General features: G+C 40.7%; 2 protein-coding genes across 3 annotated transcripts; one reads left to right on the top strand and one right to left on the bottom strand.

The window, feature by feature from the left end:
• Positions 1-15,493: 15,493 nt before the first annotated feature.
• CARF (calcium responsive transcription factor) lies at positions 15,494-42,659 on the bottom strand. 2 transcript variants are annotated; one of them, XM_066553608.1, is made up of 17 exons: positions 42,551-42,659; positions 40,791-41,030; positions 39,663-39,783; positions 37,329-37,458; positions 36,860-36,944; positions 32,783-32,972; positions 30,485-30,605; positions 29,459-29,602; positions 28,801-29,034; positions 28,248-28,410; positions 27,152-27,227; positions 25,418-25,548; positions 24,056-24,419; positions 22,878-23,583; positions 18,520-18,562; positions 16,604-16,657; positions 15,494-15,551 (listed from the first exon to the last, which is right to left on the bottom strand). In XM_066553608.1, the coding sequence occupies exons 2-14, from the start codon at positions 40,971-40,973 to the stop codon at positions 23,465-23,467; spliced, it is 2,061 nt and encodes a 686-aa protein (XP_066409705.1). In that variant the 5' UTR covers positions 40,974-41,030; positions 42,551-42,659; the 3' UTR covers positions 15,494-15,551; positions 16,604-16,657; positions 18,520-18,562; positions 22,878-23,464. The 2 variants fall into 2 exon arrangements, with proteins under 2 accessions (XP_066409705.1, XP_066409704.1); XM_066553607.1 differs by lacking the exon at positions 18,520-18,562 and having other exon boundaries at positions 15,501-15,551.
• Positions 42,660-46,675: 4,016 nt separating this feature from the next.
• WDR12 (WD repeat domain 12) lies at positions 46,676-54,561 on the top strand. Its single transcript, XM_066553873.1, has 13 exons — positions 46,676-46,786; positions 46,868-46,962; positions 47,976-48,070; positions 48,703-48,809; positions 49,612-49,727; positions 50,072-50,226; positions 50,881-50,926; positions 51,116-51,201; positions 51,368-51,508; positions 51,616-51,721; positions 52,646-52,778; positions 53,293-53,365; positions 54,091-54,561. Exons 1-13 carry the CDS (start codon positions 46,746-46,748, stop codon positions 54,166-54,168), a joined length of 1,272 nt encoding a protein of 423 aa, XP_066409970.1. The 5' UTR covers positions 46,676-46,745; the 3' UTR covers positions 54,169-54,561.
• The last annotated feature ends 12,944 nt before the right edge of the window (positions 54,562-67,505 follow it).

Raw genomic sequence — 67,505 nt, 5'->3', positions numbered from 1 at the left:
CACCCAGGGTAAAGCTCCACCTTTCCAAGTTTAAAGCAGCCGAGGTTCTCAGGGAGCTGCACTTGGCTTCAGGAGAGATGGGAAACGCAAAATCCTAACGGGATTTTAGCAGTCCCAAGGGCGGGCTCGCTCACCTAGGCGCGAAGGCTGCAGGAGCAGCGTGGTGCATGAATCCATATCGCCACAGGGCAGCAAAAGGATCTCCAGCAGAACCTGTTCCCAAGGAAAACAAATGGCTTGTTTCAGGTAGCATGGCAACCCACCCGGCAATACTGGTCTGTAGAAATAACCTCACGGCAGGAATTAGCCACGTCTGGATGAGGGATGCACCTGAATTTTGATGTCCTGTGTACACAGACCACCTCTCACCAGCACCATGCACAGGTCTGGGCTCAGGAGTGGGTGGTGTCTCACTGGCTGGGCCACTGGGGACTCAGTGGTGCTGTGCTGAGCAGCAGAGACCAGGTTAGTGCTGAAGTGGTGCTGAACTGAATCCATCAAGCAGATTCACAATCCACAGCAAAAGGCAGGAGTTAGGTCAGCTTCCACCAGTAGTTTTTCATCTCCTCACACATAACCATTTAGTGTATACTGCAAAACCCAACTGGCACAATTAACCAAGTAGTATTTGAATGGGTTATCTCACTTCAGTGACAGCAAGGATAAATGAGAGCCTTTGACACATAAAATACCCGTTATCTGGCTGAAAATTATTTAATCTTGGCCTCCAAAAATAACATATTACTAGACCACCATGCATTCCAAGTCCTGCTCCCAAAGATGAATGGCTTCTTCACTAGGTAACAGTCAAGGATTTTTTTTTATTCCAATTCAGCTGTATCCACCTAGAGCCGACAAAGGACAAGACAGTATCGTTACCTGCCATGTTATTTATCACTATCCAGCCTTTTGTCAAATGGTACTTAAACATTTATCTCTTGGGCTCCTCAGAAGGAAAGAGACTCTCTAGAACTCCTGTGTCTGACAGTGTTCCAGAACTTTCCCTCTCTTCCAGTTACAAACTAAACATTTCCTTTCAGACCCAACCAGAGTGTGCACAGGGCATGCTGGTCCATTACCCAGGGGGGACACAGCTGTCAGGGGAAAAAAGCAGGCAATGTGCACTGTAAAAAACCTCTCTCTTCCTTGCTTCTGATTCCTCTAGTTGATTTCTCTAGCAGATATTTTTCTCCCTGCAGTCTGTGTGCCAATGGAGAGAGGAAAAAAAACCCAAATATCAACACTATCTTTCAAAGCTGCAGAAAAACACTCTCAGTTCTGAAGAAATGGGAACCTTTGAAATTTTTTTTTGTTGTTATTACTATATATATCTTTCAGAATACAAGCTTCAGATTCTGCAATTTTCATTTTTAAGCATATAATTGTCCCTCAACATGAAATCACAAGCTGTTTCCAGTAAGATATACTGGTTAAAGACATAGTGGTGGCTATCTATCAGAACCTTCCTCACAGCTTGACTTCCAGCTCTGTCTTCATTGCTCACCAACCATCAGCACATGGCCCAACACTGAACTGTGCATGGAGCCATATGGTGGTTACCTGTATGAGTAAAAAAATTGTACATTGTTTTTCCATATGACAAAGACATAGAGGAACTCATCTTCCTGCTACTTGGAATGTGTCAAATGTAATTTTTTCCTTAGTTTCAACACTGTGTTGAAAGAGGGAAAAAAATGTCTCCCCTTAGCAATACTGGAAACAGCTGCTCTCCTTGTGGGACAGTTTGCAGGACCAAGTTCGCTCCTTCAATCTGAACATCTTCCAGGAATACTCCAGAATCATCATACAAAGACCAGATCATTGCACCATGTATTCCTAAATTTGGCTCCTGCTCACAAGAATCCAAACCTCCTTCTCAAACTGGGAAAGTCTCAACAACCCTCTGGGCGCATCCTTCGCTGGCATAATGTGGAAGGAGCGATGCCCATTTATTGTGGCCATTGACCGACTTGACAGCTCATACCAGCTGAGCATTAAACCCACCAGTCTTCCACTGCCTCTGAAAAAGTGGCCTTTTTTCACACGTTTTAATTACTGACTCCCTACATAGAAGCTATTTCCTCACAGAAAGGCCATTAACTGGAGCGTTCAGCACAAGATGAAGCCTTTCTGATAATTGTTGCTTGAGTTCGTGTTTGTGAAAATAAATATCATCAGATGATTAAATTAAACACCACAGCCAGCCCGGCTATACACTATTTTCACTTATCATGCAGAGGGGGAGATCAAAGAGAAAGGCTCAGGTAGAATTATCCCAACTCTTCCAAGTTTGGCTGATAGCTACCCATTGAACACGCTAATTAGCTTCCTGCTTGGGGTGTGCAGCACAAAATTAACCCTCCCAAAATTGGGTGGAACAGCCATTTTCATGCTCTGTAATCAACTGCATGCAGAAGGATGAGTGTCTCATCTCCTCTGTATAGTGAAGCAGCTGCTCGGCCTGATTCTGATTTTGGGGGCTCTTGGGCCTCCATCCCCGTAGGAATTTTGTGTGGGCGCGAGGAGAGCTGTGCCTGGGGAACACGAGGAAAGGCTGGAAGCACCCCAGTCCTGCGGGGTTTCTGCCTCCCAGCCCTTCGCTTCCCTCCTGGTGAGCAGCCATGCCCGTCTCTTCGCTCCTGCAGTGAGTAGCAGCACGGCTCTCACAAGCCCCTGGCACGGAGAGATTAAACAGGGGGATGGTTTCAGAGAGGGAGTTTGGCCCAGCACTTGCCCGGCTTTGCCTCCTTGGGCCCTGGAGGGCAGGAGAGAAGAGCAAGGCAGTGGGCAGCGTAGTCTGTTCCCACTGCGAGCCCGCTGTCCTCCCGTGAGCACACACACCCACACAACCAGAAAGCTCCGCTATTCTTCTGCTAATGGGATTGGCACCGCTTAAAGCAGTCTGCGAGGGTATTGTCTGCAACCACAGCAAAAGAAACATTATTCAAAGGCTATTCAGGCCCCAAAAGAAGCGGCAGAGCAGAGTAATTATCGAAGACTCTCCATTAACGAGGGCATCTTTGCTCTTTGTCTGTGTTGGTTTAATAAGGGCCACTAATGGGGCCGGGGGAGGGGTGCACTAATGCTTCTAAACAAACCTCCTTCCCTTCCCCACCCCCGCCCTGTGAGGAGAGCTGCCTTTATGGGCACTGACAGCCGGGCTGGGAGTTACCATATTGCAGAGTGACCTTCGGGAAAACTTAGTGTGAACCCGGCCGCGTTCAGCCCCATCCCTACGGAGCCGCTTGGAGCATCGTTTGGGTAGCTGTTCTCTTTTTAGCCTTTCCATATTTCCCGATGCTTGCCAGACCCTTTTGTACACCCCCTGCCCGACCTCTCTCATGTCATCTCGTGACCCTTCATGGCTGGACACGACGGCACTGAGTGGCAGTAATGAGGGACGACAGTGCAGATTAAGTTCCCGCAGCAAAACCTGGGGCTGCTGTCCATTATCCAGCAGCTGCGACTGGGAGATGCTGCTGGGAAGGCACGACTGGAGCAGCCTCCCCTTCCCACCCTGCCAGAGAAGGCAGGCTGGGATTTAGCATGGGCCCATGTCTCCTACCTTGTGGCTGTGAGCAGTTCTCTGGTGATGAAGAGACGGATGGAGGCAAAGGCAGGCGTGAACCTCTATCCCGACATTCTTCAGAGCCACTTTCAGGAGCATGCAGCTGAAATTCTTCAGAGGGCTCCTGAACTGCCCCCATCTTCAACCACCAGCTGTAAGGGGCCAGCCAGTTTTTGAGGCAATTTGCAATATTACAGGGTCAGATGCATGCTGGTCACTAAAACAGTGAAATGGGGCCAAGAGGTCTCAGGAGGTGTCTGCAAAAGACAGCACTGAAAGAGAGAACTGAAATGGTACACACAGATATGAGTATTGAACGATACAGCCTGTTCCAGGATGGTGTAGATACAAGGTTGAGAATTTCTAGAACCATTTTTAGCCAATGAGGAATCTCAAGAACAATAAAAGGAAATTGTTCCCCCAGCACTTGGAAAGGTCTTTTACTGAAGCCAAGCAATGGACACTGTGCTACTGTATCTCACCTTCAAGTAGATGGTTGTACTGCACAACCAGTCCATGGACTGCAGAGACAAAGCAGTGCCTTTGTGCCTGTACATGTGCAGGGCAGCAGTCTTGGGAACCTCACTGCTGAGCCTCTTTTGTTATGATAAATTATTTCATTCAGCTGAGGTATGGAATAACAAAATTCTCTGCACAGGCACCCACCCACTCCTCTCCACTTAGGCAAATATCCTGGTGCTAAAGGTTTATCACAAACAGAGGAAGAAAGATATGTGGAGACAGACTCCTCACTTAAACCACCTGACTGGTTTGAAGAAACGGCCTCCACAAAGGAGTTTACCCTTGTTTCCTCAGGGCTTGGTAGTTTTGAAATTTTCATGATTTTTGCCTTTTCAACATTTCACCAGTAACTGCATCTCTTCTAAGAAAAGAAACTTCTCTGAACACCATCTCTGTGGGATAAAAAACGTCTCAGAACAATCTTGCAAGTCAAAGAAAGAACAATCACCCTTTACACACAGAGAGCTAAGCCTCAGTGAAATTAAATAATACCTGAGGTCATTCTTGCCATGGCAGAGCTAGGAAGTCGATACAGTTCTTTCTCTAAAGTTCTACTGCAGCATATCAAGATCACTGGTATTCCTTCACTCTCTTGAATCACACTTCAGGATCATCCTCCTCATACAGAAAATCCATCTTGTTTTCAGAATTTCCTTCTTTATGTTAATCAGTTTCTATTTTTTTTTTTCCTTCTTAATAATGATTAAACATGCATAAAGTAATTATTAGTAGTAGCACAGCACCTGGCCTCTGGGCATGGGTTTTGCTTTATAAGTGTCTTTAAAAGTCCTCTTTCTTTGGCACTAGTAGATAATACTGCCAGCTTTGTTGCAAATGAAGACAATATTTGAATAAAAAGCAGTGACTCAGGAGGAGGAATTGAAATCTCATTGACATCCAAAGCAAGGGGAAATTGCCAGAAAGGTGGGGAAAAAAAGTAGATTTATGGCTTAGAAGATATGGATACCATAAAACAAGTAATTGCAGCATGCAAGGGAGAGATGGTCAAGCAGAGATCTGTCATGAGAAGGGGGAGTCTTGAGACCCCTCATGACAGAAAGCTCAGTGAGCAGCTTGTGCATAGCAGGCTGAAAGGAGGAGAGCTCACAATAACCTATCTCCCAGTGACAGAGATAGGATGGGCAATGAGAGACTGGTGGATCTATTTCTTGGAACTATTCTCCTCAAGGTCTAGTTCCTGCAGTGAGCAGGGAATGACTACATCAGATATCATCAACCCAGTTCTGTTTAGACTCGCTCATTAACACCTATAGTTTGGTATAGAGATATTTTCTCACCACCCTCCCCCTTTATTTATTTTTATTATTATTATGAGCTTTACTAGCACTTGAAGCTAACAGACAATGAGTGCAGGTGGATTCCTCCAGGTTGTTCTACTTCACTCTACTGCTGTTATCCTGTTACACTTTAAATAAACTATCTAACTGGGATCTGATCTGAATCCTACTAAAACAATGAAAAGGCCTTCATAGGCTGTGCACTTTTGGATTGTGCCTCAAACTGTATTTGATCTTATTTAAGGTAACTTGAGCCATTTATTCAATTGCACCTTCATCTTGAAACCCAGGGGAAACTGGACTGGAGTAAGGAGGAGTAAAGTATGCATTTCCAGAAAATCTTTTGTGTATGTTTGCAAGGAGAAGACATATTATATGGGACAGGAAGCAGCTATTAATCTCTGCAAGTGCCATCCTGGTTTTGTTCAATGCAACTTCCCTGCTTTGTCTTTGTATCCTTAGAGCTCTTCTTTCTCTACTAAATAGGTCTCGTTCTGCCAGTTTAGCAAAAACCTGTCCCTCTAATGCCCTCAACTGGTGCTTCCTGCACCTCCTTTACATTCCTGCAGGCCATTCTCCTAGTAACAGGAATGGCACAGAGAAGCACCCACTCAGCAGCCTGGTAGATCAGGGTCCATTAGAATAGGGGGGACACTAGTGACTGTGTGTCATTTTTGCCTGTCCATGCAGCTCCATTTAGAAAGGTTTACAGGCAGGAATGCCACATTAGGGTGATGACTTTCTTCCTTTATTCCTCTGATATGCCATGGGCTTCCTGTGTGAGTTTAAGCAAGCTGTCTTAGTCTCCACATCTCCATCTCCCTGTCCAGAAAGGGAAATGCTGCTGCAAGGGTATATTTGAGAACACTTAAACTCTACACTGATAGGGACTGAGAAATCTAGTTTTCTTGAACTCCTGTCCTGACTAGGAGTGGCTTCTGTATCCCTGCACCATGTTTAACCTCCCCATCTTATGGAGGTGTAGGCAGCCTTAAGGGATGCAGCTGAATGTTCGGTACTCTCATTTCCTGACATGTCTTCTGCTCTTCTCTACCTGCCTATGAACTCTCCCTGCCTACCTTTGCTCCAAGCCCAACTCTCTCCTTGTCTTGGCCTTTTGTGGCCTGTTTTGGTCCAGTCCACGGTTTCCTCAGCTTCCCCATCATAGGCACTGACTTTATTCTGGCGACAGGACATTGCTCACTCACCCTGTGAGGTCTTTACATGACAGGAGAGAGGAATATCTGTACCATGGGAGGCAGCTCAGTGCAGAGATTCCCCTATCCAGCACCAATCCTGCCAGCTTTGGGACTGGGAGGAAGACTGACAACTCAGTGCTCTCTGTGCAACACTTCACTCACCTAACTGTGGGGCCCCGTGAGCAGCCATCCTGCACCCAGAGCCTGGGCCAGTCCCTCCGCATGGCAGCACAACCCTGTGGAGCCTCCAGCCAGTTCAGGGATGTCTCACAAGACACTGCTTGCATTCAATGTGGATACAGCCTATGTGAGTTCCTTGCTGGGGTGCAAATGCTGTGGGAAGGAAATATTGAAGCTGCAGTAAGATGAGTGAACAGATATTTTACAGCAATAAGTTCCACCCCAATCCCCCTGAAAAGGTTTGGATAGAGATCCCTGATCCAGATTCCATCTAGAAGAAGTCTGAGATGCCAGAGCTTTCACAAACATAATCTATTGACTCTACCTTAAAAAAAAAAAAGTCTACAACAACTAACCACTTGTAATTGCTGCTGCTAGCAAGTTGCTTTTATTTTCTCCTATGAAGTTACAGCCAGACCTTCAGTGTCTGCCTCTGTACTTCTCTACAGTGACTCTCCATCTTAATGCTAATTTAATTAGCAAATAGCAGAGCAGGGAACTCTGGTTGATGTTTTAGCCTTTCAGGTGAGCTGCAGTTCCATGGAAGTTAGAGCAGCCTCAGGGGTCTTTTTCTTTCTGGTATAAGGGCCAGAGCTCTCAAGACCATAAATGTGGCCCACAGGTATAATTTTCCCATAGCTACAACTGCTATACAAATACTATCCTGGGACCTAAAATCCTTTTTTACTCCATCTATGCATCATGGTACTCATGTTCAAAGTACATCCAAGGATATGGTCAGCCTCAACAGTGTGTGTTATAATATTCTCAGCCTTTTTCATTTTAACTTTTAAAGCTAGGGCACAAATAAAAAGAAGGGGAAAAGGCTGATAGAATTAACAGGGAATCCAAATAAATAAAAATGATGCATTGGTGTTCATGCAGATTAACCTCTTAGGTGGTAAAGGAACATAAGTTTGCCTTGGGCAGAGGAGTCTCTACAGTGTCACCTAAAAGAGAGTAACAGCTTTTGGTATTTACTGCGTCCTGTAAGAGTAAAGCCCAAGCAATCAAGCTTTAGACAACTGTGTCACAAGATACCAAGGAGAAAAGCTTAGGCACCCTGTATCTGAGTATACCCTGAAGAGGCTGCAGTATCTTCTATTCCACAAATCAGACTGAGCTGCAAATCAAAACTGTAGTACTTATGCATAGGTATCTATGAAGTCAATGCCACTGTAATGCCTTCCCATCTTCAGCCCTTTGCAAGAGCCCCCTTTTTCTGGCTTCTTTATAACAGGATCTATATCCAGCAGGACAGCTGGTTTCTGGCAGTAATATGACACTGAAATCCTGTGACTTGCATTTGAGTGATTATTTTGTGTCATATCTAACATCCACCTGTCTATACGGACCTTCCTATCCAATATATTACATTTTGCCCACCACGGCTACTCTGCCGGAGCCCGTGGCCAGGCATCACTGCCCTCTCCCGGGCAGAGCTGCCCCGGCACGAACGCCAAGCCCGGCTCGCAAAGCTCTGCACTGCAAGCAAGCCTGCTTTGCTTCAGGCACTGGAGCAGTACGATTGTCCTTTTGCTGTTGCCCTGACACTTAAAGTAACCTCACCGAGCATTACAGTGACAGCTGAGCTTCTGCTGAAGGATTAAGGATTAGCTGAAATATAACTAAACAGATGAGAGGTGGTGCTCACTAGGATTGGAGGTCCGTCCAATCCTGCCAAGAATTCTGAATGATGTCAAGAATTCTGAATGATGAAATGGATGCAACGTAAATTAAAATTTGTTCTGATTATGGTAATCAGCTAATATATTTAAGCTAGGCCAGTTCAAGTATGGTTGCATTTCAGCCTCCAAAGACCCCAAATTCTGGTTGCTAATGTGCTGTCTACTGCACTATTACAGTGACAGATTGCTAATGAAGAACAACCAGGAGATGGCAAAAGAGCCAGTCAGTATGTTTCACGATGTTACCCTGTGGTTTCAAGTCTCCTCCTTGGGTGCTTTGGAGAATTCTACTTGGACTACTACTTTGTGTATGTATATATATATATACACACACAGTAACATAAGTGCTCCTGGTGTTACAGGTCCTGTGTATTCATAGGGATACAAGAGAGAGACAGAAAGAACTTATTTCCTCAGAGGAAGTTGGGAAGATAAATCCAGTCACAACTGGGAGGTGCTCAGATATAGAAGAAATTGCAGCTACAGCATTTCAACATCTAAGTGTCTCTGAAAGCCATGTGTAATTTCCTAAGCAGATACATTCAGCCCTTCTAATTTTGCCAGTGATGGAAAAAGGTGCATTATAGTCATCAACAGCACTTTACTTTCCATCTGTGTTTCCTCAAGAATTGTGCAAGGTATCATGATTCATTCTGACTGCTCAAGCCATGAGCTCCCTCTAGCATCAAAAAGGATTAATACAGTTGGTACCTTTGTAATCCTAAAGGAACAGAGAGCAAATATAAGGAAATATCAGTAAGATGAAAGACGTCTGACTCTTTTCTTCTTTTTTGGACAAAAAAACAACAACAAAAACCCAAAACCAACAAACAAAACTAAAACAAAAAAAACCCCACCCAAACCAAAATTCTTTAAGCTAGTTATGCGCACATAGGTAAATATGTCACCCTAAGAATGATGAGGCAAACACACTCCCAAGGACAGGAAAAGGCGGGATCCTAATCCCTGAAATACAGGTAGAAATTGTGGAAGCCCACTCTGGTTATTAGGTTTCACAGGAGACCAATATATAAAGATGATGATTCTGGTCTTGAAGCTGTGCTCATTGTTTAGATGAGCATTGTCACCAGAAAAGAAATAAAAAGAGAAAACAGAATGAACCTGGATAATAAGCAGGTGAAATTATCCTTTAGAGTACCTCAGACCACAATATTCCAGTTGGCCATTTAGAGCTTCTCTAGTCTTTCCTTCCAATTTATAGCATTTGGGAGCAAAACAGGATTGTTTCAGTGGTGTTAGAGCTCCCCTTCCCCAGGAGTACCTAAATGGTGTCACTTGAGTAAATCATGTGAGTGAGAAAGGCATCTTTGGGCTACGGTTTAAATCTTCTGGAGTGTGTTGGCAAGTTTCTTTTCCCAGAGCCAGGGAAAGAAGAAGCTACGTAGCCAACATCTTCTTTGGTTGCATTTGGGAGTGGTTGTGGCAGTGACAAGCACAAACATGCTAAAGCCTGTACCTCTGCTCCACTGACTACAGTATTTCTGTTGTGCCTGGGGCACAGGAAGCCTCTCTCTATGGCACAGCAATTCTCTCAAAACACAGAGAGAGCAAAGAATGTCAGAGTGAGACAAAACTCCTAACAAGATAGGAAAGGTCGAATGGATTTGCTGCTACACACAGTTGCTGGTGAAAACTGCAAGCCAAACTCGTACATAGAAGTAACACCAACCTTTATACCAGTGCTCAGTAGTTTAGAGAGCTCCTTCTCCCATGCTCAGAAGAAAGCCACAACCCTAGTCCAGGCGGGTATTGCGGATTTCAGTTGTTTCTGACATTCCCAGTGATTCTGCACCAGTGTCTGCTGTCCTGTGTTGTCATCTCCTTATCACAAAAGTTCCATACTGTTGTCTCCTTATCACAAAAGTTCCATACCTTCTTAGTGTTTCTCATGAGCAGCTCTCAGAGCACTGACTCTTTCTTCTTCACAAAGCAGCCAACTGACTCCAGTTCCCTTCTCAACCACCCACCCCACTCTCTTTTATAGCACTCTTCCTCTCATTGCTTACAGCTGTGGCCTGTTGAAGTCAGGCCTGTTCCTAATCTTTGCTAATTGGCCCAGCTGCAACTCCTTAGGGGTAAGATTACTTTCTACACTATCGTTATTTTCTTATATTCTATCCCCCTACAGTCCTGTCTTTGACATTTAAGTCTTGTCTTTCATTTACATCACATGTCTATCACTGCTACCAATATTCCAGAAAGATCAAGCACCTAATTAAACTCCCTAGGAGGCTTCAGTTTTGAAGATGCTTATGCAAGAAGGATCTCTCTCTGTGTTAAATCCAAACTGGTCCAGTCTTGCTGGGATGATCACAGACTTCATTCAAGGTTGCAAGTTGCAGAATAAGTAGCACTGGAAGTCCAGGAGCCTCTCCTTCTCCCTTCATACAGTCTGAGATGCTTTAACTTCATGCACTCATGTTGTGGCCAGAGAGTCCCAGTGACCCACACACAGAACATGTGTTGTGCCTTTTCTTAGGAGAAGAAGAGCATTGTGCTAAGCAGGGACACTGCAGCCTCTGCCATACCCCCCTACTGCCAGAGCAGGGGGAAAAAGACTCAAAGGGTGAAGTGCAGGGCAATCAGCTGATGTGGAAAACCAGGTCAGGCCAGGCTGAGATAACCACATATCTACCAGTGCTGAGCTGATACTCCAGAAGTGGTGCCTAATGATGCTGGTAATTGCTTAGAGCTTATCTACATTTAGAACTTTGGCACTGCCTCTCCCTTCAGTGCTACTTTTTCTGATGTCTTACATTCTTACATGCACCACCTCATAAACCTCCTGTCTGATTGCATGGGCCACCCCACTGCAACCCCTCCTTCTCCTTTGTCTGCAGAACAAAGCAATGCTGGACACTGGCTGACAGAAGATATTAGTACAATTTTTCACTCCTCAAAAAACTCAAGACACTCACCTGTGTAAAAATTTTAAATATGCCAGCTGTTGTCTCTGTTTCTGGGTTTAAACAAAACATTTATCATAGACTCTCATCTTTTTATCATCTCACTGGTATGTCAGCAGCAAGACACTGAATAATGAACACAAAGTACTCCAGGCATCTCAGAGCAGGCAGCATCACTGCCTTACACCATGCTATCCTTGGCTATGATGCCAGTCAAACTTCTCTGGAAACCTGTTGAGCTTTGTAACATTATGCCCAAAAAGTAGTGTTTCTCTGTGTGCAGAGGTGGCTCCAGAGTCTCTTCTTTTTGGAAAGAAAATGGAAGTTCTGGGCATTCAAAATTAAATACAAACCTGGTTTCCTTACTTGAAACCATTTAAACTGCGGTCAGGAATCTACAGTTCATTTCAAAATAGTAATTTCATTGCTAAAAACTCCTGACAACTCTCAAAGAAATGGGAGCTCATCAATTCTGAAACACAGACAAAAAGAGCAAGTACAGCATGTGAAGTTTCTCTCAAATGTCTCCTGATAATTATCAAGAATATGCAACTTCTAATATTTGTTAGAAAATATATGAAATATCCTATCTTGCCATGAAGTACTTGTGTCTTATGCTCTAAGTATTAACTATTAACTTATTTTAACTTACTCTACATACGAGATCAGATAAAACAGACCCTACAATGGATACACAAAGGAACGAACACCAAATAAAAACCTGACAAAGCCAACAGAAACCAATACCACCACAGACTTGCATTTTAGAAAGTGCTTTATTTCCCAGTTCTTTCTGCAATGGCTCATAAACATTATTTTTGTTTGCAATATCAAAATAAACACCAGTGTGCCACCAAAAGTATTAGGCTGTAGTTAATCTCTGAAACTTCTTACCTTACTAATGTTAATTATGCTGGCTGACTTTATGGTACATCTTGTTAGCACCTGTCCCCAGTGAAATTTTTTCCATTTTTGCAGTTATTAGCTAATCTCACTAGCAATCTCTCATTTTGCAAAGGAGTTCAGAAGTCTGAAATAAGAGGAATGGAGAAACTTTTGTTCATACATTAAACAAGATGAATAAAAACATTTCACTATGAAAACATCAATCTTTTTACAATTGCAACTGATGAACCCTAGGTCATAGCTCCTGAAGATGCTAGATTTGGTTCCAGCATAGTCTGTCTTTTTTTTTTTTAACATGTTACATTCACTTTGCCTGATCCAAGGAAAAATCTCAAGTTTATGGAATATTTCAGCTCAAACTATTTTTGGCAGCTATGAAACATGGATAATCATGGACTTTTCCAGAGCAGTTGGTGGCTAAATAAAAAATGAAAAATTCCTTTCCCTTTTATAAAACTTAAAAAGAAAAGAGAATTGCCATATGTATTACTTCTATGGCCCTGACATGGCCAGAAAAGCTTAACAGATAAATTATACAGCAAATAAACAGTAAGACAATAATCAATAATGAGTGATACAATTGGAAAAAAATACTTGAAGTTACAGTGAAAGTACAATTCTTTCTGAAGCTCATCTAATTCATTATCAAAGAAGTCTTTTTCATCCAACTGTTCATAAACAGTTTTATGGACAACTAACAATTCACCATGTTCCCTTTAACAGAGACTCTTCCCTTTATAGTGAAATGTGAAGAGAGAAAATGAAAAGAAAATATTAATTTAGCTAATGTTAGGAAGCTATCCATCAATTTTATATTCCAGTGCCCCCATTATAAACCAGTAAGTGTGCCATGTCACCTAGTACCCTGTCTAGGTACCCTTGGTGTCCAGTGCCAGGTATTTTCCAAAGGCGGTGTAAGAACTTACATATAAAACTTACCCTCTAAAGGAAGTTCCCTTCTTAATCAGGAAAATAATCTCTGGAAAGCACAAGAATATAAATCTCATTGCCAAACTCTGCTTATTTCTTTTCCCAAAGTTAACAGCACTTTCACCAAAGATGCCACTCACCACAAACTTTGCCCCATTCTGAAGCACTGCTAGACATAACACTGAGAAAATACCACAACCTTAGCATCTGTAAGGACAGCTTTACCAAAGTATATAAAGTAGAATCTACTGCTGCAGCATCCTCTCCTCAGAATGACTCTCCCATGCTCAAACCTGTAAAAATATGTCTGGTATTGTTTTCCAGCTGAAATGTAAGGGATTAGACATGTTCCTGAGTTAATTCTCCACCTGAGATCTACTCTAGTGAAGTGAGTATGCTGAACTTGAAAGGCCTAACCAGAATACATCCAGAAATGCAATTCCTGATTCAGACAAGGTACACTACTTCTTTCACACAAAATGAGTTCTTAAAAATAAAAATTTAAAGGCAATAGTGACTTGCAGTTATCAAACAGACATCAGGATTTTCCACTGTGACTTGCATCCAAATGTAAATTCCAATATTTGAATCAATATGAGGAAAGCTAATTTAATTTATTGCCAATTAAAATGGATTAAAGCACTGAGAAACAAAAGCAAATTAAACCAGCACATTTTTGCCCTCTTTCCTCAGACTCAACTTCACACTTTGAACCCCCAGCTTCTCTGTCTTCCCTCGTCCAAGGCAGCACAAGGCAAAGAGGAATATGGGCACTGCAGTCAGTCTGTAACAGCTCCTTTCTGTTGCTCCATCACGGTCCTCTCCACAGGCTGCAGTCCTTCAGCAGAAACTCGTTCTGGCATGGCTCCTCTCCATGGACTGCAGTTCCTTCAGAAAAATCTGCACCTGCTCTGGCATGTGATCCTCTGTGGTCTGCAGGGAACACACCTGCTCTGGCACCTGAAGCAATTCCTCCCTCTCCTTCTCTGACCTTGGTGCTGAGAGGACTGTTTCGCCTTCTTCCTCACTCCTCTCTGTCATGCAGCATTTTCCCTTTCTTGCAGACCCCTCCCCAGAGGTGGCCCAGCTTCACTGATATGCTCAGCTGTATCCTGTGTCCATTGCAGAGCTGCCTGGAACCAGCTGTGTCCTGCACAGGGCCACCCACACCAGGGCACCTGAACTCAACACAGAAGCACAAACTCAAAGTTGAACATTAAGAACTTCCTGGCCATCTCCTGTGCTCTCTTTCAAGATGTGCCCAAAGAGTCATTTGTGGGACACAGTAGGGCAGACCCACAGACTGATGTGGACTCACAGCAGTACTTTTGTACTGATAAGGTGCTGATGCACAAAGTGCAAGACACTGCTGTCATCAGCACAGCTCTGCATTTGTGCTGACCTGTGTGGAGATGCAGGTGCAGGAGCAGAACCTGTGGCAGGTGCTTCCTCTGAGGACCTCTGGAGTGAATGGGGCAGTGGAGCTCACCCCAGTATTTCCCACTCCTTAAGCAAAATGCAATATCATCTTACATTTCAATCATGTAAGAAATCAAACTCCAGCACAATAAAGCAAAAAGGAAACCCCAAAACATGGGAAACTGAGGACTGAGAATTTTTTTAAATGAGAAATTTGTTTCTGTGCTGCTCTGAGCATGAGAAAGAGGCAACAGGAGAAAGGCAGAAAAGTAGAAAATCAGAACATGTTAAAACTATTTTCCCACTCCCAAAAAGCAATTAGTACAGTGGTAGGAGACAACAAAAAATAGGGCTAGGCCAGTGAGAGGTAATTTTATGGCTTGTATTATGTGCAAAGTTAGAGATGCACTAGCACCTGACATGAAAAACCTGTGCAGCTAAGAAATTATTGTGAGGATATTGATTTTAAACCGGTAAAGCTCTCTTTCCACAGATCATCTGCTCTCAGTAGAAGTCAGATCAAGAAGGTTCCCACTTCCTCCATCTCCTTCCACGTACAGAACACCTCAGGTGTGATAACAGCTTTGTCAACAGCCAAAACCATGGAGTTATCAGACCAGTTTGCATTCAGAAGATAACCAGCACACTGAAGATAAAAGCAAAATACACAATTACCATTCTAGCTTTTATTAGATGTGAGCTCAGAGCATAAATAGTAAAAAAGTCAACAATTAAAAAGTAGTATATTAAAAAAACATTTACCATCTAAAGTGAGCCATTTCAGCCACAAGAAATTGCAATCTTCAGCTGTAACTTTGAGAGCTTTCTATCTCCTGCAAGCAGTTTTTTGCAAACTTGTCTTCCTCTTCTGTTCTCTTGACAGTTATCTGGAGTACTCTCAGAGGTAAGTGATCCTGAGAAAACAGCAAATGAACTAAGAGATAAAAGTGGAAGACAAGGGGGAAACACCTGCACACTTCTGACAACTGAAGTGTTCTCTGTTAGAAACAAAATTTCCAGTTCTCTCTCACATTTAATTTTAGCTTTAAAAGAAACAGCTATGCAAAAAAGTTACATAAACTTAACAGTGACCTGATAAAGCAAAACTGAACTTAGATCTATGATAGATTTTTAGGCCCAACTTGTGATTAATTTGCAGAAGCACTGTTAAACTGTAAGCTGGCTGTGGGGAGAAATTGAGATTTGTTTTCTTCTCACTGCTGACCAGTGTTTGTCAAGGAACATATTTAAGAAAAAGTATTGTGTAAGGGCAATGCTATGTAAAGAGCAAGAATGCCTATGTTCACCATTATTTTCTTTAGTTGTTTATTCCTTCTACCAGCTCCTATTCCTAAATTAAGGACACTTGAGGGTAACTGTTCTAGGCACTCCCAACTCTCTGTGCATTTTCCACCAAGTTTTCATACACAGAGACTTCATCTTCCCTTAAGCTGGAAAGCAGAATTCCATGAGCCATCCTTCAAGAGATGGAGCTGGAAGATTTTTCTTCTGCTCAACAAGCACTGCAGAACAAAGGGGCATAGCCTCAGAATTTGTCCCTAGCTCAGATTAAGATCAAACTCACAACAGAAGGCTCTCAGTTCATGAGACTTGACTATTTTTGACACCACTGGTATCACCAAACCAATGCAAATTCCATGCACAAAGAAAATTTGTCATACCTAGAACTGATGTGCAAAGTTAGAGATGCTTTAGGATCTTAGGAAGTTAGATCTTAGGATCTTAGATGCTTTAGGATGCTTTAGGAAGTTAGGATGTCGATCAACAAAAGGTGGTTTGCAGATAGTGTTACTGACATGGTGTCACATGACCAGGTAGATCATGCAAATGAAAAAGTGCCCTCATGTGATGGGACAGGTCTTAACTATGGATTCTGATATTAGATGCAAGACACTGAACACAGCACAGATGGAAGATCACCTACAGGGGAAGAAAAGTGCCAAACCTTTCAGGCTCTGAGCATGGTGGTTTTGAGGGGTAGTTTGGAATGCTTCATGTTCTGGATAAAAAAGAAAAAGAAAGTGAAAAGGCTTTGGTTATTTTAGGAAAAATACAACATTATTAAGTTAAAGCTTACTCTGTAAAAAGTGTTTATCTGGAAGGACTCTGGATAAAAGCTCTCTGCTGTTTCTTTATAAAACAAGCTTTCATTTACTTTAATAAAATGCACAGAGACAATAAAAAGATCAAGGAGGTGCCACTGGCCTACAGTTTCAGTATGACATGCAAAGATGGCAATGTATGAATGAGTATTCATTAACATTTTAGGACACACTCATAAAAACATTGAGATCTGTCAAAACACTAGGCATTTTGTTGGACAGACCAGAGAGAGTCAGCAATAATACTAATATTCTGAAAAGGAAGATTTACTTTAATTCTCTATTGGATAATCTTCTTCCTCCTACCAAAGAAAGTGCATTACATAGAAGTCATATCATCAAACTTTAATCTCCTCTGTTTCATTCCTGCAGGTCCTCTCACAAGATCTTACACACCTTCATGCTCTCCTTGTTCCTTGAAGGCTTGAAGAACTTCTCGAGTGGGCAAGCAGAAAGAACAGCTATGTCAGCACAGAGACAATCACTGTTTGTCCAGGCTGCTTTCAGGACTAGCACAGAGAATGTCAGTCTGGCACAAGGACACTGGCACTGAACTCCCTCTCTTACTGATCTGCCAACACACACCTCTGTTTCTGGCTCTCCTACTGCCATTTGAATACCACACCCAATTATGTTTTAAATACTATCTACAGACAGAAACTGTTCTCCAAAGAGCAGAACTATTCCTATGATCCTTCCTGGAGCCACTGAACTGTCAACACTTGACCAAGGGAGAGTGTTGAAATGTTTACAGTATTTTAGTGGCAGTTTATGCTGTATTGACACCGTCCTGCTGTAGAAATCCAGACAAATTAGACAAATGTCCAAATGGCAGATCCAATAGTATGTAAGCTTTTGCCCTCTAGTTCCTTCCTAGTGAGGACGCAGAAATCAACTCTTGTGAAAGCACTATACTACAAACAGATTTTCATGATGAGCCATATCAATCCCTGTTAGAAAAAAGATCAGGAAGAGTGAGAAATTTAATTTGCTTCGAACAGCATGCTCTTGTTTAAACAGGCAGAATGTCATTAACAGAAGCCAGTACATGCCAAATGACCAACTGAGCCATGCTGCAGAGAGTGAAGGATGGTTGTAGTAAAAACATGAATTCCAATTACCCAAGTTAAAGATCTGACTACGTGTGCCCTAAAATATCTCCATCATTTTACCATAGATAAGTGGTTTATAATTAAATAATTAAAATAATTAAAATGGTATTCAAGAACTATGTGCAAACATCTATAGTCATATCTCCATTTTATTTTGAGGTACATACATCTATTTATGTATACATATGTATTTTAAAACCACTAATTATCCAAAGGTAACTTGTGTGAGTGGCTATCATATACATGCAAGGTGTCTTCTATCTATCAGAGGCTAACAGACTACTGATGAGAATTACTCCCACAGCTCCTATTTTCCTGTCCAGGGAAGACTCCTTAGGATGAGGACACTCCTTGTAAAGCTTTCCATGCTTTTAAAACCCCTTCTGTACAAGAACAGGACGGGGTCCTAGTTGACAAACATGTACCAATAGTTTGTATGATACAGCAGTACTATTTATCATCACTCCTTTGAAGACTCTCCAGAAAACACTTCAAATCCCTTCAGAAAATAAACATTTCATTTGTCATGTGCATCAGAAATGGAATGGGATACTAAGATGTAAGAGCTTATATTGGAAAAAAAAACCAAACACATGCACACACACTCCTGTTATTTGCTCTTCCCTCCTTTCCCTCCCGGATCATACCTTAGCTGCTGTTGTTGGATAGGCCAGCTGGATAGCTTCTGACCTAAAAAATTAACACCACCTGTTTTACACAAGGCTTGCTTCATTCATTAATGAGGTTTTGGGGAGAAGATAATTGTTACTGACGGGATAGGCTCTGAAGTCTATTCCTATGAGAGCTTTGTTCAGAAAGGCAAGGCAGATCAAAGATGATTTTCTTATCAGAGACCCATAAAGAGAAGTAACCTTTCCTACCACCATCCTCAGCTGTATCACACTTTCTATCCCTAATGGAACAGAATCTTCCTACCTAAACATCTGAGAACCTATCTGCTTGAATAGGCTTAAGGGAGAAAATTGCACGTTTGCCAACAGACAGACAACGGGCATCTACTATCCACAGCCAGAAACAGGAATTCAAGTGGTATGAAAGAGGCCAGCCCTAACAGCTGGCAGAAAGCATCCTTTCCTCCTTGTTTTATCAAATCTTTTCAGTTGCTGTGAATGTAAATGGTCTGTGAAATGAGGCTCCTTCATACTCATCCCAGTAATGATGATAACTCCCTAAGCAGGCAAGTAAAAAACCTTAATGCAATTTAAAAGAACATATGTACTTATGATTGTGGGGAAGGAGGGAGAAAAACTGATGGGGCAAAGCTCACCAGTGTTTACCTGTGCAGTGAACTCAGCAGCTCCTTCAACAGTCCAACAGTGAAACACTGAGAATTGGAGGGCCTGAGGGCATGGGGTTTCTGTGGAAGCCTTAATAAGTGTGAAGAAAGAGACATTTGGGCAGATACTGAGCTGCAGTCAGTGGGATGAGAAAAGCAGCAGGTTAATTCAGTTGGAAAGAAAAGATTTGTTTTCCTTGGTAACAGGTAAAGAAAGAGAGTCTACAGCCCTGGGCTGAAGCTCCAAGAGGAGTTTCTTCTTCATATCAGAAGCTAAGAATGGGCACCTCAGGCTATGGGGAGTCATTTATCGGCCTCTGGTGCTGACCAAAACTTAAGCAACTTTTCTGTTTTTAAGGGCAGGGCAGGCTTCCCTTCTCTTCATACCTTTAAATTCCTACCAGTAACTCACACTATCCACTACTGGCATATGGATAGACTCAGGAACTGCATTGAGCCCTTGGGCTCTCAACACCAAAACCCCTCAGGCACAGCCCCTATCAGCCCTCCCAGCAGGATCCTTGCTTTTCAGGAACCTGAAGAAGTCCTTCCACCTGAAGCTTCTCCCTGAAGCTGTCTTACTTGTTCTCCATCATCCTTAAAATCCACTGCACTGAAAGAGCTCTTGCATTTCTCCCCACGAGCCCCCATAGCCACAAAGTAGACCAGTACTTTAAAAGAACAAGTAGTTTACATTTGAATAGGAATATTATACATTAAGTTACTATTAAAAAAAATATACATACACATATATACACAGACATTTGTGCCTCTAAATTTTGTACCACAAAAAGCACTCATTACCAGTATTGGTTTCCATCCAAGAGGCCTCTGGTCTTGAATGAGAGCTATAGATGTGTACCTTTTTACACCTTCTCTACATTTTACCAAAAGTTTATCTTTCCATGCACATGCAGAAGCACATCTCTTCTTGTAAAGCAACCAATCACTTTTACAGACAACCAACAACAATAACTGGATAGGATAAGTGGATAGGATAACCAAGGATAACTGGAGAATCAGTTGTTCATTTACAGTACTGTTGAAGGTCAGGAATTCTAGATTTTCAAAATAAGTGCTTGCACACAACAACCACAAGAAAAAAGTAAACATCTGCAATTCCAACACAAAGTAATAACCAAGTACTTTGCATCAAGCTACATAGATTACTCTGAAAAATCAGCCTTGAGTACTCTAATTCAACAACTTTAACCATTGAACATGGCAGCATTTACTTCTCATTTTTTTCAGATACATAACAGTCTTCTCTGTAAAATATAGGTGGATATCAGTGAACAAAGGCATTAAATCAAATATAGAGACTGGACATGGGGGTGAGTTCATATTCCTCCTTCAGCAACACGCACAAAACAAGTGTAAAACACACTTTGAAAAAGAATGATTAAATGAAAATAAGCGACAGTAATAAACTGAAATATGTATCTGGAAGACAAAGAACTGAAATTCTGTGAAAATGAAGAAAACTGAAGACAAAAATGTATTGACTCAAGAATAATTTAAAATAAATTTTCCAATAAACAGAATAATAACAGAATTGCAAGTCTAATCCCCAGCTTTTAAAAACAACTAATTCTTTATTGCTTCTTTAAAATTCTTCCAACTTTTTCTTCTATTGTTTTGAGAGTACCATGCAAATCAGGGTAGAATACAAAATTAATTTCAGAACCTGCAATTCAAGATGGTTTTCTTCAGCTGTGAGCACTAGGTCAGAACCAGAAATACCATCAGAAATACTGTGCAGCACAGGAGGAGACTGTACCTCATGGTGGAAAGAACTGTGCAAAAACCAGAACTGTTAATGAGGGAACTAAGCAAGAACTGATGGAAATATAACTTGACTTTCCTTAAGCTTTTGCTCCAATCACAAATGTATTGTCTGCTTTGAATATAACTAAAACTGAAATAACCTCTTGCTGGTAATCTTTAGCTGTAATTTATTCTTTAGAAAAGAAGGATTTTCAACAATGAGGAAAAATTCTCAAAAAAAAAAAAAAGCAATATAGGGGAAAGAGAATATAGGTTGGAATGCAATAGTTTAAACTTAAAGAAAAGCTGGCCATGATGGGATTATTGAACACAGCAGCATGGAAGGAGGTACCCATTCTGGTATGCAGATTTTGAGCTGGAAAAGAGAAGGGGACTGCTGACTGAGTCCTCCAGAGCTGACATTGCAGCAGACAACATCCATCTGGGAGATATTTTGACAATTACCAAAACAACCTACCAGAAAAACAACCAACAAACAAATAAGGCAAGATTAAAAACCTCAACCAAATAAATAAATGCCACAGGCGAATCTTGTGGGATTTTTCCTACCCAGGAATGAGTAAAGCATACTATAAAACAAGTCAGTGTAGATAATAAATATTAGAGGCTCTGAAAAAAATGGAGATTTTTTTAATGCACTTGCATGATAAAATACTGGCTCTTATTTAATAAGAGCGTAATCCTGTTGGAAAATTCTAATGGGACCTAACCCAGAAACATTAGCTATAAACAAATAATGTTTATAATGTTAGTTAACCTCAGAGATGTTAATATATGTTAAGGTTAAGATATAGCATTTAACAGATTTTGCACATAAAGGCATTTGGAACTCAAGTTCAATGTGAGGCTTTTGAAAGTTTTAGCTTTAAATACTCAAAATAAAATGAAAAAATAATTTTAAATTGCCACTGTTTAGAAGATGTTTGTGAATGCTTGAATGTAAAGTAACGTAACAATTTTAAAATGTTAATATTTTGGTTCATATAATATTCACAACACTTTCTTCTCTACATAAATGAACTAATAAATTTCCCTGGGGTTATTTGTTTGCTTGTTGTCAAGTCTGAAAAAGAAAGAAGTCCTCACACTGGATTCTTCCACAGCATGCAGAAAAAAACTCCTATTTTATGATCAATTTTATGATCAAGCTCTCAACTACTTAGCAGGAATTAATAACAGAAAGGCTCCTATTCCTGTATAGAAACTACTCTGAATGTTGCTCTAGGAATTCAACATCTGAAGCAAACAATGCAATTGCTTAACTTGATGTCTATGTTATTATCAGTTTCACTTCATTTACAGCTTTAAATTGATTTCAAGTTATTTGTAGGTGTGATTTTTTTTCTAAATGTCTGTCACACATTACACAGCTCAGTGCTTGTCACTTACTATGGCTTTACCTCAAATATTACTAAACTTTAATTTTTATCACATTCGATTTCCTAAAGATTCCTGGTAATTATTTTAATTGTATGGACCACATAAGTCTTAGAATATGTCACTTTTGAAAAAGATTAGTTTATTTTCTGAATGTTGTGGTGACAGCATACTTGGACATATTGCTTTGATTGCTTCCTTTTTTTTCTTGGGCTTCTCTTTGTTAGGAATGTATCCACAAGCCCTACATACCAAACAACAGCAGCTTAAATCACATTTGTCTGAGCTGATAGCTTCAAGTGCACAAAGCAAGAGGTAGATAAGCTGAAATGGCAGCATCCATCATTTTCCATGAGACTCCTACATTTAGTTGTTATGACCAACTGCAATTACAATACCACTGCAAAGGAAGGCTGCATGCATCAATGAACCTCATTATAAAGCCAGAACTTAAGTACAAAGGTGTCAAGTCAAAAACATTCACTGTTACAATTCACACACTTTTCTTTATCATACAACCTTACATTCACTTGGAAACCTCACCTTTCTCCTCTCCTTGATCTTCACACCGTTAACATTATGATCAGGTCAAAGTTGCATTTTCTTAAGCATCCATGTCCTTTATCACTTCGAAGTTTAGCATCCTGGACCTTCCTTTTGTCACAAAACCATTGCCATACTGATCCACTTTGCTGTTGGATTCTGTGATCTTGGAGCTGACAGATTCTATGGTCTCTGTAGTACAATAAAAGTCAAGGGTCTCAAACAGAAAATGTGAACCCAGCATTGTGATCCACATTCTAAAGCTAAGGAATTAAATTGTGGAAGACCTTCAGAAACAATGAACAAAATGGGCCATTTGGATAGAATCCAAATTACTCAAAACTTGAAACAGAAGAGAGAGGTGGTGTTCCACGGGGCAACGGAATGACCTGGAGTTGGCAGTGAGCCCCATCAGTCCAACCAAAACAGCTTTCTGTCAGAAGTACTCTAAAATATGCTTATTCTGAATGTCATATAGAACTTAAAAAAGAATGGCAGTACTTTGAGAGCACCTGCCTTTCCTTCCAAGACATTTAGAGTTCTCCAATTTGAAAATCCTTCCAGGCTTCACAGGTGAAAGTGAAGAACTACAGTGAGGAACTGTGGCAGTCTCTGATTTTATCTGTTTCCATAGACAATGCTTTCTCTCTTGGTTCTTGTTTAACTTGGCTCACACAAGTAACAACACCCTCCGTATTTTCTTCAGCTTAAAAACAAAACAAAAATCAAACACTGAAGTTCAAACTCCATTGACAATGCTTCAGCCCCAATAACAGTGCATTTAAAAGAAAAATATTTCAGGAACTCAAGCTAATAGTTAAGGCATATATGAAGTTTACTGCTTTTTAGCTTGATAGCCAGTTATGTCACCTACCTTGCTCTAAAGCATTGCAAGATGACATGAACTTGCTCCAGTAAGGCTCCCCTCAAGTAACAATATTTAAACCAATTTATTAAAAAAAAAAAAGTTTGGAGATATAAAATCCCTTTCACAAAAAACATCTTTCCCCTTTCCCACAGAAAAATAAAAAAACTAGTTAGAATTGTCTGAAAGAAGTCTGCCTTGGAGTTCCCCACTATCAACACATTTGTCTCCTTTCTTCAAGACACGCAGAACAAAATCCACTGTATTTTCTCTATACTAATATTGACATATTGTTGAGAAAACGACAACTTACTAAGTGCTGGCTGGCTGTCCACAATCCGTACTGGGATAGTCTGCATATCTCCCAAGAGAATCTGCTGCACTCCTCCTTCCAGGCTTCTGGAGTCATCCACCCCTTCAGCTGGTACCAGCTGGCCCATGGCAAGCAGACTCTGATCAGAGGCAGGCAGAGTCCCAAAAGCAGGCACAGCAGCACTGTCCTGTGTCAGGCCAGCGCCTTGCAGACTGTGCCCCTGACCCAGTGCTAGAGAATGGCTGCCTATTGCACCCCCCAGGGAATCCAGGAGAGCTGCAGGGCTGGGAGGGGAATGGTTATTTACAGCTAGCAGGGCTGTTGATCCGTTTGTTGAGGTAAATGCTGACTGCAGCTGTAATCCCTGTGGAAGAGAAGGCAGAAGTATCAACCTAGCAGTATTTACAGCAGAAGGAGTTTGCATTTAACAGCATGTATTGTCTAGGTGGCTTCTGACTTCCTACTCATTAACTCTTCTCAACACTCAATCCCAGCAACTCTAGGCTCAAAATGTACTTGAAAACAATTTGGACAATGGAGTCCAGCAGCATGTAGAAGATTGCTTCAGACCATAAAGTTCTAATTTTGGATTGATGTTCAGTTTCAGGTCATTCCCCAGTACTGCCCATTCCCACAGGAGGTGGGTACTATAAGCTAAGCACACTGCTTTAAATAAAATGATATGAGATGGAGTCAGGCTGTCCTCAGAAAGAGAAGAAACAGCAAGCAGAATGGAATCTTTCTACAGACTGTATTTCTAGGGAAAAGATCACACATTTCATTGGGGTTCAGGAAATATGAAGGCAGATTTTCAAAGTAGTTAAGGAAGAGAGATAAGAGAGCCAGCTTTGAAGGGAGATGAGCTTTTGAAGAAGCTCTTTTAGCATGACATTCTTATCCCTCCCTCTCCAGCCTTTCAACCTTCAAGTTTACAGCTCTGAGCTAGGAGCAGTTTCAGGATTTTAAGATATTTTCTTAAGAGGCTGGAGAAGGATTTAAAAGGAATAAACAAGACTGTCTTATCTCCCTGCAGTTTTGCAGCTTTTTCATTATGAGATGACTGTACCGTGTGCAAAATGAACAGGTACTTGGTTTGAGGTAGAAACCCACTGCTTTTATCCTCTTGGTTTTGCCTTCACAAGAGACCCTAACTTCAAAGTGTCAAAAGATGGTAGTGGGATCCCTTGCACCACAGCTATATGCTAAATGTGACATGCAAGAGCAACCAGAGGAAGAGCTGACAGCTACTTCCAAGTCTGTGTTACCCAGCTACGTTTGGGATCCACTGAGAGGGGGCATGTGCTGTTCTCAGCTTGCCTCCAGCACAGCACATTTGATGTTCTGTAAATGACCTGACTGTACCTGAAGCTGTGCAAATATCTTGGGCTGAAGTGAGGAGAGTGAAGACAGCAGCTGAGCTGTTTCTGGTATCAAGGACTCCCCGCTCTGGCTGGATTCTGCTTTGGTGATGACTGACTCCACTCCTGAGCTCCCTGTGGTGCCAAAGTGAGGAAGCAGACAGTTATGACAAATCTCTTCTTCCTGTCTAATAAAAGCCTCCCCTGTGAACCAAACAAACTCCCTTCAATCTCAATACAGATATATACATATATATATGCTGTTCTCTTTGCAGAACTTGGATGCTAAAGAAAGAAGACTGGGTATGACAAAAAGACAATACTGCAGGAAATTTGTATGTATCTGTACAGAGCAAAAACCAGAGGCACCAATAAATCTCTTCTTGAGAGCAAAGTAATTGCACCCTATACTGTGCTTTGAGTTTGTAGTCATAACATAAAAGCTGAAACATTTCTAGCAAAGTAGCAAATAATTTGACAATATCTATACCTGAGTAAGGGCTTAAAAAAAAACAGAGGTATCAAAAGAAAGGGATTTCTTTCAAAATAAAAATCTACACAGGAAATTTTCCATGTCTCACCACTCCCTTCCCATCTTTGTGAAATTAGCATAACTTCTATGCAATATCATCTAAAGTCCATTTATCTGAAGGTCTTTCAGCCTACAGATTATATAATATCCTCAAAATTCTTATTTAATGCAAGAATGATGCACTTAATTTCCTGAAGCTTTGCAAAAACTGAGATTCGTTTATAACAATTCCTGCAAGAAAACTTCTCATGAGATCATTCCATTTCCTGTTTGAGCCACCCAGAACATTTTGGTTAAGCTTTATGCAGACACAGGCAGACAGTGCTTAGCTTCTTATTTCTCAGTTCCACTGTTATGGAGGTAACAGAAGAACTTGCCATGTGAATGCAGATTAGTCTGGTGAATGCAAAAAAATTGAAAATAGTCAATTGCAAAACATTTTCTATCAGAAAATCACAGGAAAAATTTCCAGCAGTCTGAGTGGAGGTAGATTTTTCAACATATATAATGATCTGCAGACTCTTAACAATCACAACTGACCAGAAGACACATACAAACCTATAAATCTTCTTGAACACAAGTACTTCAAATATTTAGACTCTTTTGAATATTATACAGAGACCCCATATGCATACGTGAATGTTCACATGCAAGAAGAGATAGCAGCTCTCTCCCTAGGGGGGATTCTACAGTGACACCCCTGGGAAAAAAGGTAATAGTTCAAATCTCTACTTGCCACAAAGAAAATTGTATCACATGGAGTTAGGGAGTTCTGCACAAACAAGTTCTGTTACTGCCTGATTTCTTAAGTGTACAGTTGTCTCCATTTGGCACAAGTTGAAATTAAAATAAATACGTATATTAAGACATATATGTATACATACAAATATGTTGAAATGAAAACAAATATGTATATAGTTCATATAAAAGTTCACTACATTTTTTGTTTGCTTGAAGATGCTAAATAAAAGCCAAATTTATAATTTTAATACTTCTGCCAACACCATCATGACTACACCTATTTTTCCACACATGCAGTCAAATAAAAAAAAAAAAAGAAGTAAACCAAAAAAGTTATGGTAAAATATCCTTCTTAGTTCACCTGAGTGACAGGACATAAGAGCAACCTCCTTGGAAGGAAAATGAACTTGGGTGACACAGCTAATAAAAGACATTTGGAGACACAGGTTATACATGCAGTCCTACCATCTGAAGGTGCCGAGGCAAACGCAACCGTCACTGTTTCTGCGAGGACATTCCCACTGTCTGTGGTCCACTGCAGCTGAAAGGAAAAAGAACTCAGCTCTCAGAAAGGGTGCAAGCTTGTCTACAAGAACACAGGCTCAATACAGGACTGATAAGAAAACAGTGTCTAAAACTACATTTTCTTATTTCTTTATAATTATGCATTTTAGGACCTCTTGATTCACAAAAAAAAAAAAAGTACTGTAGAAGATTTTTAAACATGCACTTTGTATCAGGAAGATTATCTGCTTTATCTGCTCATAACAGTTTAATAGAATTTAAACAGTTTAATAACAGTTTAATAGAATTTAAAATATAGAATAGTCAAACCATTTGGCTAACAAGCACAGTCACTCACCTGGGCTACACCAGTGTAGGGAGAGGGAAAACACTGATGACACAGCATGATTTACCAGTACTGTTTGTCAAAGCTCATTTTAAATCAGCCATTTCTTAGCATTTAGTCTCATAACTGGGAAAACTAGGATCACTGTCTACCCTTTATTACTCAATACATGGAAGAAAATTAAGGAACAAGATTTAAGAGTTACTGAGCATTCAGAAGATTCAACTCCAACCTCACTGCACTTACTATAAAGTGCATTTATTACTATTAACATATTCAAAATGTTTATTAAGTCCTAATTTAGACAGCACCTGAGACACACTTCATCCCCATCTTTTCAGCTACTCTAAAGTAGTAGTAACTTCTTCAAAACATAGACAGTGACAAAGCCATGAATAAAATTTTATGCCACATGTCAATTTTTCTACATCAATGGCTTCCAGTTCACGCAGTCATCAAGAAGTGCTAATATTGTGTAATTTGTCAACCAACTAACAGCAATCTACTGCTGACAAGATAAATACTGAATAAGGTCAGAAGATTTTATTCACATTTAATCCAGTCTTACTCAGCCACAGATTCCACTGACAATATTGCTGCTGGAAATATAAAGTCACAGAAAATTTTGGATGAAATACAGCTAAGTGGTAAAAATGAAGATTTCCAGTATTTAACTCCAAAAATCAAAAAGATACACAAAGGCCAACATACCGTTGCTGGGATACTTTCTGAATTATACACCATCTCTCCATTCCTGAGGGACTTCTGCACTTCATGAATGTGATTCTTGATGTCATTCACAGTGGGGAAGAAGGACAGGTTATGTCTTTCTGGCACTTCATCAGGTGTGAACAATTCTCTTTCCACATACTTTCTGTCATATGTTAAAGGACATTTATTACCATACTTATACATATTCCACTACTTCCTGCTGTTAAGAGACCCTGCTACCTTCTCCCTTCCCTTGTTGCAATGACAAGACAAAAGCTAGATGATCTACTGAGACAGTTCTTTGTGCATTGGCTACAGAATTTGGAATTTAAAACCCCCATTTATTCAAGGAACTTTAAAGAGTACAGCAGCTCTTACAGGAGGCTATCTACAATGATATGAAAAGATATCAAAAGCTGGGAAAAACAGACTTATGACATCTGGAAATTAGATTTAGTAATGCACCAGCATTGCTCTTTAGCTGCAAAGCAAATTAATCAAATACAAAAGTAGATATAGCACTATGGACTGAGCACTGCACACAGTTCTGTACCTTAGCTGCTTCCTCACTGCATAGACCTGCTCTACTCCCTGAGACACCAGTTCTCGGATCTTGTCTGCCACTTGAGGATGAAGTCGAGAAGGCAGAGTACTGTTCTCATCCCTAATGACCTCCTCCTCCTCCTCAGGAGAAGACATAGAAAGATGGGATGGTGATGGAGGGAGGCAGGAAGTTTCCATCTCATGATATTGGTGGGCTTGCTGAGTAGGTAACTGTACATACCACCTAGCAAGAAGGAGAGAGGTTATACACACAATTCTCAAACAAAAGCAATAAATCAGTGTCTTGGGGGGAAGAGTCTGAGGACTACCAACAACCTAGTCAGTGTGACAAGTTTTTACAGCCCCTGAGCAAGATGACGTCTTGCAGAACTTGGGGCCCTCTCACACCTTTCAATGCAAAACAAACGAGATCAACTCTAAAACAACACAACTATTTCTACTAATACCCTGCAATATCAAAACACCTGCTGAAGTTCCATAGCTTAGTGCTTAACACATTTACCAAATTAATACTTCACTGCCACAGAAGTCTTACTGACATTGTAGATTTTTTTACTATTAACAAGTGACTAAAAAAAAAAAATCAAGTAAAATACTGCTCTTTTCTGCTTCATCTGTGAAAATAAAGAAAAAAGTGGAAGTTTCACCTGAGGACACCACCAGCATCTATCAAGTTCTTCTTCAGCATGTTGAATGCTTTCTCCTGCTCCATTCTTATGATTTTCTTGTCAATTTTAGGGTCAGTAGGAACCCTGTATTCTGGAAACTTTTGGACCTTTTTAATATAGATCCTTCCAAGGAGGAATAAAAAAAATTCTCCATCAGTATACTTTGTCCTTGGGAAGGGAAAGGCAAAAATTCCACTTACTTTATATCAGGCATTAATATAGAAAAAAATCAAGCAGAGTGATGTCAGGTGTGAGAAGCCTCTAAAAGAACTGCAAAATTCTTAAGGCTACATTAATAGATATGGATGCAGACAGACACACTTCTGGTCTGGTCTGGAAGCCACTCAGCCAGAGTGATTTTACTCCTCAACAAAAGCCCTTGTCCCTCACTATAGTAAAAGCACAACACCAATTGTGAACAGGCTGCAGTTCACCCAGCCATGCAGAATTAAGCACATACAGACCTAGCTGCAACTATCATCAAGCACGCTCTTAGCTCAGTAAAAACTGAACAAGCACCCAGGAGAATGCTCAAGGGTGAGGAAAAAAACCATTAGTGTTGAAGAAGGAGAAAATCCCCAGTGAACAAGAAGAACTGTAACTCCTTCAGCACACAGGACACGTGCTAAATTAGGATGATTGACTGATATCAGTGCAATTAAAAGCCTGAAGAAGAAACAACAAATAACATGACAAAGTTTAAGAAGCAAAAAGAATTACCACAATAACTTGTGAATGCTCAGGTAGATAATGTACTTCATAGAGTGATGTACTGCTACTTTGCATTCAGAGAACCTATCAAATTTCAGCCTTATTCAGTCAGACAGGACAGCATTTCCTCCTTACTTCTAAATGAGTATCAACCTCAAATTATCAAGGAAATAAAGCAAAAGAGCTACTGTGAGTATCAGCTACCATCCCAAACCAGTGCTCTGTCATGGCTCACAGAAAGAATGCTTTCCTAGAATGCTCAGTCACTCTTACAGCTTTATATATAATTCTTACCTTGCTGGACAAGTGGCTTTGTAGAGCTGGCTAGAGGTGCTTTCCTGCTCACCAGCTTTTTTGGGCTGAAATCCTTTCCTCCTTGGCCCATATTGGCACTCCATTACAATGGCTCTGCTTCCTGGAAACAGAAAGCAATGCGCTCTGTTCAAGCAACCACTTAATTCATTACAGGAAAATACTAACTACAGAAGAGATGAGGGTTCTGAAGCAGTCATTTCTGCTTGCCATCACACTCTTCAGAAGGCAGAACCCTCAGGTATAGTAAGCAAATACAATGCAAATGCTTCTCTCTCAGCATGTAAGAACACAGAGCACTTTAAACCATTTCTCAAACTTATTACACCTCACAGCTCTCCTTAACATATGTGAGGGCAAAATATTGGACTTTGCCCTGGTGAGCACCAATACTTTACAAGTCAGAAGTCTTGTAAGCTACCAAAGGAGCACAATACTGGTAATAAACATAAAAAGCAGAACACCCAAAACAACAGAGAAAATCCCCTGTTGAAATCAAAGGTGTGATGGTTTTGGATGGGATAGAGTTAACTTTCTTCACAGCAGCCAGTGTGAAGCTGTGTTTTGGATTTGTGCTGGAAACAGTGCTGATAACACAGGGGTGTTTAGTTACTGCAGAGCAGGGCTTACACAGAGTCAAGGTCTTTTCTGCCTCTCACCCCACCCCATCCCACCAATGAGGAGGCTGAGGGACACAAGAAACTGGGACAGGATACAGCTGGGACAGCTGACCCAAAATGACCAAAGTCATATTCCATGTCATATGGCATCATGTGCAGCATGTAGGGAAGCAGGGGGAAGGGGGAGCATTCAAAGTTAGTGTTTGTCTTCCCAAGTAACCATTATAAATGCTGTCCTGGGGATGGGAAGTTGTGAGTGAATTCCTTATTTTGCTTTGCCTGTGTGCGTGGATTTTCCTTTACCTTTTAAACAGCTCCTATCTCAGCCCATGAGTTTTCTCAATTTTACCTTTTCAATTCTCTCCCCATCCCACTGGGGGAATGAGTGAGTGGCTCTGTAGTGATTTCCAGCTGGGGTCAAACCATGAGACAAGGTCAGCAGACATTTCCAGCCTCTTGGCTTAAATCAACACTTCAGACCCTGCTGTCCCATAAAAGCTCAGCCTTGCAGTTAAGAAATCTTAACTGCTAAATAACAGTTTCAGCACAGCACACCCATACAAAACCAGACAAGCTCAAACAAATATTGCTTTGCTCTAAACTCAAATTAAGTGACTTCTTCCAGTCAGACCTCTAACAAAAAGGGATTGACAAGCAAGCATTAAAGTGATCAAGAAAGGAGCATCTTCCAAATTTCTTCCACATCATGTTTAGTTATCTTTTATTTATACTTTGTGTATTCAAGTTTGCAGGCAAGGAGCTGCCTATGCCACAAGTGATATACCCAGAAACTTCTGAAGTATTATAAAAAAGCAACATAATGTGTTTCCATATGATACCAAATGATCTAGATGAAACTAAAGATGTCTCATATGCATGTTGGGGAAAAAAAAAGGGTAAGTTGCTTTGATTTTATTCTTAGTTTTCTTTAATCTCACAGTTTATGGCTGAAACTTTAAAACTGGTGCTAACATTTCCCTTTTTCAGTAACTTTCAGGGAAAAAAAGAAGAAAAAACCCCAAACATAACTTACATTCCTGTCACTCATGTTCTCTATGTAGCAAGTAAAGCCCGTCCAGTTTATATCCAAATTACACTCTTGGCAATTTCATATATGTACTGCATGAGCTAAATATGTAATTATCAAGCTGTGAAGTCTGCATGAACATTTCAAAAAGAACCCCAAATGCCAAAAGTCTCTCTGCTGAGGTCTGTTGATGTTGATCTCACTTGTTTGTTTGGTGTTTCAAATTTATTTATTACTTTAATGTTTGCAATTTAAATAGTTTATTGACTCCTGTGCAACAATTCTAAAGATCTTCAAGTTAGACAAGAATAATCGAACAAGCTCTTACCCTTACAAGAACTTTCAGGTCCTAATACAGCAAATGAGACCTCTCCCTAAAGACCTCATCACAAGAACCCTAATGAAATGGTACTTAGCTAATCTCTAAAGGACAAAAGGAAATAATCACAGCAAAACATAAAAAAGGAAACAAGCTCCTTCAGACTCTCACAGCAGTGTGCAAGCTGTTCCCTTTTTTATGTTTGTGTCTTGATCTTATTAGAATTAGGGAGCAACATAAAGATTTTTCTTTGTGGCCAGCTGGGAGCTGATGTTGAAATTTTGCAAGTATTTATTAAAACAAAAGTTAGTTACCTGCATTGACAAAGGGGATCCCATCATATGGGACATACTGGGATTTCCACATCAAGCGTGTGGCGGGTTTGGCGGGGCTCGGAGACTGGCGCGTGCCCCACACGCTCTGTGTCTGCTGCTTGTGGAGCGCCAGGACGCTCTCTAACTCTGCCTCGCTCACGCAATAGCCGCGGTACGAGTCCCCAATTCTCTGCGTGGAAAGGACGGGAAATGACAGCATTATTCACCCAGCTGACTGCTCACACTACACCTGAAAGCACTCAGGGACTCCGGCAGGTGAGAACATAGGCCCAGATTTTTGGCACTCCATGTTTTTTGTCCCCACAGTAGTATCCTCATAAAGAGATTTATCATGGGATCTAACAGAAGAGCAATCCCCACTGAGGTCAGGAGTTTGTCAGTCATTCAAGACCCTGAGAACACCAAGAGCCCCTGAAAAGGTTACAGTCACTGTCAACTCTGATTTCCAGAGGACAACTTCACTCCCGCAGTTTACCACCAACACACACTTCTGTTGCAGTCACTGACTAGACAAATTAGTATTAGATGAAGTTTTTCACTTGACTGCCATAGAGAAGCTCTGAATCACTAATAATTGTCTCTGCATCTACTGCAACACACGCTGCACCTGCCCATTCCACCAGTAACTGTCTCACCTACTTAGTGCAGTAACTCTGAAATTAATGTCTTACACAACATCCCTCCCAACTTTCGAGGCACTCTTGATTCTCAGCATTACACAGAAACTTACTATACTAGATTTGCCATGTGCAAACCGATGATGGTTTCATTAACTCTGCTAATGTCAGGGCAACTCCACAAAAATTGCACCTAACTTGACTCAAAGAAGTTATCCAGCTACTCAGTAGTTCCTACTCCAGCTACTCATTTCTATCGCAGTTGGTTCGATGCTGGTCTGCAAAGGCCACAGCCAACAAGCAACAAAATTACTGGAACAGAGAAGAACTTTTCATCCAAACTCAGAATGCAACACTTGCTTGTGTTCATATGCAGCTGAGGGTCAGGCTGGCCAAGCAGCTGTAACAGCCAGAGTAGTTTGCCAGCTCAGTCTTAAAGTGTAACTGTGGGACAAACACATGGTGAATGAGTACTAAGGTCTGAAAGATTTGTTTTGCCACCTTCGCTGACAGAACAGCTAGGTGTTTAAATAATACTGACAGCAAAAGAGCAACAGTGTCTCTCCAAGGTTATCAACAGATACCTTAGCAACAACTGCTTAAAACCTGCCTCACGCTTATCTAAGAAAAACAGAATGTCTGTGGTTAGCAAGACCTAAAGTCACCAATGAACCAATGAAGATCTTGTGAATGAACTGGGCCAGCACAGTGCTGCTGCTGGTGCAAGGGCAGACATGGAGGGTTGTGTGTGCACTGGGTGTGAGGCACTGGGACACAAGCTGCTCACACCTCAGAGTCACTGCTCTGCAGGCACAGCTGCAGCAGCTGACCACGTCTGCACAGGCTGCACTCACACGGCTGTGGGAGCAAGAGACAGTGGCAATTGTTTAGCTAGAAGTTATAAACAATACTTCTGAACAAAACTTGATCTGAAAAATTCAGGAGAAGCAAAGCAGCCTGAGAAGTACCAGAACTTCTTTCTTTCCAGAAGTCTGGGATGTTGCCTTTCAGAAGAGGGATTACAGCACCATTGCACATAATAAATGCTGCAAAACCAGCTGGGTTTTTTTTCCATACCTTATACCTGTCACTAAAAATAGGTCACTGACTTTATTCTAGAGAGATGAGAACACTGACAAACCACTGTGCCAGAAAAGTAGCAAAAACAGTTAAGGTACTCTCTCCTATTCTGGCTTCTGCCCGAGTTAGATCATTTTCCCTAAACTGGTGGAAGAGGAGGAGGAGGACAAGAAGAAAACCATACAGCATGTAAGATCCCTGCTTTCTACAGGCTCGACAAATAGCAAAAAAATGGACAAACAAGACTAACTTCTTCAGACAAATAAATTAACTAAATTTTGTATAGTTAATTAATGCAGTTTAAAATTAAATTTTATTTCAGTAGGCTGATACATGCAGGAAATGCATTCTGATCAGACCACTGAAAACTAAATAAAAGTTATTAAAAGAAACTGTTTAAATTAACTCTGCAACAATGTAATTACCTTGAAGTAATCACATGCTCTTCAGCCCTTTAACTCCACGGTTCAAGCCAAAAAATTGAGTGATTGCTTCTTTCTCCCCTGGCCTTGCCTCAGCAAAGTACATAAAAGCTAACCCTAAAGTACACAAACCAAGACTGCAGCTTTCCTTGAGGAAACTCACAGCAGCAGGGTACCAGAGGCACTTTGCAGTCCAGACACAGCAAGTGTAAGGTGAACATTTCAAGGCTTTTCCTGCTCTGTGTTGGCCCACAGTCCCAACTGCCAAAGGAGCCACTGGCCTTTGCAATGCAGCGGCTTCACCTTGTGTGAGTCACAGAGACTGCAATGCTGTTTTAAGCTTGTTTCAATTCCGGCAGACAACTCAAAGAGTGGAGTTGTGAGCTGACATATTTATCAGCATCTCGCCAAACTGGATCTCCAAATTTCAGTAAGATCCTTCAATTCTGTTACTAGTAACAAAACATTTTGACATCTGAAAGATAACTGACATCTCAAAATCCCAGTGTCTCTAGTCTGTGCCCAAAAAAAGGCACAATACATCCCAGCACTCTCTGGTGGATCAGGGAGGATTAATGCATACAGCCAACAGTTCTGTTGAACAGCAGAGGGAGATGTTTGTGTCCTCAGAACATATTCAAATAGACACTATTTCTATTTCCTTTTCTTTAAGAACTTTTCTATACATGTCACTGTGAATTTTAAACACAGCAGGTGAAATTTCTTGTAAGAGAGAGACAAAGCAGATCCTAAGTCCTCTGATGCTATGATACCAATAATAAATAATTCAGATAAGCCACATACAGGAAAGAATCTACCACATAGTGCTAAAAACACAGTGAACTTTATGAACTAACTGGCCAACTGATTTAAGGAACTGATTCTATAAAAATGGTATCTCCATCATGGAAGAATTCATGCTAAGAATTTTCTGACTTCTTAACATTTATGTGGACATAAGAGTGGACAGTACCACCTGTATTAAATAAATGACATAATACAAAAGGAATAGATGAATATATTTAATGTTGAAATTGTTTCTAAGCAGATACAGAAAGAAATTCAATTTCTAGGTCCCTCAAACTGCAACTTCTAGTTATCAGTGGCCAAGTCAATAGAAAAAAAATGGTAGAGATATCTGAAGAGATTAGGCAGCTATGGAGTATAAGCTCTCCTTTTAAAAAGTATTAAGAGAAAGTAAAATAAACATCTGTCAGGAAGAGTCTGGCAGCAGGAGGAAGGGGTAGCTGATCTCTCAAGAAACTTCCCACCTCCCCTCCCTTCCTGTTAAGGGACTTATGATGCATTCTAGCTGCTGATAGCATCCTAGTCATCAGGACAGGTCTGCAAACATTTAACAATATGCAAAAAAGGAAGAGTTCTGTTTAAGTCAAAAGCAACCACAGAACACAAAGGCACAGTATTTTTTAACAAAAGAGGAAACAAGCACAAGCAGCCTAACTTGCTGTGACAAGAAATAAAAATCAGCAATAATATCTAAAATAGGAATCCTTAGTGAAATATTGATATTAGGGTGCATTAAGTCTCAGACTTGACACTGGCCAATCACATGGATTTTGATTTCCATGTGATAACACAAACCACATGAACAGTTGCAGAAGTCAGCAAAGTTTGCACTGTTCTTCAACAGCAAACCCTAACATGGCACACAATGACTCTTCCCAGCACTACAAGGTATCAGGTTTTCAGCAGCACTTCTTTTACTTCAGGAGCAGTTGATAGTCAGTTATTCTAAAATTCTCCAGATAGAGAGGGATTTCACAGCATTTTATGTGTTTAACTGTGCTAGCAGTACCAGTGCTATAGAGCAAGAAGCTTGAACGCTTCTACAGCAATATATTATTCCTTTCAAGGAACAGGAACACTGTCTGAGAGGTAGATGATAAAACATTAAGTCAGAATTCTTTGTGGCCCACCTCACAGTTCCTGAGACGGCGTGCCCATGCAGGCGTATTTAGTGGCAGTGGCTGAAGAGGGATGGGAAAAGAATCTTCCACTGCCCTGAAAAAAAATAATAGAAGTCTATACAGACATTCAGAAAAGCAACAACTTAATCTAAACTACAGGTAAGATCAAATCAGTGTATTATGTATAACCCTAGAGCATATGATCAAACTATGGACATTGTATCAACATGCCTTAAAAACCTGTGGTTTTCATTTTCATATTCTATTTCATTGTTAAAATAATTTACAGTGAATAAAAGTATTTAAAAAACCCACTGGTTTCTACATTCAAGTCCTCCAAACATTCAGTACACTGTGTGTTCATAACCTCTTTTCCATGGTAATTTTATGATAACCATTGCAAAAACAAACTGCAAGAAAAAAAGGCAGCGCTAACAGTGGATCAGAGTGATTGCTCATCCTTTAACCCCTGACCTACCTGGTGGTTGTTTTTTTTGATACAGTGAGAGATGCCTGTGGATGTAGAATGTAACTGCTTGCACTGTCTGCTATGGAAGCCACCACCACAGTCTGCAGGTTCCCATCACCACACTTCTCTTCTGCAATATCTTTACCAAAAAAAAAAGCAGCTTCCTGGTTAATAACTGAGTGTAGAACGGGGAAAAACAAGCTATGATCAAACTTTGTGCACTGTTAAAGCAAGCCTTTTGATGTAGCAAAGAAGTTTTATAGATGATAAAGTAGTCTAGTAGTTGTGAATCAGTGCTCAAACTCCTGGCACACATGTGAAGATATACTTGATAAGGCTGCTAATATTTAAGGACTTTGGTAATTGTGCTACTGCTTATGAATCCTTCCACAACAAGGCAAATAATCAGAGCAATTTGCAAATTACTCTGCTTTCAGGAATCCATATAGGATTGCACAAGTATTTTGTTCAGCTGCAAGTCAGATACTGGTTGCTTTTAAAACAAGAAAAAATGAGGTAATGATACTGCTTTGTACTTAGAAAAGAACACTTAAACAAGAAATACAGGCCTCTTGTAATTGAATCTGACATGCTGTTAGAACAAATGTTTTAGCCTTTCTTGGTAATGGGGAGCAATCCACAAGCCAAAAATTGCTTTTAGATTGAAGCCTGTGTGTACAGTTAAACAAAAACATAATAATGGAAAACTGTGAAAGGAGATGTTCAATATTTTGGTCTCAACATAAACACATGAGGTCTCTTTAGACAAGGGATTTTTGCCCTTCAGTTATGAAAGCTTCTTTCCCTCATCCAGAGAGAGTGGTAAGCTATTGACACAGTACAGAAATGGATCCACACAAAGCTCCATAAGAAGATTCCTAAGTGTGCACTTGGATTAACACCACTCTGGCTCAAAGCACTGGTTCCTCCTGCAGAGATGTGCCCTTAAGACACTACAGGCTACTCTGACGTCTGCACCATTCTGTGCATTACCACCATGTGCAGACAGGTGAAACTCAGGAGCTGACAGGCGACTCTCCTTTCTCTTTTACCTCCACACTAAACTGCTGGCAAGTCTTCCCAACTGTCTTTTAAAGACCAGATCACTACAAAGTCTTTTACACAGTCAGTCTCTAGGAAAAACAAACAAACAAAAAACCCCCACAAATGACACCTGTAGCACTGTTGTAGAACATGTATTCAAATACTACAACACTGAGCCTCATGTTGAATGAAAAATGGAAATGCAAAACTACTATTTAGTATTTCAACTTAGTGCTTACAAAGAGTAGCAGCAATTATTTTGTAACTAAAGGCTCCCAGTCAGCTTCAAAGTAGAGAAAGACTGCTGTAATCAAACCTGGTTTTACCCCTGAAAGAGCTGGAGAGAGAGGGAAGGTTGAGCATTAGGGGAGTAACAAGTCTTTCAATGCAAGGTCAGGAAAACATATTGCAACCCTAAGTGAAAAGAGCTACATCACTACTTGAATCCCAAATCTTTCTTCTAACCACCCAGCACCAGGACTCTATTCTTATTCTAAGCTATCATTCCACTGGAACACTTAACCAGTGCTCAAATCTTGAGAACTTTATAGAGAGAAGGAAAAAACAGTTTAAAAAAATTTGAGAGTTTAACAAAATGTGACCACCTCATTCTCAGTCTCACTCTGTGAAAGCAACTTAGTACACAGTGTTTCGCCATCCAGCAAGGATTGCAGATCAATAATCAATGCTTTCAGATTTCAGTATGTCCATTTTCTAGAGAAAACCTGAAAATTTGGCTTCCAGTGTATCTCAGCACATGCTTAAAATGTGACAACTAACACATCCCAATGAATGGAAAGTTACATCTTATTTTCCTTGCCTGGGAACTGAATTTCTACCTAAATGATTCATTCCTGGCTTCTCAGAAGATGCATCATCACCAGTGATGTCTGGAACAGAAGATTTAATGTTCTTCTGGCCTGTCTGCGCTACAGGAATTAACTACTTCACTCGCAATGAAGTAAACAAATACTGAAAATTTGAAGCCAATAGTACAGCTGCTGGCACAAATATCCTTATAAAAGCTAAATAAAGCAAGAAACAACTCTGTGCTTGATATGTCAATCTACCCATAATGTACCCTTCAGAAAGGGAGCATAGTAGCTCTCATAAGCTTTCATTATGTTTTTGCCCAACAGAAAATGTGGTGTGGGAGGCACCAGATTCACAATCAGAAAGCAGGTTCAGGGTGCATTTTGCTTATAACTAAGGAAAGGAAACGAGGTGCTTAAAAAAGAGCATGAAGGATGAGCTTAGTCACAGGAGCACAAACCCTCAAGTCCCACAGGTTAAACTCACCCTGTGTGCTGGTCACATCCAGAAGCTGACCTGGAGGAATAATCACTTGGGTCACTCCTGGCTGGGCAGAAGGAATGACATGCAGCACCTGCCCATTTTCTGACTGGCTGGCAACAATCATCTGTAAGGCAGTCACACAGAGGGATGAATGGCTCCAGTTTGTATGGTGATCATGTAGCATGACTGGGTTTGATTTTTACCAGAACAGGAAATATTTTGCTTAGAGTTAGGGACTGTATATTTACTTGACTTTACGTAATAAGAAAACTGTCTCTTGATTGTCAACTTCTTAAAATGACTTTCCCCTTTTAAAATAGGCCTTTAATTAAAGAAAAAAAAAACAAAACAAAAACAAAACCAGTACTTTACCTGATTCTACAATGAATTACACATTTATTTGAAACTGACAACTCTATTATTACACACAAACACCTGAAAGCCATTCATAGTTGGATTCACTGTAACTCCATTCATGGACTAGCAGAACTAATAGTAACATAAAAATTGTGAGCTTTACTTCTAAGAAACTGACCTCTATGGGCAGCATTTCATGCAAAAGCAGAGAGAAGAAAAGTCCCAGGGCTTAAAAAAACCAACACAAATTAAATCATCTGGTATTCTGAAAAGCTTGAACAACTCCTCATGGTATATTTACACAGGACATAATTACACAGGACTCTGGGTGAGAGAGTTACCTTTTTTACAAAATAAGTGTTACAAATTATGAAGCAACATTTTAAGAAAATTAATTGAGGGCTGGGAAAAGGTGAAACATAATGACTTAGCTTACTGCTAATGTTCTGATTCCCCCAAAAAACCAGAGATTTATCCAGGGGATATAGAGAAAGCAGCAGCAGTAGAAAAACAAGATCTTGTCACACTGCAGCATCCAGGCTCGATACTGACAAAAGACATCAGTTTAAAATTAGTAATGGCTGCAGACAGGATTTGCCTACCTGAAGAAGGTAGGCAAATGGACCGTGAACTGTAGCCCTGAAAAGTTCCACCTTGTTGCTAGATATAAAGTCTGAATCAGCTGTTGCTACAACAAACCAGCAATAAGAGAGTTCTTCAGCGAGCTCCCTGCTGTGTGAACACAGCCCCAGGCCTGCCTGCAGACACACTCACCATGGGTGCACTGGGCCCTCCCAGGGGCTGCAGCTCACACAGGGGCTGCCTGGGCTGCTCTGCCCCATGCAATTCCTCGGCAGAGCGGGACCGTGCCTGGGGAGGACTGCCCGAGAGGGGGACTGTGATGGGCAGGGCTGGGGGAGAGTCGCTCTGGCCAAACAATAGATCCCTGGAATCCATGCACGTTAGTTGCTTTCACAGAGGAAAAACAGTAAAATGTACTTTGAGCAGCAACTTCTAAGAAGAAGAAGAAAAAAAAAAAAAAAACAAAACAAGAAAGAGAAAAGAACATTTAAAACCAGTGTGCTATAGTGTATACTCAGAGGAGCTCTTGTCCTTCTGGATCAAGAGGCTAACACTACCAGTTCTACTTTTGTTTTCTACTTCCATGCTGAAAATTATTCTCATTCCTGCTTCCTAGAACAGTCTCTCTACTAAGACAAAAGAAAATCCCTTTTGCTCAAAATCTGTTCCCCAAAACCATGTATCACTTTAAAACAACTAAAGTCTGCCCAGAAACTGAGAAGACTTATACCAAAAACAAAACTGTAAAATATTCACCAACTTGATTTGACTTCAGAAGAAATCCTAGATACTATTCCACTTGGCCTTTCCATACATGCATTTAGCTATGAAGAAAAAATCTCGACACATTTTCAAAAGTCTTTACCATAGAAGAAACATAAGCAACAGAACCTCCAATTCAAGGCCAGGAATTGTACAGCATAAGGTCAAGAATCAGAGTTTCAAAATCTTTAAAAAATAGAGTGTTATCTTCATCAAGTTTGTAGAACCAAAGTCTTAGAGTACATGCCATTTTCATTAAATTAAAGAGCATAGGCACAAATACTTGTCTTGTTGAAACTCTGGCAACACAAATATTAAGCATGTAAAAATAATGGAAAAATAGGCAGTCCTTGTGACAATAACATGTCAAGGTGTCATTTGGCTAATGCAAGAAGGGCTGCAATCTGTTCTATCTCTTGCAGCAACTGCACAAACAACTCTGATGTTTTTGCAACAAAAATTAATACACTACAAATCAAAGAATGAGGAAAAGTGTTTCTAAATTTTATCTAAAGTCAGATTTGATCTAAATAGCCCCATCAAAAGTTCTGCAGGTATAAATCTTCTGTGTGAAACTATCTACGGTGAACTACACCAGAAAAGCAGCACCAAACAAGTGGCACCTGTTGTGTTAAAGCCATTGTGCAGAGACAATAAGCACACAAATAAATCGCTACCTGAATGACATTTCATGTCAGAAAAACATTCTGCAGAAGAGGATTCATGCACAGAAATTTCCCCCAAATAAGAAGATCTGGCAATATCTAATAAAAAATACATGAAAGACTCCTCTCCCTCAATACATACACAGGTGTCCTGTGTCCCTGGACTCTTTATTTGTCACATTTGGTCACTAAGCAATGCTACCTCATTTTCACCTGTTCTGAACCTCTCCTACTCCAACACATGTCATAAAGCATTCTTTTTTAAAGAGTTAACAAAATAAAACATGCATTTCTTCAGCACCTTAGCAGGACATGACTGAAGGTTGTCATTACAGGTAACATCTGGATATTCATCAGTTCTAAACTGAATGGCACAGAAATCCAACAGAAGGATGCACATTCTTAAAAGACACCATGTCTTACTCTAAGGGCAAGAAAATCCTGCATTGATGAAATAGCATATTTTAAACTCATCAGAGTGGATGCAAAGGAAGCATCTACAAGGACAAAGCATTCAAACCTCACCTGAAAAATCTGATCATTTGTTTCTGACTCTCCTGTAGCATTACAGCTGCCTATGAACAAATCATTAGATCCTTCCATAGCAATATCATGGTCAGCTCCACTCTCTTCCATTACAAGGTGACCTGAAAAGGTTATAGAAGTTCATTTTAGCCTTCTGCCAGGAGATTGCCGCAGGTGTTGTCTTCAGGTTTTACAAACTTCGTGTTACAAATTCTAATGCTGTTGCAAGATAACAGCAAAGTTCTCCAGAAATCCTTGCCTCCTTATCACATTATTACTCACTGCAGAAAAATTCCAGTGTGTTGCTCCAGGAGTAGAGCTTAGGCTTTTATATGAGACAATTTGCTTGATTTGTCATTGCATACACAGATACAAAACACACATACTCCCTCCCACGATTTTCATCTGAATATGTCCAAAAGCACTGAACTAACAACCACACACATCCAGAGAACACTTGATATTTAAGCACATGCCAGCAGTGCTTTATAAAAACATTAGTCATCTTCTTCCATAATCACCAGACAGAATTTGCATTATGCAACTCTGTCATGCAGACATCTTGAAGTAAATCAATCGGTTTTAAAGGCTTATAAGACAGCATATAAAAGAAAAAAAATTACTATTGTTAGTCTACAGTGGTATGCTTTGGGCAGAAAAAACCACCAGACATGTCAAACAAAATTTGGCATTAATCACGTGGTGAAAGACAAAAAGACAGAGTTCCCAGCAGTTCAGAAATCTACCTCCTATCCCAAAGAAAGCTTCAAGATACTCAGCTGCCCATCGCAAACCTTCAAACAGACAGATAATATTGGACAGTGAATTGCCACATCCACAGGACAATGCTCTCATGCACATAGCACACCCTTCAAAGCAGCAGCCAATCCCAAACGTTCACAAGCAGCAGGACAAAATGACAATTAACTTGGCCCCTGCCTAACAAGAGTTTACATATATAAGACTACACACACAACATACCCAAATGAACAGAAGAAAACTCCTGTAGTTTGGGGTGAAGGAGGGGGAAGGGTGGTCACGATTTTTCCCTTCAGTATTTTATTTTAAAGACAGGCTGCATTATATTAGCACATGACTCCTACCAGCTGTATCTTCTTCACCACACCACGCAAGCAAATTCCTCAAGATGGACCTTCTTGGCTCTGGTATTTCAACTGTTTACAGCTTTTGCAAGGAGACTGTAACAGGCTAGAGAGTAACTTCAAAAGAACTGTACAACTCTTAAAGCACAGATTTATTCTGCTTTGCAAAGGTATAAAGGACACAAAGGCAAAGTAAATCCACATCTCCTTGGCTTTTGAAGCTGAATAAAGCATCCTGCTGATACAAACAACATTGAGAAGTTAAGCAGCTCATATGCTCAATATATTAATACTTTAATCTAAAGCAGATTTATTTTTCCATTCAATTTTCAAGTGATGACACTCTAGACCAAGTTCCAAATGAAGTTACCTCATGTTTACCAAATATTTTTGAGCTTTGGATCTGAGAACAATTATAAGATGTTTCAGTTAAAATGTCTGAAGCATCTTAGCAGCAAATGGAAAAAAAAAAACCCAGAAAGCTAGATTTCATCATCACTCAACCATTTCCTCTCAGTTCAAAGATGTAAAGAAGAGACGGCAGTTTGGCAAAAGCAGCACATTTAGTTCTTTGAGATAAACTGATTTTGTTCCAGACACCGATAGCACGGACTCTGAGCATGCTGGAACCCAACAACAGAACACAAGGACAGCTCTATGGGGACAGACCAATGACCCCAGCAGCCCAACATCCTGTACCTAACAATAGTTAATAACAAAGCTCAGGGGAAAAAATCCAGCAGTAAGGTAAATACACAGTGATATTCATCCAGCTTCTTTTCATAAGCAGCCCATATATTTTATATTTGGGTTTAAAATAATCCCCGTGGTACAATTTTGCCCCATGATTTTGTCTGATCAGTGTTATAACCCAGGCAAACCACTGGCACACACACCACTTGGAAAATCAACTCCATGGTTTAACCATCCAGGTTTCATTAACCTAAATGCTTGTGTGCAACCACAGAGATTATTATTTTTTTTCTTAGAGAAATATGCTTCTACAGAGGTGTACAAGAACATGCACAGTTAATGGATCTTATGGTTGTAAAAATATTGCTGACCAATTCCCCAAACAGGAGAGTTAAATCCTGTATATTTATGTATACATAAGTCTACGGATATTTTGTCAGCAATGTGTAAATAGCATGTAAGTATCATTTCATAAACATTAAGTGAGTGCCACAAAAATTCCCACTGTAACACCAGGGCATCACATGTTTAACAGCTGGCTGAAGGAGAAATGTGGAAGGTTAACGTTAGTGTACAGTGGGAACAAGAGCTGCATCCTCAAAGCACACAGGCAGTTCTCTGTGCCTCTGCTTCAGCATTAACACAATTCCAACCCCAACACTTAATAGGCTGCTTCCCGAGTCCAGCATTCCAGGGCCATTTCCAACACATGGGTTAGTGTATTTTAATGCCACAGGTCTATTTCCTTCACCCTGCTTCCATTTGGGAAGCACTTTTCTCAAGTAAAGGGAACTCTATGGCCATTGTTGTCCCAGGTTCACCTCTACAAAGACAGCAAGCAGCCACAGAAACTGCTACCACAGGCAAACATGATAACCACCATGAGCGCTGTATGCAGGGTGTTGGTTATACTTAACAGAAGATACATACAATTCAATGCTTCACCACCAATCTCTTTTTTGAGTTTTCTGCAAGATTATAAGAAGACTTTGGATAACTGCATAGCTTACAGCAATCAAAATTCACTGTCTGAAAAAGCTCCCTCTGAGGGCATTTCTCTACAACCATTCACAGTAGCACAAATTCACAAGGGTGTGAATTACAGCAAAACATATCAGGGAGGAAATCAGGACATAGGGGTCCTCCCCAGTAAAGGAGTTACAATTAGCTTTGTCAACTTGTACCAGGTTTGAGATTTAGCCTTATCTCTATCACGGAAGAGGAGGCAGATGCTGTTAAGAATACAGAGAAGATCTAGGGACTCACACATAAAAGATTTCTCAAGTCAGTTTTTGGTAGACAACGCCAATAGCTGGAAAATGACCCTGTGTCAATTTCGCTGACAAACAACGCTAGGTCTGTGAAGTATGCTTAAGAAATAGACGAGATTTCCGACTCTCACGAAACAGCAAACACCCAACACGCGCCCGCTCTAACACCGAGTCACCACTCAGGGAAACCCCGGCTGTTCCCCAGAGGCCACGAACAACTGTCAAAAAGGTAGGGGGAAAAAATTTATAAACTGCGCAAGCACACAGCATGTCCTCACACAAGCAGCCTTCTCCCAGAACACCAAACTCACTTACAGCTTCTTTTTAAGTCCACCGCGTGTAGGGTTTATTACTTCTAGTAGGCACTTTATTGTGGGTGTGCCGCTTGACATGCAGAGAAACACAACCCGAGTGACTCCGAGCAGAGACCACCACTCCAGCGACCCCGGGAAGCACACGGGGCACTGTCCGGCCCGGGCACAGCCCGAGCACAGCCCGGCACAGTCCGGCAAAGCCCGGACACAGCCCGTCACAGCCCGGCACAGTCCGGCAAAGCCCGGACACAGCCCGTCACAGCCCGGCAAAGCCCGGACACAGCCCGAGCACAGCCCGGCACAGTCCGAGGACAGCCCGAGCACAGCTTGGACAGAGCCCGAGCACAGCTTGGACAGAGCCCGAGCACAGCCCGGCACAGCGCGGGCGGCCGCCCTCAGGAGCCGCTCCCGCACCTGCAAGAGACCCCGGAACGCACCCCAGCCCTGAGGAGGGCGGAGGGCGCCTCAGCCCGCACCCGTCGCACCCCTCGGCACCACAGCCCCGCGGCGGGGGCGGCGGGAAGCACCGGCCGGGGCCGCGTCGCGGCGGCCCAGGGGGAGATGCCGGAGCCGCGTTACTCCACCTGGGCTCGGCTCCCGCAGCCGCGCCGCCATGCGCGCCTCCGCTCCGCGCACGCGCGCCCGCCCTCAGCGCGGAGCGGGGCGGGGGCGCGCGGGGGGCGCCGGGAAGGCGCGCGGCCTCTCGGGAGCGCGGCGGGCGCGCGGCACGCGGGCGGTGCGCGGTCCCGCGGGGGGCTCGGCCGGGGCGCGCCGCGACACGTGCTCGGTGCCGGTGCCGGCGACAGCGGCGGCCATGGCGCAGCTCACGGCGCGGTTCCGCACCGAGAACCGCAGGTGAGCGGCCTCCCCTGCCGGGCCGGGGGTGGGTGCGGGAGCGAGTGACGCGGAGGCGGTAACGGAGCGCTGTGCCCGCAGGTTCGCCGTGGAGGATGTGCCCTTCTCGGTGCCCGCGACCTCCGAGACCACCGACCTCAGCCACCTCATCAACAAGCTGCTGGCCGCAGCGCACGGTAGGTCCCGCGGCCGGGGCGGCCTCTCGGAGCCCGGCGTGCCCCGTGTCCCCAGGCCGGGCCCGGCGCCGCGCGGGCTGTCACAGCCACAGCCGGTCCTGCCCCGCTGCCTTGGCCTGGCTGCCTGCGGTGAGGCGCTCCTGGAACCTGATCTGAAACGCTGCGGTACCGGCGCTGCTGGGCATTCCCAGAGAGATGCACCAAAGGCTGGCATGCTGTGTGGCGCCACAGGCCAGGCTGCCGCAGCAGATGGGAACGGAAGTGTTGCCCCAAACCTGGCACAAGAACTAATGAAATCAGAGGTTTCGTTTTTATAACAGCCTTTTAGAAAACTCAGCTATTCTGTCGGTGCTGAAATGGACCGACTGACTTGAAAGCTGATCTGGGAAAGCCAGATGTCCGATGTTGTTGGAAAATCCCATTTTCTATAAGAAACTGGGTCAGTGGTATTATACCCTGCTTCTTGAACCTTTTGCAAGTTGCTTTCAACCCGTGACATTGCAAACAGTTCTGAACAGAAAACTGGTCCACAGTGCAGTGCTTCTGCCAAAATGCAGAGCCTTTGTCACTTAGGCCATTACAAAGGGAGAAATACAAACCAAAAGTTCTTAGGATTTTCCTACTGTTGCCACAAATACAGGGCTCTAGCTGGTGGTAATGAGAATGGCAAGATCCATAAAGAACAGTCAGGAAGCACCGCTGGGTTTTGATTACACAGAGCTACAGAGAAAATACAATAAGAGGCAAACAACTCTTTGAATCCCAACAGCAAATTTTCCTTCCTCTTAAATAATCCTGTGGAAGTAACGGGCTGCCCACTTAAAACTGGGAGTAGAAACTAATTGGTTGGGGTTTTTGTTCTTGTTGTCATTTGTTTTGGGGGTTGTTTATGTTTGGGTCTTTTTTAAACTCTTCCTGGCTCCATTTCCTGAACCATTCACAACATTAGGCCATTCTTGACAGTGACAAATAAATAGTGACACCTGAACACTGATTTTCCCTATTTGTTTCAGAGGATCACAAGTATGTGGAATTTGACTTCCTTATCAATGGCCAGTTCTTGCGATTGCCACTGGTCACACACATGGAAATGGAAAACATTTCCACAGTAAGTCATACTCAATGTCTCTCCTTCTTGGGCAGTAGAACATATTTAGCCAGTTTGCTTCAATCTGATTTAGATATTACACTGTTGGCTGGGTAGATTTCCTTGCTCAGTTTCATTTCTTTCCCAGGAGAATTCCCTATATTTTTAAATCCATTACGAACTGCAGTGATTGGAGACTACAGTGCAAGGAATGTTATCCAATCTGTTGTCTGCGTACAGTTCAAAGGGGAAATTCTTCTCTTATTCAGTTCATCATTAATACATTTTTGTCTCTTATGGTGGGAGATAATGGGGATATTTAATATTACCTCTAGAAAATGTTGCAGTGTTTTAGACACCAGTTTTGTATTAGTAAATATAGAAGAAGAGGAATGTAAGAAGACTGAAATCACTTGCTTTTGCTTCCAGCTTGGTATTAATAGTAATTTGATAAAAAGATGGAAAGCAATGTAATTCACACTTTTTTTCTAAATACTTTTGTTTTACTGATGTGGCAAAGAACTTGGATACCACGACCTTTGCTCAATAAACTTGTACATTTGTGCCACACTACAGTTAAATTTTACTATTAGTGATTAAAAAATCCAAAACCATGCTACATCACTAAATAACTCTTTTGTCTGTGAGCTCAGGAAGAAGTGGTGGAAATAGAGTATGTAGAGAAATACATGGCCCCTCAGCCAGAAGAATGCATCTTCCATGATGACTGGATCAGTTCTGTTCAAGCCACTGAAGAATGGTACCACACTAAGCCAGTTCTAAGTTTTGTCTTGCTTATTCATGTTCCTCCCTGGTATCAAATAGAGTATTTTCTCTTTAATAATCCCTTGGGTGGGTTTTTTCCCCTCTTTGCTGTATTTTTTTAACCTTTCAAGTCAGTCAGCTACTTGCTTTTGTAAGCAGTTCACTTGTTATGCTGTCACAACAGTGACTTTAACACAGGTAGAAGACAGCTAGAGACACTGAACTTGAGATATTGCTTATGCAAATGAACAAATGTTGTTTAGTATCCTTTTTCTTAAAGGAAAACAAGTTTTCCTCATTACTCTTTTTTGCTTAAATCCTTGACTTCCAACATGACACCCATCAGCAATAAATAGCCTACCTTTCTGCAGAGATTTTCCTGAAAAAAAGCCAAAGAGGCATAATTATTCTATTGTATTTTCACATTTATTTCCCAATCAACTAGGTAATGTTCATATATTAAGTAGAGATTTGAAAATGCTTTGAGAACCCCTGGCAACATACTAAAACTAACAAATTGAGTTTTGAATTATGTAAATTATAGAAGGGATCTTAAGTCCCACCAACCAGAACATGCAGTACTCTCAGTGCTCGTCTTTCTAGCCTGTACTCTTGGCTCCCCAGTTGCAAGGCTTTAATGAAGCCTTGCTCTGTAGCAAAAAGCTATTTTTTCCTCTTTCAAGCTATTTCTTTTAAACCAGTTACTCTGCTAATAGTTTTGCCAAGTTTCTGGTTGAGGCTTTATTTCATAAAAACATTTGTTGGTCTTAAAGATGTTTCCAATGCTGTACCTGTAGGATATTAACTGGCTGCTACGACCAGACTGCTCGGATCTGGTCTGTGGAAGGAAAATCCATCACCACAATAGCTGGGCACACAGAAGTAGTGAAGGATGTGGCGTGGGTGAAGCAAGGTCAGTATATATAGCAGGGGAATAGTAGTAGTTTGATTTACTGGGGGGGAATGTTAGCATTCCTTAACTATGAATATTTAATTATCTAAATGTAATTATTTCAATCTCTGTCAGTAGTGTAAGAAATTCACTTTAAGATGGTTGTTGTGTATCCACCCTGCAGTCTCCATTAACAAATATGGTGTATGTGTAGTTATAGTAACTGTACATGCAGGGCAACATGATGTAAACTGAAGCACGTGTAAGTTTCTGTCTATCTGCTATTTCCTCTAGGATCAGAATAATTATTTATAAAAACTTTGGAAAGCTGAGCTGGGCATGAGTGTAACTTTTTTCTTCCTCAGATAGTTTATTATGCCTGTTACTCAGTGCTTCCATGGACCAAACTATCCTGCTCTGGGAGTGGAATGTGGAGAAAAACAAAGTGAAAGCCCTTCACTGCTGCAGGGGACACGCTGGCAGTGTCGAGTCAGTGGCTGTTGATTGCACAAGAACCAAAGTGAGTGACTTCTGGAAAGAAACCTTTGTGTTTTGTGGTTTAGCAGCCTGTACCTCAGAAATCCTGGTTTTGTCCTTGCATGGGTATTCATCATGATTTTATGACACAGTGATAATTTTCCAGTCTTTTAAGTGGTGGTTATTGAGGATTAAGAGTGTCACATCAGTGCTAATCCATAGAATCACAAAATCATTTAGTTTAGAAAACAAGTGAAAATTTAAAGTGTATTTTACTTTAAATGCCTGAGAATTGTATGCTATAACGAAGTATTTTCAAATTTGACCTAAATATTTGTAGGAAAAAAATATTCCAGAGTTCTTGGAAAAAGCAGGTGATAAAGACGTTCTTTCCCTTCACCCAGAAATTCAACAGTTATGAGCACTCTCACCAAAGGTGTAGTCATTGCTCCCAGCTTGACTCAATATCAGACAGTTTAAAGTCAAACTTTTTGGTGCTGAAGGAAATAGGCATTTTGTAGATATTTTTCCTACAAAGGAAGTAAAAAGAATAATTTGATGTATGCCAGACATCTGGGAGGGGGGGATTTTAGGAGCCCAGCACTGTTATTTGTGTGTTATAACCCATTTTTCAAGCAGGTCTCTCTTCCAAGGTCTATCTGGATCAAGATTTAACAAAATGTTTCTGTTCATACAGTTCTGCAGTGGATCCTGGGATAAGATGTTGAAGATCTGGTCTGCAGGTAAGATGGAAGTTTGTAAGGTTATCCATCATTATGTGAGTTACTGGTATGGGTAATTACACAGTTTCAGATCTTGTTATCAGCTGCGTGGTGGTTGAAGGCACCATAAATATGGGGATTTGCTTAATTACTTACATGGAGATGGAATTCAAAAATCTGTAGCTCAAGTCTGCCTGTCTTCTGTCCCAGTACCTACAGATGAAGAGGATGAAGTGGAAGAAGCAGCTAATAGACCACGGAAAAAGCAGAAAACAGAACAGCTTGGACTAACAAGGGTAAGATGAGCTCTGGGTTTGTCCAGGATTTTTCTTTAGAAGCACAGCCACAACAAATAATTTCTCTTTGCTAAAGGCGACTTTAAAACTGCTGGTATGTCTCAGGATGATCAGACTCTTTTATTTGTTTGATAACTTACTCAAATCTGTCCCCATTAAATTCTAGACTCCCCTGGCAACCCTCTCTGGCCACACAGAAGCCATCTCCTCTGTGCTGTGGACAGATGCTGAAGAAATTTGCAGCGCATCGTGGGACCACACCATTAAACTCTGGGATGCTGAGACTGGAGATCTCAAATCAACTTTGGTGAGATCATTATACTCAAGCTGTAGATTCAGCTGAGTCCAGCTCAGAGAAAAAGAAAAAGCTGTGTAAAATAGTAGCTCCTTAGTTACTATTTTCTTTCCTGACAGACAGGAAACAAAGTGTTTAATTCTGTCTCCTACTCACCCCTGTGTCGCCGCCTTGCATCAGGGAGCACTGACAGACATATCAGACTGTGGGATCCTCGCAGCAAAGGTGAGCTAAACATGATGGTCTCAAAGATGTTCTTCAGGATCAGAACTTTGTCCTGTCAAGAGACATCTCACAAACTCTTCTGGTCCCTCTGCTTGAAACCAGCCCTTTGGGGGCTTCTATTAAATACAAAGCTTACATCTATTTTCTGTATTCTGGTGCAAGACTTAATGTCTTAGCTAAGAATTTAGAAATTATTCTTTTTTTTTTTAAACTTACTAATGAATGTTCAACTGTGCAGTTGCGGAATGGATTTTTTTTTGTAAGGTTCAGACTGAGGCTGGTCTGATAACCATTAAAGGGAAACAGTAGTCACTTGGACATGGTACCATATTTCATAAACAGATGGAATTACAGATATTATGACTGAGCCTATCAGATTTATTTTCATAGACACATTTCATAGAATGGTCTGAGTTGGAAGGGGCCTTAAAGATAGTTAGTTAGATAGATAGTTCCAATGCTCCTGCCCTGGGCAGGGGCTCCTTCCACCAGAAGAGGTTGCTCAGAGCCCCACCCAGACTGGCCTTGAACACATCTCTTTTTGTAGGCTCTGTTCAGGTGCTGAACAGGGAAAGCCACAAATAGTAAATAATATTTACTTGTTTGACTTCTGTAAAGCTAATCCAAAGTTCACCAGCATATTACATGTTGTTAATAAAAGTATTTTTTTTATTGCTTAAAAAAAAAAAATCTTTGAAAAGGAAGTTTAGTGGCAAGAAAATACATTTTGAGTGGTTTCAGTTGGTTTCTTTTTTGTTTGGCTTGGTTTGTTTTCTTCCCCAGAACTTCTGTGGCTTACATTTTTGTTCATTTTATTTAGAGTTCACTTAACTTGAACTGCAATTGCACTGGATTTTGTATACATCCTCAAAGTGCTGGTTTCAGCATCTGCTGATGTCTGTATTTTTTCCTCTTTCTATTCAGATGGCTCCTTGGTTCTCCTGTCTCTGACTTCTCACACAGGCTGGGTGACATCTGTGAAGTGGTCACCTACCCACGAGCACCAGCTGATCTCTGGTTCTCTGGACAACATTGTGAAGCTTTGGGACACAAGGAGGTAAAATAAACCTGTGTTTGTTGCTGTGCAAAGGCACATAAGCTTACAGGGTGAGCTACCCCTCAGGAAATAGCAAAAGCAGTCAGTTAGTGGAAACACCTGTGGCATTTGTGAAAACCGTTTTGGAAATCAACCATATAATAAAAGGGAGAAAAATACATGTAGTTTACCACAGGGCTGGAAAGCATATGCTGTTGAGCAGCATCTACACATGCAAGAAGGAAGCCATAATAAATTCTTCCCAACAAGTGATTGAATTTCAGTCTCAAAGTTGTTCGCAAGCAGATGAAAAATGTTGTTGCTTTCCTCTTTGGGGATGTAGGAGAGAATAATACTGATGTGATTGGCTCTGGGGAAAGCAGAGGAAGCATTCCAGATGGTCAATGTCTGTACTTTCTCAAAGTGTTTATAACTGCTTGATCACATCTGTTTGATAGCATTGGGATAGCATTTCTCCCTGGGACCAGTCGTTGTCTGCAGTTGCTCACATAACTTCAAACCTGTTTCTCACCAGTTGCAAAGCTCCTCTGTATGACTTGGCTGCTCATGAAGACAAGGTTTTGTGTGTGGACTGGGCAGAAGCAGGGGTAAGAATCTGAGGAGCAAGTTACTTGATTTATATGCATGATGTTTAAGAAGAAAGCTAAGAGCACTCAGGGACTGTTACCTCCTTATGCTTAAAGCTGGAAGAGAACAAGCAGCTGTAGTTGCACTGTGTTTGATGTCTGGGTGGTGATGTCCCAGGCACTGCAGCATGTCCCTACACTCTGCAAAGGGGAAGGGTGGGAGCAGGAGCTCTGTGGCTTTAACTGGAGCGTTGTAGTGATATTCCAGACAAGGAGAGATGAGAACAGCACTGCACCTTACTCAGAGAACACATGTTCCAAGGTAGCCTCCTGCCATGGGGACTAAAGCATGAAGTAAAGCTGGGGTGTGGCAGTCAGTATATGTAGAAGGGGAAACTGTATCATCCTCTAGAGCAAGCTGTTCTGCTACTGCAGTGGTACACACATATTTAAAATTACCAAAAACCCCCATTCTGTGAATGTTCAAGATTCTCAGTGTGGCTCCTGTTCACTATAAAAGTCAGGAAAAGCTTTAGCAGCTTTCCTACACAAGTTTCACTTCTAATTTTAAGAGGAGAGTAAGAGACAAAGTTGCTTCTGCACTCTGATTCTGGGATTTAGTCATGCATTAACAGTTCATTATTCACTGCTGCTTTTTATAAAGGAAAGAAAAATTGAGTCCTTAACTTCTATGTACTTATTTTGCATAGTTCTGATATTAATTCCCAGTTTCCTTCTCTCATCAGTTGTTGCTGAGTGGAGGAGCAGACAACAAACTGTATTGCTACAGATACCCAGCTACAGCCTCTGATGTTGGGGCATGAAGGTCAACAGCCAGAAGACTTTTTTTTTAAAAACAAAGATTTTTTTGCAGCAGTTGCTCTCTATTAGCATCTCTACACAACCAACTTCTGAAGAAGGGAGGAGTTTGTTGCTCAGAGAGCTGTTCCTGGTTTTGTATTGGTAACCTATATCCATATTTGTCACAGAAAAATAGCAAAGCCCAAATGGCATTCATCTGAAACAAAGCAAAGGTCATTTCCTCCCTTTTGGATGGCTTTGAATTAGCATCTTTTAAATTACTATTTGTATAGCCCTTTTAATAAAAAGTAAACCGTTCACTGATACTTACAGAAAAACTACTCAATGACTAAATTATTTTTTGAGTTTACCTGCTTTATGTTGAGGGGAAAAAAATAAAGCTTTTATCAACAGTTCATTGGTTTAGTGTGTCATTCCAGATAAAAATGAGATTTCAGCTCTCCTCTCAGTGTGGCTGTTGGCAGTTCTTATGATTTAGTCCTTAATTAAGAACCCAGGCTTCTTTCTAGGATGAAGACTTGGTATGTGTGCAGTATAAATAGCATACATTTATATGATGATATACAGGAACTTGACAGATTCATTGGCAGATGAAATATTCCATATTTTAGTGGCTCATAAATTAGGGTTGTAGATTATAAGAATGCCAGCCTTGTACCACAGTACTTGTGCTGCAGTGCCACTAATGTGGTGTCTTGGACCTAAGGATGTGTAGAAACAATGGTGGGTCACACAGAGAAGGCAGAAGTAGAAGGACTTGGTTCTTACAAAGAACAGATGCAAAAAGGTGCAATAGCTTTTAGGTTGATAGAGGATAAGCACTATTCAAACATGCTCAATTTCTCTGCTGGTGGTTTTGCTTTGAGTTCAGCATTCAAATGCAAAAGCTTTGCTGCACTTTGTTAGATCACATACGTGTGATGTTCAAGCAGCACACTGTTAAACTGTGTGCAGACCTCACTTGAATATCCTCACCAGTGCCTTGGCTTTCAATCAGTGTAACACCTGTACAGCACTAACAAGTTAAATGCTTAAATTAATAATTTTTCTTTGAAGAATGGGAACTCTGACCACCGGGTTTATAATATAGAATATATATATATCATTTTATATATATATATCATTATATATAAACTATGTATATACTTCATATATAGTTCTGAGTAAGGAGTTTTAAGAAATAACAAAGAGCAAAACTGGTGAAAATGGCAAAGGACAGGGGAAGGATCTCTGATCCCTTTGCTCTGCAAGTGAAGCACTGCAACTGACAACTTATATGCCTATGTCTAAAGACTCATTAAAGCAAGGTAAATAAGCTAATATGGTTTTCTTGCCTTCCCAAAAAGATTTACAAAACACTTTTTAAAAAAGATCATGTTACCTGAAGTATCAGCTTCTCTTAGACTAGTATTATTTAGACTCAAGCAAACCCTGTGGCATCAGTTGTTTTAGTTTCAGTGAATCCATCAGATCTACTGTTACCTGTAAAAAAGTACACAGAATGTATCTAAAAAGGCAGGTTTTGATAGACCAGAATGAAAAGCAGGAGCATTTTTATACTCTCCTCTTGTCTGGAAAAGTACTGTGGCAAAAGAACAGCCAAAGAAGGAACTAAGTAAACCATATTAACATGAAGTGATACCAGTGTGAGTACAATGTATTTTTGGAATATATCTGTATTACCACTGTCCATAAATTATCCTGAAACCCAGACATTTTACATTTGGCAGACACTTCTTTCAATAACCTGTAATCTTAAATAAAATGTTTTAATAAGAGTTCCCTTTTGAACATGCAGTCCTTCCATTTAAAATAATCATGTGAAATTACAGTGATCAACATGAGTTGATTTTAAAACTGCAGAAGAACTGAGTCAAAAACATGGTAATCCAGAGTCAAGGTGCTGATGGTGATTCTACTCACAAAAAATAATTCTTTCCTCCTCTAAAAACCATTTCTGCACATTCCTAGTGCCCTAGTAGCATAATACAAAGCCATAAGGAATTTTTATATACTAACTGCCAATTTTGCTTAAATATAAAAGTGATTCTACAAGGGAGGGGAATAAAGACAATAATCAGCTACTGCAAGATTGACCTACGTTTGTTTTTTATTGATGGGAGGTGGGGGTTGGTTTGTTTTTGAGAGGCTGTGCAATACACATTGTTCTATTTCTATCCTTCCATTCTGCACTGACACCTGCCATAAAATGTCCACCAGCACACGTGTGCTGCCTCTAAACACAGTTCAAACACCACCATGCATTAGCTCAAGGCAAGGTCTCACCTGCTTGGTCTCTGGCTTAGTGTCACATTTGCATTTTCTCTTCATGTGTTTCCTTTTACCCAGCTGGTTCTTTCAGCTTTCTTCTTGCTTTGAGAATTTCGTCTTTGCTTCTGGATGGCTGCCATCCCTTCCCTACAGCCAGCCCTGGCAGAGCACTGCTTTTTCTCTCTTGTTGGCATTTGGTTTTTTTAATCTGTCTTCTCTCAACTGCAAGATTGAATTAAAAACAAGGGAAGGGGGAAGGAAGCATTAAAGTAAATATTCCAGTGACACACAACCTGAATGTGTGTGTGTGGATAATGTAGACACAGGAGTTTGGGCCAGCAGTGCAGATCTCCAGCCAGCACTGCTCTGCCTGTCCCTTTCAACCTACAGTCCAGAGCCTGGGGTGAGGTTTGTCCTTAGTGAAGATAAACTTACTGAAGTTTTGATTGGTTTTGTACAGGCTGATAAATTTCCAGGATAAACTCAACATACTCCTCTAGATTTTAGCATGCATACCTTAGGAAACAGATCTAACCACATATGCTTAAAGTGACTTCTGCAATTTAAACAAAAGTGTTTCACTGAGACTGGAAGGAAGCACAAAGATACAGGAATACACTTCCAATGAAAACTTCCAAGATGTGAGGTTATCTTCTGAATTTTCTGACATTTCTGCAACAGAAAGCTTGAGATAGGCACATGCACTAATTCCCTAAAGGGAAAATACAGTTTTGTTACACTCCTATGTTAGTTTAAGTCTTATTAAATGTGGATAGAACTTGAAGAATTGCAGAATTTTTAAAGGTTTTCTCATTACTGAATTAACAAAGGGTACAAATTATCTCCAAAATTATGTGATGATAAACATGATTCTTAAAAAAGCAAACAACAAACAAAAGTCCCAAACAAGCAGCAGATTTAGGCTGATCTGTTCCATGACCTCTCTGAAATTTCAGCATGTGCTCTTTTCCCGTACTGTGGAGAAGGCAAAAGGTTTTGTCAGAATAAAACTTAATGAGAACAGGTAAACACACTTTAGATTTCTACTCTCTGTCAGAATGGGGCTGCCAAGCTGGCCCTGACACACCCCAGTCCAGGGGTAAATGCAGTTTATGGATGAACACCCTGCTTGAATTTGAGAAGCAGGGTGTTAATCCATAAACTGTATTTATGCAGTGACCTGCATAGATACTTCATTGGCTAACAACAATTTGTAGTAGCTTACATTGCAATTTATATGCCAAAAAAAGTCCCATCAAGTTTGAATCACCAATTTTGTTTGATGTAAGCTCACTGGCAGAGATCTCAAATTACAGGCAGAACTTGGGATGAAATTAGTTGTCATGAAAACCAATTTAAATTGCCCTGTAAATTGCGTTAAATAAGTGGCTTTTCAGCTGCCAGTGAGAAGTTGGCTAAGTCTGGTCTAGGAAAGACAGCTGCTCAGTCTGGATGAGTCTATCAAGCAATCCAAACCAAGACATGTACTGTAGGGAATGCTGGAAACAACTCAAACCACAAAAATGTAAATTTCTGTAGCAATTTCAGTATTCATACTTGAAACTTCAAAATGTTGATTTTCCATGTCTGTGCAATCTACTCCATTGGATAGCTAGCAGCCTGTGACCAACAGGGGATCTCGGTAGAAAAACACAGTGCAACTAAATAAACATTGAAATAAATGCTCTGTGATTACTACTTATACTTTCGGCCTATAAGGTATAATTTACGCAAAGAAATTTCTTTAAATGCTTGAAATTACCTCTGAATGCAAACCAGAACTCACAAAAAGCTGTATAGAGAAACATGATAAGCCAGTTTTAGCAAAACATCTCAATAATCTATATTGCTTATCCAAAAGTTTCCCCCATCACACTTCCTACTGTCTATGGTCTATAAATTTAGAATAGGGAAGTACTGATCTTCAGTCAGTCCACAGCTGTTCTAAACTGCATGTGAAAGACAGCTGAAATCCCTTGGAAGAGCCTTCAGGAAATGCTCAGTGAATTCATTCCTCTCCTTTAACTCTCTCTCTATCCCAGTTCTTGAAAACTATTCAAGTCTGTTATACACACATGCACAAACCAAGACAGGTCAAAATAAATCGCTGACAAAGCACAGAAGAAATACTGGAAATTGATTTATTCACCAAAGAATGAAGATGATTATGTGGTAACATCTGATGCAGAGCTGGATGCCAAATTAGTGATAAACCTATGGACCATGAGGAGAGGCAGTATGAATTGATAGTTGGAATATGAACACATGAAAATGGCTCATTCTCCCAGCCAATAACCAGTACTAGTTACTTTCAATAGGGCACCCTCAGTTGCCTGTATCATTTGAAAAACCCAAAAAATGGTATCAAGTGTTAGAATGACATTGTTGTTTTCTGAAGCAGTTCAGCACCAGAGAGGAAGGCAATCTTAAGCTATTTTCCCCTCTCAGTGGTGTCACCACCATACCTGTGCACACATCCCTGCACACACATTTGGTGGAACAGCTTAGCAGGTTTGAGTTTGCTTCAGTAACCAAAGTGGTACTGCAGAGTCTGGCAGCCAGGCTGAGAATTCTTTGTCATGTGGACTTGTTGGGGGATCAGGAGGGACACCACCAAATAAGCTACACTCTCCTTTTTTAAAATACTTGTAGCATTGAAGGCTACCTGGTGACATAAATTCCTTGTTTGTGTCATTCCAAGCCTTAAGCACACTGCTGATTGAGCAGTGGATGTGGACACCCAGAGCCATCTGCTCAAAACACAGCCAAAGTCTGAAAGGTGTGGCATGGCTGTGCATTAGTGGGAAATGTTGTTTATGCTATGATGCTTGGGATTGACAACAAACTTGTTTTCTAATGTCCCCTGTTAAAAGCCACTAATTCGTTTTCTAATTTAAAGAGCACAAATTTCCATCTCTCTCCCATTCTTTTCTTCTCAGGTGTTGCATAAACTTTAGCCCAAGTGTGAAAACATTTGTGCAAATCTGCAAAAACTTTTTGATCTTAAAAAAAACCCAAAAAGGTCAAAATTTGATAGAATTTCCCTGAGTTCCACAGGAGAGATCTTATCGCTCAGGTCTCAGATGGGTAGTTTGCTATTTTGGTGGATTCTGAGCATAGGATGAGCTGTTAGAATTTGCTGGCAGTAGGTTTTTAATACTTAGAGTAGAAATCAAGACTACTTTTGAAGTTACACAAAAGATCTTGTTTCCATCTTACATCAACATGAAAATGGTCCTCTTGATATAAGCATAGGATATGAAAGAATAATGGATTTAACAATCATAATGTTTTTTCTTTAGGTTTAAGAGTATACAGAGACCTTCAAAGGATACTCTCTGCTGTTTCTCAGAACACAGTACTTATCTCCTGCTGCTACAATGCTAAACAAAGTGTTTCCTAGAGCTAAACAGCACAAATTTGAACAGATCCTGGTTTCAGCTAACCTGCTCTAATTCAGAGCATGTCAGTTAATACAGTGAAGCCTACCCAAATCAATGGCATTAATACAGATTTTCAGAGAAGCTTACATGCAGCCTACCTGTGTGCAATTTACAATAATTAGATCTTATATCTTAATGTAGCTGAAAACTGAGTCAAACCAATCTCCAAAAAATCAAATACTCCATGTCAGTGAAGGCTTTTATGACAGGAAATAAATAAGATTTGTCCTCATAGTAACTAAGCTTTGGACAGAATGGTGAGGGGGAGGAGATGATGGCTTTTCTCTCCTTCTAATCCAATCTATTTAAACAGAGGAATCAAAACAACAGCTGTTTAGTGCAGTACTGGTGCCTCAGACTCCAGCATGAACTCACCAAAGATGAGGAGATGAGGAGACTACAGTTCCCCTATTTCAGCTTTCCAGTCTCTAGGCTGCTGTAACTTAAAGGTGCAAGTCCAAATGGTCCTGTTAAAAAGCAGCTATGACTTTTGCCAGGAGAACAATTCCCAAGCTGGGCACCATCCCACCACACACCACTCTGAACCTCTGCAGTATCCATAGGGATTGCTTGCTACATGTAAACAGAGGATTATGAGACAAATCTGACCAGATCATTGTTGAGAATATTATACCACATACCAGAGAAGTCTGTCTTAATGAAAGAAATCTCTATTTCTAATACTTTCTCAGGCTGCTGCAGTATAGTGCAGCAACTGAAAAATATTTTCACTTTTGAGATGTCTGAATCGTAATCTCTTATATCTTGGCCGACATATTTGGAGGTAATGATTTTGCTTAGCTAGCTCAAGTATAGCTTTTGCCATTTCCCGCCATCCTTCTGTATTTATTTTTTATAATTTGTGATACAACAGTTTGTAGAGCTACTTTCAAAAAGTTGGAGAGAAACAAACTTTTTTCGTTTCCCTCTGTAGCAGTATCTTGCCACTTACTCTTATTTTGCTATCCACTCCCTGGTTTATAAGCCAAGTATCTAGTTTCTTATTCCTCACAGGATCAAGAAGGTAAAAACTTCCTCTTTTTAAATAGACCTTTAGGCTAGCACTCCAATATAGCAGACAGCCTGGGCTCCCAATGCCATGTCACCATATTTCTCTTCCTACCCACATTTCTGAGTCCCTTGTGACAGCAGGGCCAGGGTAGTAGGCTGTATTTACCATTGTCACACCTTTTTGTCAGCGACATTTACTCTGAATGCCTGTGCTGTTAGTTCACCCCCATCCTGAGAGGAACTCCTGAGCACAGAAGAGCAGGGCTGAGTTCCAAGGAAGCACAGCTGATGCTCTGATGCAGCCCTGGCTGCTGACACCAGCCCTGCACCACCAGCAGGGCCCTGGGAGGGACCACTGCCCGCAGTCAGACCTCTGCACACCTGTGGCTGAAGCACCACCCCCTCTCCAGGAGCTAATCCTCCCTCCTGGCTGTGCTCAGACTTACTCTTGGTGAAAGGCACAAGGAGCTTGGATCATCACTCTTCTCTGACTTTTGTCTTGGTTGCACTTCATTAACTGCCTACAAGTAGCACTCAGCACTCACCAGTAACTAACTTCCACTCTTGTTTCTGTTCTTCATGTTGCTAAGAAGCTTAATTGCTATGAGATAAAAGAATGCTTCTATATTTCAAATTTTCTACCTGAACTGATTATGTCCACAAAATAATCAATCAGCAATTTCCTTCTAAAAAGTGTTATTTTTTAATGTTCTTTCATTTAAATGGCCTGTACAGATATCTACTTCTGAGCAGTAGAATACTGATGGGGACTTTATGGTACAATACACATCAAAAAGCTCCTCCTAGTTTCAGATTATTCTTTCTTTTCTCCTTCTTTTTAGCCTTGTTTTTTAAATAAGTACTGAATGTGTAACAGTAGGGATATGCAATCTCTATCTCCCTCTAGATATATATTTATACAATATATAACATCAGGGCACATTAAAACATTTACGGTCTCCTGAGGGAGTCACTGCTTGGGATTGGCCACAGAGATTAGATTTGGGATTTCATTAAAAAATACATTTATGCTGCATTTTCACAACTAAAAGAATAAAAAGTCCTCTGTTAAATATTCAATCTAATTATACTTTGCAGGGACTATTACCAAAGCTGTAATTGTAATGAAGAAATAATTTTATAATGCTTGAAAACTTCAATAGCACATTATACTGAAAATCAGTAATTATGGATTAAAAAAGACTTTGTGTCTTTCCAATTAAAAAATTAAATTCCAGCATAATAATATGCAATTGCTCATGTGCTATTCTTTATAAATCATACAGTGTAAAATGACAACTAACGTGGACAGATAGTGGAAAAGAAATTCCCCCTCCATTGCACCTTTACCTCTTAAGCCTTAAAGAAAAATTACCACCAAAACCAACTTGGGATAGTAAAATCAATATGTTACAGATATTTTAAAAACATTTATGGGAAATGGGTTGGAAACGAATATTTAAAATTACATTACAACTCCAGAGCCTTTTAAACTGCTGTTTTCAATGAGCATTTCAAAAATGTTAATCAAAATTATCCAAAATGCTTAACAATATACACATAAAATCATATACACAAGTGCTTTCTCATTTATTTTTAACTTTTTGCATTTTTGTTATTTTGGGAATTCTTTAGATATACACTATATCTTACATATAAATCTATTTAGATATTATAATTTTTTTTATAAGTTTCCGTAAGTTGCAAGAAAAAGACCAGAAAATTTACCTTATAAAGTTCCTGGAAACATTACTGGAAACATCTTATTTCCTGCATTCAGTTAGAGACATTTGAGTAGAAACCCAGCACACCCCACCATGTTTAATAACATGGTAAAATATTTACATTTATCTTCCTTTGTAGCATGCCTATCTATCCCTTAAACATTTTTTTTTCTTCCCAATGCCTATCATGTCACCATTGTTCTGTATGAAGTCTGACATGTACAGTAGTGACTTGGTTTTTTTTATTTCACTCTTCCCCCACTCCCAGGTACCCTACATCTGACTGCAAATGTTGTCAAAATCTGAAGGTTGTTTTATGCACCTCAGCAGTTTGGAACAATGGGCTGGTTCTGCCACCCTCAGAGCTCTCATGATAACAATTGTTAATAAATTGGAATTGCCACACATTTTATTTTTCAATTACTTATTTTATAGCCATATCTGAGGAAGAAAATAAGTTAGAGCTCTTATCAATGTCTCAGGCAGATTGCAATGTAAGTCAATCTGGATGAAAAGACACGTCATCATTAGCTGAAATACATACTGAGGTATTTATTGTATCTCAAAAATGAGCTCAGCAAACAAAATAAAACTAAACAAATCCCCTCCACAGCTGGAAAACAACCCCCTGTTGTTCTCTATATTTGTTATTAAAACTGAAGAATGTGCTTACCACCATGAACAAGTCACCATAAAAGAAACCTTGCAATGACTTTGTACTCATTTAGACAACTGCCTTCCCAAAGCCTCTCCTCCATCTTCTGTCCCTCCAGTTACTCTTTAAGTGCTTTTTCTGAGCAAACAAAAGGGAGCAGGGGAACTTCTTTCTTTTCTGCCTGAAACACTCTCCTCCAGGATGACAGTGTAATTATATGCAAAGTGCACAGTTAAGTGTGGAAGATGTAACAGGGACTTGGTAACCAAAAAGATTGTGTTGCTACGGGAACAGGGGCAAAGGGGTCTGAGTGGAAAAACTGGTACAGACCTTTGAGAACTATAAATACTGTGATTAGTGTAACAAACCAGCCTCGCTTGCACTGCATGGCCTATGTGTCCCAATCCCCAGAGTCAAGATTCTGCAAAAGAAAATGGAACTAAGCACATCTACTGCTAGGTTACTATAAAAGATTACCTTCAGTCCTCAGTCTTCACTTTCAGGAATTGAAGAGGTTATAATTACTATCCAGTGTTTATACATTTTTCTCCAATAGCTGGTCAATGTCTGCACAATAGATATGATTACATCCATAAGCACAAAAAACCTCCTAACAATAGAAATCTGTAGGACTGGGACTTATTCTCAGTTGTTTTAAATGCACAGATTCTCTAATCAGAAACAGTTGCAGGTAGTATACTGTAGAGTAAAAGTCATAGACTGATCTTCTTCTGCCTTTGCATGTTGCACCTTCCACAGGTTTAGATGCAGATGAAAGGAAGGGCTACCAAATCTGAGTTTGAAAAGCTGCAGGGGCACAGGCTGGAAGGTGAACCTGCTTTAAGGCAGTCACTGTACCTGTTGTCACATTTCCTGTCAGTCTATCAGGTATCTGCTCTATCCAGACCCCTCCTGCTCACCTGCCCTTGCCAATTCCCCATGATTTGAGTGTGCATCTTCCCATGGTAGGTATGGACCTGATGCCTTTGTCTGCCTGATGCCTACAGGAATGACCTCTCCCGAATTACAGTCTTGCACAGTTTACTCATCTTTTTCAATTTAAGAGAGCAAATGTAACTTCAGAATTTAAATTTTTTTTCAACTAAAACAATAAAATATGAAGAATTCTGCAGAGCCTTCTGGGAAGCAACACAGGGAAAGGTTAAGCCCTAATTCCTTGTCTTCTTCCAAGTAAATAGTTTCTGTGCTCATTCACCCCTGAATATTCCAATTATCCTTCTAATCCAAAAACTACCTGCACAAGTGCCTGGATATGAGAACTGCATTCTCAGTAGTGAGTTTTTCAATTTTAGAATATTTGAAGCCTTATGAAGAAGTAGCTATAAGATTGGATTGTATTTTTCAAGCTTGGGATGAAGCTTTTTTAAAAAGTTAATCAAATAGGAAGCCAACTGTTTGAGATGTACATACCGTACAACCAGACAGTTAAACAAAATGCAAATAGCAGCCAGCTTGAAACTAGTTCAATGAATTCTTCACCTGTAATTCTGTAAACTGATTGAGCTCATGTCCAAAGCCTTGAGCAGCCTGTGGATTCTCATCTGTATCATTCTGTTGCTAGCAGGCAAATTTCTTTTATACTAAGAGAGGCTTTCTTATAGATAGGAAGTTTCAGAAAAGGAAACTGATGAATTCAGCACACCCAAAGTCATTCCCCATGGTCATTTGCCAATGTGTACAGAAAAGCAGAACATTTATTCTCCTTCACCCTCACTTTTTCCTCTTTTAAATCTTGCTGGCCATATTGTTTATTAAAATTCCAGCTATAAAAATATTTTTATGGAATTAAGAAATCAGATGAAATTAGTACATGGCTGTACAGCATTGTAAGTTAGAAAATGGAATCTTCTTAAGTGTGACCAAAATTTTGGCATATCATCATCTTCCTGAGGAAATACAAACAGTCCCAGTGTTATGAAGTACAACCAGAATTTCTTTAACAGTTTCTAAACACATTATTGAAACTATTTTTACAAGCAGAAACTTGAGAGAACATCATCATTACACATTGTGCACTGGAAGAATCAATAAATTTGAGAGATGGAACAAGAGGTCATTGTGTTCTTTCTTTCTCAAGAAAGATTTTTTCCTAGCCATTAGAGAAGTCTGCCTTAAGCAACCCCAGTGAAGAATGTAGAGAGGAGAAAGATGACATTTCCAGAAATATCAGTAAGCAACAAGCACAAAAAATAAACTACACTCTAGAAGAATCATAAACATTCTGTACATGTTTCATTAGAAAGGAAATAGCTGCTTCCCAGAATTCTCAAAAAAAAGCCCTCAACTAAAAAAAGACTAATTTCTAATCTTCTTCTACTTGCAGCCTTTCATGTTATTTCTTTTTCATGTTCTGAACACACATTTTACAGTGTGTCTAATATTTTACCCAGCTAACTGAATTACCAGGAAGAGGAAAGGTAACACTTAGATTATTAAACCCTTGAAATACCTAAGATAGTTTTCCTGCAGATTGCACGGTAGAGTTTAAAGGTCCAGGACCATGGTAATGGGGTCACAAATGATTGCTCTTTATCTTGGGCCACTCACCCACAGGGCCAAGCAGTCCCTCTGTACACAGGGCTCACATCTCCAGCCCTTAGAACTCCTTGTTTGTCCTCTCTAAGTGCAACCCCAGCTCTCAGTCTGTCCTTGAAGCACATCAGAGCTGACCACCCCAGCACTGGTGATGCAGCACTGGGCTAGAGTTGGCACACACAAGAACTTGGCTCCATTTTCACCTGATCCCCCTTTGGGAAGAAGGCAAACCAAACAGTTTTGTTTTGATTCAGATTTCAATAGCAGCTGTCGGAAAGCTGCTCAGCAGTTTGGAATGTCAGAAGTAGTCCCTTTGGAGCTGGATTAGAGGGAGATGGAGACAGCCAAGAGCACTGAGAAGATAGCTGAGTAACCATGGAGTAAAACTTACTGCATATTCACAGACAGAAAGAACCCATTCTCTGTCACATGCAGTTCACCCTCAAATCTTGCAAGCAAGGCCCAAACTAAACCTATTCCTTTAGGCTTGTCTAATCCATTTTCATTAAATAACTGTGTAAGATGTACTGGGACAAGAACTCTAAAAATAAATCTGCCAGTCTTATTGGAGGGGAAGCTGCAATGCCTGCAAGCCAACAAAAATAACAATTTTTCATTCTACTCGCAGTTCAGGAAAAATATTCATGTTTGCCAAATTAAAAAAAAAAGACAAAACTGATGGGAACGGAAAATATTTTCATGCTGAAAGAGGATATTACAAACAATGGAGACTCAAAGTCAAATGACTCTTTATCCTTTTTAAAGGAACTTTCTGAAATACAACACCCAATTTTTGCAAGAATGATGTAACCTTTAAACAATACTACTCCAAATACTTTGTCATCTAACTTTCATATAATTATTTAACAAATTTTGATGGAGCTGACCCACCCATGCCTACATATCTGAGAATTTCTTCTGGCCTCCTGGCTTTAATTTTCAGTCCTTCTGGCAGTATTGAAAAAAATGAAAAAGAGCTGAAAATCTCAGGCCTACTTTTATTTTAGAAGTTATTCCAGAAGTTCAGAATACAGAAGTTCAATGAAGAAACAATATGCAGATAAGCAAGACTGATGATTCTCAGATTTGAGCCTAGAAAATGGTTAAAAAAAAAAGCACCAAGAAAATTGCCTATAACACCTCTACTCAAAACTATTCTTTGACATTTCTTCAGAAGAGAGGGTAGGTGGAACAGCTTTTCCATGAGATCAGCCCAAGATCTAGACAGCCCCTGGAAGTACCTGCAGAAGCATGAGTGGTTTGGCCTGTTCAGCTGGAGGAGGCTGAGGGGAGACCTCACTGCAGTCACAACTTCCTGTGAGGGGAGGAGGAGGGGCAGACACTGATGTCTGCTCTGTAGTGACCAGTGACAGGACCAGAGGGAATGGCCTCAAGTTGGGTCACTGGAGGTTTTAGATTGGATATTAGAAAAAGATTCTTCACCAGAAGGTGTTTGGGCACTGGAATGGGCTCCCCAGGCAAGTGGTCCCAGCACCAAGCCTGACAGAGCTCAGGAAGCATTTGGACAATGCTCTCAGGCACAGGGTGTGACTCTTGGGGATGGTGCTGTGCAGGGCCAGGAGTTGAACTCAGTGATCCTTGTGGTCCCTTCCAACTCAGCTTATTCTGTGATTCTGTATCAACCATCATTCCTTGCCTCTAGCCGAGATGGTTTGAAA

Source organism: Molothrus aeneus, chromosome 7 (genome assembly GCF_037042795.1).
Source record: "Molothrus aeneus isolate 106 chromosome 7, BPBGC_Maene_1.0, whole genome shotgun sequence".
Taxonomy (NCBI): domain Eukaryota; kingdom Metazoa; phylum Chordata; class Aves; order Passeriformes; family Icteridae; genus Molothrus; species Molothrus aeneus.
Note: the sequence above shows the minus strand (reverse complement) of the source record. Positions and strands in the feature narration are given on the sequence as shown.

Coding starts and splice junctions, on each gene's coding strand:
- CARF (XM_066553608.1), bottom strand. CDS start 40,973: ATGGATTCCAGGGATCTATTGTTTGGCCAGAGCGACTCTCCCCCAGCC. Junction 39,784..40,790: donor GAGGGCCCAGTGCACCCATG/GTGAGTGTGTCT, acceptor ACTGCCTTACAG/ATGATTGTTGCCAGCCAGTC. Junction 36,945..37,328: donor TCAAAAAAAACAACCACCAG/GTAGGTCAGGGG, acceptor ATTTTTTTTCAG/GGCAGTGGAAGATTCTTTTC.
- WDR12 (XM_066553873.1), top strand. CDS start 46,746: ATGGCGCAGCTCACGGCGCGGTTCCGCACCGAGAACCGCAG. Junction 46,787..46,867: donor TTCCGCACCGAGAACCGCAG/GTGAGCGGCCTC, acceptor CTGTGCCCGCAG/GTTCGCCGTGGAGGATGTGC. Junction 52,779..53,292: donor AAGCTTTGGGACACAAGGAG/GTAAAATAAACC, acceptor GTTTCTCACCAG/TTGCAAAGCTCCTCTGTATG.